Source organism: Bidens hawaiensis, unplaced genomic scaffold, assembly GCF_021521415.1.
Source record: "Bidens hawaiensis isolate Kalapana, Puna unplaced genomic scaffold, B.hawaiensis_p1.1 tig00019669_1, whole genome shotgun sequence".
Taxonomy (NCBI): domain Eukaryota; kingdom Viridiplantae; phylum Streptophyta; class Magnoliopsida; order Asterales; family Asteraceae; genus Bidens; species Bidens hawaiensis.
Window position 1 is genome coordinate 29,400 of NW_027492985.1, and position 72,089 is coordinate 101,488.

A 72,089-nucleotide genomic window follows, 5' to 3' on the forward strand; every position below is an offset into this window, starting at 1 on the left:
CCTAGCCCAAAATAAGATCAACAAAGCCCGGACCAATTTAAGAAGCCCAGCAGGCCCGATTAGTGTTTAAACCATGGATTATCAGAAAATAAGTTGGGTAGAAAAGAAATCAAGGATAACGAATATGATAAACGAGTGTATGTGCCTTATTCTCTCATCTCATGCTCTGTGACTCTGACTTTCCATGTTCCACTAAGATGGGTGGTTGGCTTTGCTTACAGTAGATATTTCTAATGCCTCCAACCTGGTGGATAGGACCACACTCCTATAGGAGGTTCGTGCAAGATGCCCATCTATTTCCCTATGTGTTAATTTTCTTTATGGACAACTGGCTAGGCTATATGTAGGGAATGATTGTATCCAACCAACTACCGGGGTTAAACAAGCGATCTTTCAGGACCCCTTCTCTTTGCGTTAGCTTTACACCACCGATTCATCAAGTACGAGATGGTTGCAAGTTACTTTTCCAAGCATGGTACTTAGATGATGGCACAATAATAGGAGACGCCTTTGAAGTGGCTAAAGCCTTGGATATTATTAGATCCAATGGCCAAGTTGGGGGGCTTGAGCTTAATATTAAAAAGACCAAAGTATTTTTTTGCCTTTGTGCAATGGTGTAAAGGCAAAAGTAGGTTTATTTTCTATCGGGATTGGGAGACCGGAGTTAGGGTTAAAACTCATTGAAGGTGCGGTTAGCCGAGACACTGGTTTTATCAGTAGTTTGACCATTACTAGAGCTTCAAGAGCAATGGACCTAATGAGATGTCTTACTCAACCGCGTGACCCTTAATGTGAGCTTCTTTATCTTTGCTCTTGTATGGGGATAGCTAAGTTGTTGTTCGGACTCCGAACATATTAGCCTATGTTTCTTAAGGAAGTTGTCTTTGTTTTTGACAAAGAGCTTTGAGCGGCGATTGAGGATATTGTGGTATGTGGGGTCCGATTTTTAGGGATTCTCAATGGAGACTAGCCTCTCTCCATATCCGTTTTGGTGGTTTAGGGTTCCATCCAGCTGAGGATGTTTCCACCTATGCTTTCGTAGCCTCGAGAACACAATCTTGTAAGTTGCAGGACCACATTTTGCGTGATTGTGGTGTTGATGGGTTAGATTCTGATTTTGGGTGTGCGTTGGATAGTTTGCACAACTCTATTCCCGATCTTGATCTTGGCGGGTTCGCTAATAAGCCCCCCCCCCCAAAGCCCAAAATGCGTTGGCGAGTGCCCTTTATAGTAAAACATTCCAAAATTTGGGATAAAAGTTTGGCATGTCATCTCGTCAGAGAGCGGTATTAGAATGTCTTCAGGCTCCTCATGCTCAAGACTTTTTGATTGTCACCCCCATCGAGGGTTAGGCCAACGCATGTCAGCAGTGGAGTAGCGGGTCATTCTTAAATATCGTTTAATAACCCCAGTTGATGAGTCATCCCCGGTCTACCGTAAAGTTCGTTTAGATAATTTTGGTTAACATGTGGTTCATTGCAAAGAACTCCATGGGTCTAAATATAGACATGATTTGGTCATGGATTTCTTTTGTGATGTGTTAAAACGGGCGAGAATCTCGACAAAAAAAGAGGCTCTTGTGAATTTCTTGTCGGATCCTTGTGAAGGAAGGTCTACTCTCCGACCATCGGACATTCTTGTGTTTGGATGAGAGGGGGGAAGCATGCTTGTGTGGACCGTACCGGAGTGTCCCATCTTGTCGGGCTTAGGGACACCGGGTTTGTTGCTAGGTAGGCCGTGCTAAAGGCACAAGGAGGAAAATTGCGAAGCATGAGAAGGCGTGTATTGAGAATTAACACGCTTTCATTCCTTTTGATTTCGATACATTTGGACTCTTGCCCCCGATGCTGCTACGTTTCTGAAAAGAGTTCAGCGGGTCGTGCATAGTAACTCAACGACGCCGAAGAACGATACCTTAGTTTTCAGAAATTGTTGGAGCCTCACTATTGGTGTGTTAGGTATAATCTTGATGTTTCGGGTCGGTTCGGGTCGAGTACGGGTAAAATCGGCATGGGTCAACAGGATTTACGGTTCACAGAACGGGTCAATAATAGACTGCATGTTAAAGGGATAATACCCATGTTATAGGAGCTGCACGTTTGTAGACTTGGAAAACAAGTGGGAAATAAAGGTATGATTTGTTTATTTGTTTACCGGTTCCTTAGGAATAAGTAGTATATTTTGATTGTTTTCTTATTCCCACGTCTGTTTATTGTAAAGGCTATTAATTTATAGCCCATTTGTTTAGTAAATTAAGGTACCCTTTTTATATGATACAGCAAGCTTTTTTTTCTGCCTATTATCTTCAAATACAACTATTGTAACGATGTAAAAGAGATGTAAAAGAGATCATTTGCTACAATAGTATAGTATTGAGAATTATTATAACAACTATTGTTCTATTACTATTTTGTACACATAGGTTTAATTTTTTGGCTCACTTTTATAACTCGGGTCCCAGGACCCTCAAGTTCTTGGGAACAGTCAGGAAAATACCACATTAAGTACTAGTGTTCACATTTTGCTTCAGCCGATTTTGATGAAAATTCTGAGACAAGCCAACTGGGTTGGTTCGGTGGGCTGATCCGATTGTGATTTGCGGTTTGACGGGTTTAACCAAGAAGATTTTAACATGATTACCATTTAAACTTAAGGCTGACTTTTTTGGCCAAACCAACAGAAGTTTATTTATCATCCAACACAAGAATACAATCCACAAAGACACCAATTAATTGAAATATATAATGACATTAAAAGAGATGTCAGTAACAATTATGCTCACCTAAACCCTAGGTTCACACAGTAATAAAAGGAAAAAGTGAAATAGTAAACGACTCAACAGAGTTAAACTAAGTAATGCCATTAAATCAGGAACAACCTGATGACCCGTAAAGTATCTAGACTCACCAACTATCCCAGCCTTGACTCCAAATGGCTCCAATATGATTACCAACAAAATTTTAATTAACACTCTTTCTTGGTACATGATACATGCTCTCCGTGGCGTAAATGATGCTGCTTGTCCTCATTATGTTCAAGAAGTTCATCGAAGCGTGTTGTCAAAATCTGATGATATGCCAAACCGTTTTTCTGCCAACTCCTGGCATATCATCATATTATGTCAAAACGTTATGATGAACTTTATAATGAGCACAAACTGCGTCACTTACACCAGGGCGATGCATGTATCTGGCACCATCCAACAAGCAGCGTAGAAACTGCAGAATACACTTTACAAGAATTAAATGATATTGATGAAAAATTGGAAATTGATATACACTGACAGAGTTTTATTACCTGCCATACTCAACCATTGAACTCCTTTCCCGCATGCTTGTTAACATCACAACTGCTAGCTAAGATGGTAACGAGAATTGATACTGGCAATGTTGAATGTATTTTTGTATAAACCTTTGAAAACCTACAACATTGTGAAGTTAGTGAAGTTTTTCAATGACCTTGGATTAGAATGCAAGTGTTGACAGCGAGTATGAAATGAACATCACTTGTTTTATGCATAATTTAAAGGGTGCGTTGTTGGGTTTGAACTCATATGGGTGGGTTCCGAGGAGATCATAATCACATGAACTTAAATGAAAAAATCAATCCAGACTTGGTTTCTAAGTATCCTTATTTTAAGTATTTATTTTATTAAGATCAGAGTTGGCGTGAATTTTCTAATTCTCAGTAGCTTAGTTTCTTTACTCCTTAAGTTTTTAGCCTATATAAGGCATGTTAGAATTAGTTGTTTTATGCATCTCTCCTTTCTTATTTTTAATTAATAAGAAAAAGACTCGTGTGTTTGAGCAAATATTGTCCGATCATGTCTTGGGTCTTGGATTTGATTCCCGATTTCACTTGTTTAAATGTAACAGTAAGTACTTTAGTATTTAAACTCGTTGAACGTACTCATTTTAGTGCTATTTAATATCAAAATTTTTGGATCATACCTTCTCAGTTGCATCTCTTTCAATCGATGCACATCCCAAATAAAGGGTTTCATCAACATCGCGTTTCATTGCGTCTTCCAAGAACTCACTAGTAAAATTCAAATCCTTAACAGCGTTTCTTAGATGAGTTGACATCATATTGCGGTGTGATTCCTACAACAAGGGGAGAGCATAGTCAATAACACTATTATATAAGTTTAAACTTATAAAACTAAGCGTTATATAATTAAACAGTTAACACAAACCTTGCAAGTGATATAAGACTCACTTCCAGCCAGAGAAGTAACCATAAAGCTTGATGCATTGTGTATAGTCCTCATCCGGGTCATTTATATAATCCTGTCAATTAATTTGAATAAAAGACAGTCGATAAATATTTAAAAATTTTGAAATCTTTACTATAAAAAGAACTAAATGAACATGAATTACACCTTTAAGACAAACTCAATTGCTATTTGAGTTGCTATAGAAACACTCCTATTAACAGCAGTTGAAAGTAGTTTGTCGATAGTGCGCTTTATTTATGGCCATTGGTAGCAAACTGCAAAAGTAAATAATAGCAGCATTCATTAAGTTATATAAAAAACTAATTCCAGTTTTCTACCTGCATAAAATGGAAAAAAGGTCAAACCTAAGGAAATGCATTTTCAGAGCTGAAGATTGGTATTCCGGTATAGATCCAGTATAAGGGGAAGATGAGTTCTGCATCCACATATACAAGAAAAAAGAGGGAATTTAGAATGTGTGTATCAGTCTACCAAAAGTAAACTTAAGTACAATCAGGGCAATATTTTGGATAAGTTTGTGTGATGTTACTCAAGACCCAAAAGAATGAGAGCTGACCTTTGCATTTATGTGATCTGCATATGATTCATGTGTTGAAGGACCAGGATCATCCATACCCTCCATTTCTGGACTATTTTGGGTACATGCAACATTTAAACTTTGCATTTCCTCGGAAAGTTTTTTGGAGGCGAGCAAGTCAGTATGCGATTGAAGGACCTAGAAAACAAATTATTAATTTCACCATTGCTAATGGTATAAATCAACCAAGTTGATAGGTTCAACCTTTGTAAAAGTAGGAACTATCTCCTTATAGATGTTCCAAATTTCACCAGAGTTCTCTTCAACCTCCGTTAGGAATATTAGGCACTCCTGAGACGATAGCAATTTAACATTAGTGAGCTTCACAATCAAAAATAGTCAGTTAAAGTATGGAAGCTGCATAATTGTCATCTACCTCAAAGAAAACATCTTTAGATGCACTTAAATTAGTGCCCAAGCACTTCTCCAAATATATGAATTCTTTTGTAGAAGCAAGAGATGCCATTTTAATTCCCAGAGACATGGGTACCAGATTGATGAACTTCTTGAACATAATGAGCACAAACTGCGTCACATACAGTAAAGCGAGCATACATCCGACACCATTCAGAAAGTAGCATAGAAACCTGTAGAATACACGCATATATGTATTGTAGTTCTTTTCTTAGTTGTCCCTACACTTGTAAAAGGATGGGAGACCTAATAAGCTAGACTTGTTGAACGTAAATCGATGTAGAAAAGGAGACCAAAGTTCAATAAAATCATTGTAAATTCAAGAGACAAACGTATGGTCATTTGATGTGTATCATTATAAAGATTATAAAGAAGTAAAATATAGAAGACAAACTCGTCTTACGGAGAATAATTAGGATTTGATCGTATTTGCTGCCTTTATTAGTTCATAAGTTATGGTTACATGATCTCAAAACTGTATATAGGTTGTCCAAAGAAAGGTTTGAAAGCTTTCGGAAGACAGTAAAAAAAACTCCATTTTGATGATATTATTCTATCACGATGTCAAGATCGAATAAGTTATATATTTATAACATAAAACAATGGAACACTTTGAAACAAAAATCCAAATAAAGTAATCTTAGGAGGAAGTTTAAAAAATATATTTTCAAGTTTCTAATACAACCAACTTTGAAACACATATATTTTTTTTTTTTTGGGTGGGGTGAGAATTGTATATATGAATAATTGGCAGTTTTCACTATTTTTTAGCTTTCATTATATCCCTAACATATAAAAGAAAAGTAAGTAGTTTTCAACAATGCATTAAAACAATGCAATTTAGGTTTTCATGCAATAAGCAAGTTTTAAAAATTTACCAAATAAAACGGCAAATAGAATTGTTGATAAACTAAATCGAACCAATTAGATATCACTGAATCAATAAGGATACAATCTCAAATAATATGTTTCCTATAATAATATTTTAAATCATCACAAAAATAAAATATTTTCTCTTGAAGGTGCTATGTTAATTTTGCAGTTTTTAGTTGTATCTATAAACACAAAGATAGCCTATCAACATATCCTAGTTGACATAAATTCAATCAATTGAATCATGAATATTAACTTCTAATTCTTATACAAAAAAATGTGACAAAATAAACGTCTTTTTCAAATGTTGTTAGTAGCACGTTACCATGTATGAAAAAAAATACAGTGTTTTAAAGAAGAAGGAAACTGTTAAAAGTGTTAATTCATGATATAAAAGCTAAATTTGCAAATTTACCAGATATAAATCGATAATATTACACTAAACAAGAGCACAAATTCAAATTCAAATCATGTTAGACTAGGTTTAACCAAATTTAGGCAAAAAAAATCAGATTTGGGAATAAAATATATCATCTCTTTACTAGAACCGGCAAGAAGTTAAATTGAAATCCTAACAACTAAACAAGATTTCGTAACCGTAAATATAAAAGAAATTAAGATCAAAATATTTTAATAAAAATCTATGTTTGATAGCTTTACAAGCAAAGAGAAAAAATTAAAACAAAGAAGCCATCGCCCTAGAAAGAACATATACCTGTCGTTGAAAATGGAATTATTGATGGAGTCACCGCACCAATGACAAATAACAATGAGAGAAGAGAAAAATCAAGATTATGTATATATAGAGGAGGGAAACACATTTGTACTAAACCCTAAGGCCCAATGGGTTACATATTGGGCTTTGTTTAATATAACACGTGAGGTTGAAAATGGAAATGAGTAAAATTACGGATAGGAAATGAATGTTAACTTTGCATAAAATATGCAAGAAAGAATACTCAAGCTAGGGGTAAGTTTTTAACAAAAGAACTTCTTTGAAAACAAATTACAACTGCACTAAACATTTAGTTATCCTGTACGAAAATAATTAGAGTTTTTTTTCAAACAAGCATGCAACTGTTGAAAGCATTAACTTGTGATTGAGAACATAACAACTAGTTGTTGGTCTATTGGGCTTAATTACCGTCCTCGAGTCATTGTGTTGAGCTGGGCCGATCTCAAGTAACAGGACAGAAAGGTGTGGCACGTATAGGGTTGGATCGGCCCAATTTACCAAACTTGTAAGAGCATTCTCATCCTATCCCCTAAAAGTATGTGAGGGAAGTTTGCAAATTCTATTGTGTGATTTTAAGTGGTTGTGAGTGTAAATTATAGGGTGGAGAGAGAAAATGTATTGATTTTTTGTAAATTTGGAAAAATGAAAGTTTGCCCCTATTTGTTTTTAAATATTTGTTGAACTAGGTTAGCTACCCGAGTATAACATGGGTTTAACAAATTTTATTTTATAAGTTCGATCATTCGAAATATCAATAATAAAAACTCATGATAAGAAAAATTGGGTATCAAAATAAAAAGTGAAAACATACATTACTGTTACATAATATAATTATTTTACTAATACATTGATCATAAGACTGGTAAAATATTATATTATCGAACATGTATAATATATAATACAAATTATTCATGTCATGAGTTAAAATAAAAAAAAAATACGTAAACTTATAATTCATTTTGTCTAGTTGAACCGAATGTGTATAGTATTTAGGTGATCTTAAAATTGAAATTTTAATTAATAATATGTAAATCGTTTTTAATTATAAATATCATGTGTTCATGGATCTAAATTGGTATATATAATCCATCACATGTGGCCTAGTGATAAGAAGGTTTGAGTTCTTCAGTGAAGACTCAAGTTCGATCCTTACTTGTATTACTTTGGGTGGATATTGGCAATGAAGGAGTTGAGGCAGGCCTTACGAGGTTGTCTATTTTGATCCCGAGCCCACTCGGCTTTTCGTCTCATCATGGGTTACATTAGAGAGTTCTGCTCTTATGACGGCACAACAACTGTTAAGTGGCATCTGGTGGTATGGTTTCCTTGGGGGAACATTCAAACCAATCTCTGAAGTAATCTTGGACCCGGTTAAGACAACATAGTTTTAGAGAAGTAGGGCAAGGTGACTCTTCAAATTAGAGAGTGCAGTGATCTAAACACAAAAATGAAAGTCACTGTTCAAAAAAAATTGAAAAATAATTACAGTATGTGCAAATACTAATCCAAAATTTAAGGAATCTAAAGTTTAAAATTTTAATATATATTTGAATAACTTTTCTTTATTATTCAAAATCCATAAATGTGTATCCATAAAAATTTTGTGGTATCTAAATCCCAAAAATTAGATAGTTTTATTTGATACTTGTAATTAGAAATTTATAATTATATTTAACTAAAACAGTTCGTTTTTAATAGTAATTAGAAGTTTTCTTTATAGTATCTATATTTTACTTAGCAATACAATTTATTTGTTTTTATTCACAATTAAAGGTTTTATTTTACTTAACAGTAAAATATTATTTGTATTTAATAGTAGATGAAGTTTAGTGTTGCATACCATACGTGTAGTATATAATTAATTTCGCACCATATAGAAATATGATGTTTAAATTTCATAATCGGGTTATAGTAAAATAATCTTAGTACATATTTTTTTTGTGTATAAATATGTGGTGCTTTCCAATAGAATTCATAACTACTTTAGTAAGTGCAAAAAGTTGATGCTATTATATTTTAAAAATTCAAAGGATATTTTAGTACCAAATTATATGAACATAGCATTTCATTTCATATAACATTAATGTTTAGATATAAAACTGTAAAGAGATATAATTTCATAAAAACTATCATGCAATTTCATCAATAAAAAAACAATCTCCATAATGTCAGATATCTGATATAAAGAAAAACATAATCCCAAACCAAATTGTAAAGAAACATAATATGAGTAAACAATGAAAAAGGATAATAAAAAAAGGAAACTATTTGTAACGATAAAAATCTTCTACTTCTCTGTTTTTTGGAATCAACAGTTTGTTAATCCAAGTTGCATCGAACACATCCTTTGAGTGAATCTTCGCTTATTAAGTTGACGATAAAGCAAATTAGTCGTCAATGTTGGATACATCTTCAAGGTTACGCTTCATATCAACATTGATGTGTTCTAAGAGTATTGTATGCTTAAATAAATAAGCTGCATTGTATGCATATATTAGTTGACTATAACTATGGTGTAGAATGATATCAATCAATCAATCATACCCAGTAAAATCCCAATGACAGCAAAGCTATAAGTAGGGTCTGGGGAGGGTGGGATGTAGGCACACCGTACCTCTATCCAAAGGAATAAAGAGGTGGCTTCCAGAGAGACCCTCGGCTCTAAGTACATGTGTATGAAGCAAAAAAAAAGGAAATCAAAGTTTAACAGTTATATAAAAACTACTACTAATTATAATAATATTAATAATAAGATCACAGTTTTAACAGCTATATAAAAGCTAATAATAATAATAATAATAATATATGTAAGGGAAATACCATTATGGTATGTGACCTAAATAAGTTAAGTCTAAGCCCTAAGGTATTCAATTCTCTCTAAAAATCCTTAACTTTAATTCTACTTCTCCACGAATTCCTATCCTCAACCATGTCCTCGGAGAGGTTTAGGTCTATCAAATCATGCCTAATCCTCTCATCCCAAGTCAATTTCGGTCGTCCTCTACCCCTCCTCCCCTCTATAGTAATGTTTTCTACGGATCTAACAGGATTCGTCGTCTGTCTTCTCTTTACATGTCCAAACCATCTCAATCTTCACTCTCTTATCTTGTCTGCTATGTTCGCCACCCCCTAATCTCTCGCGAAACACAAACGTTTCTTATTCGGTCTAGCCTTGTGTGCCCACACATCCAACGTAGCATTCTCATTTCTGCTACCTCCATCTTCCGCACTTGTGCCTTCTTGATGGCCCAACAATCTGTTTCATATAGCATTGCAGGTCTAACTGCCACCCTATAGAATTTTCCCTTTAGTTTAGTCGGGAAACTCTTGTCGCACAATATACCTGTGGCTGCTTTCCATCTACACCATCCTACCTGAACTCGGTGGGTCACATCACTGTCTAATTCCCCATCGCTCTGTACAAATGATCCTAAATACTTGAACTTCGTTACCTGCGGGACCACCTGACCTTCAATTGTGATCTGTGCGTCTTCATTGTCGTTTATCCCACCAAAATCACAGTGGAGGTACTCCGTCTTAGATCGACTAATCTTTAAACCTTTTGTCTCTAAGGTTGTTCGCCACTCCTTAAGCCTCATGTTTAGATCTTGTTTTTTCTCAGCAAGTAACACAATATCGTCTGCGAACATCATGCACCACGGGAGAGTCCCCTGAATCGACTTTGACAACTCATCTAAGACTACTGCAAAAAGAAACGGGCTCAACGCTGACCCCTGGTGAAAACCTACCTCTACAGGAAAGAAATCAGTATCCCCCACTGGCGCACGGACACTTGTTTCACTCCTGGTATATCAATCAATCAATCAATCATACCCAGTAAAATCCCACCGACAGCAAAGCTATAGGTAGGGTCTGGGGAGGGTGGGATGTAGGCACACCGTACCTCTATCCAAAGGAATAAAGAGGTGGGCTTCCAGAGAGACCCTCGGCTCTAAGTACTCCTGGTATACATATCCATAATTATCTCTATGTATTTCCTGGGCACTCTTCTACCCTCCAAGCACTCCCCAGAGCACCTGTCGTGGCACACTGTCGTAGGCCTTTTCTAGGTCAATAAACACCATATGTAGATCACGCTTCTTTCTCCCTATACTTTTCCATTAATCTTCTTATAAGGTGTATTGCCTCTGTGGTGGAACGGCCCGGCATGAAGCCAAATTGGTTGACCGTAACCTGAGTTTCTCGTCTAAGTCTACCCTCAATCACTCTTTCCCATAGCTTCATAGTATGACTTAGTAGTTTGATTCCTCGGTAGTTACCACAACATTGGGCGTCTCCTTTGTTCTTATAGATAGGAACTACAACGCTGCTCCTCCACTGGTCTGGCATCTTACCTGATTTGAGAATACTATTGAACAGAGTAGTTAACCACATGACTCCTTCCTCCCCCAGACACTTCCACACCTCGATGGGTATGTTGTCTGGGCCAACCGCCTTAGACCTTCCCATCCTCCTAAGTGCATCCTTCACCTCTTCTCGTGTGATCCGTCGGCAGTAGCAGTTATTCGATTGTTGTCGTTGAAAGTTTGTGTTGTCATGTTCTTCTTGGAAAGCTCTCCCATTGTTAAAAAGATTGTGGAAGTAGGTTTGCCATCTTAGCTTGATGTCCTGCTCCTTGACCAGTACATGCCCATCTGTATCCTTTATGAACTTCACCGGTCCTAGATCTTGCCTTCTACGCTCCCTGGCTTTGGCAATCTTAAACATAGTCAAGATGATGATTAAGTGATTTTCAGAATGCCCGGTACATGACTAAGTGTACTGCCCATGGTGTAGAATGATGTAGAATGATAAGATATTAAAATTAGTACATGCCCATGGCTTTGGCATTCTACGCTCCAGTACATGCCCATGGTGTAGAATGATAAGATATTAAAATTAGTCAAGATGATGATTAAGTGATTTTCAGAAGTGGTGAAAGCCATAGTAAGGTATCCATCGGATCACTATCTATCTTCTCTTTTTTATTTTTATCTCCAATTGTTGGAGATCATATAATGGTAATACCAATCTCTCCATGTATAAAATAGATATCATCAATTCCTGGTTCATGATCACCCAAGTTAGTTATAATATTTATGCATTTATTGATTTAAGAGTGATTTTAATCATTTATGTTGATAATAAAAATACTATGTGATAATTGTTTGCATAAAAATATAGATTTAAATACATAAAGTTAGATATGATTAGCTATACACATTTTTGCACTTAATAAAAAATGAGTTCAAGTTACGCTACATGCTACTACCATATTCTATGACATATAATGATAATAATAATAATAATAATAACTAACGATTTAAGTTACACTACCTGCTTCTACTAATTACATATGATAATTAACAACTATATTTAATATGTAACCAATATGTAAATTTATAACCTACTTTAATTACTTTTTCAATTTATTTCACTAATTAACAATTATAATAATTGGTTTCAAATTTCAAATCCAAAATATACCATCTATAAAAAGATGTTTACGGGGTTTGTAAAAGGAATGTGGTGGGAGGCGGGAATTTGAGAGGAATGATGGGCTAAAAAGAAAACATGTGGCGTAAGGAAACCTTTATTTATTAATTAGTATAGATTGGTTGTAAGCATATGAGAGAGAAACTATAATGATAAATGTATAAAAAATATTATTTAATTAAGCAGGAGAGAGAAATATAGTGTTTTTTCGGGTAATTATATAGACGAGGATATGAGATGGATTGAGAATGCTATAATTTGACCGAAAGGAATGTCATTTTGAAATTTAGGTCGGTGGCTTAAAGAGAGGGTTACAACTTACAAACTACAAGAGGAATTGGGTCAAACTCAAAACAAATATGGCAACTTGTTTTATTGTATTGGGCTTTGTTCGGAAGTCGAACTGAAAGAACTCACCTTGTGCAATTTTTCATCCTCGGAGCTCGAAATATTAATTACCTAGTCCCATTTCTAATATGTAACTGGTCTTCCCCCTTTCTTTGCTTTCCCAATTCATGATCCTATAAAAATAGTTAATGTACTGAATGTCATAAAATTTTAAGATAAAAATATAAAGCTTATCTCTAAATTCACGTTGAAGTTGAGATTGGTATGGACTTAAATGTAGACTACAATTGATAATTTGGACACTGCCACGGTTTTTTTTAATTAAAAAAGAAACAGAATTAGAGTATTTAAAAAAAATAAACGATTGATTTACTTTACATACTTAAATTATGTACACTTTGGTTTCATCACGCATATGTGATGTTTTCTCATAATCAACTTCATTGTGTTCGCTATTTAAGTTCAACACCATCTAAGTTGAAACTAAATGGATATGAAAGCTAATAAAACTATTTACAAAAATAAACCTATTAGACACAAAACAAAAATTCTTCAAATATGGCTATGGAAGCTAATAAATGGCTCTGGAGACCCAGATCCCGTAAGACCTTATAGTGACAGCGTTGCGAACTGACGTTTACGTCCCGGTGCCACTTGTTTAGCCTTCGCCATTGGCGGAGTTGGAGGTGCAGATTGACAAGCACCATGAGGAGGCGGACACAGAATGTAACACCCCGACCAAAGGCGGCAGAACATGCCGGGGTGAAACGGATTGCTCAAGAACACAAGACACTATTAAAGTGACAATATTTAATCAACTCATTAATTTCATTCAATCATTAAAGTAACACATATTGTTCATACAAATAAACACTAAAATATAAAAGATAAATATTATTCATTCTTCTAATAACCTAGCGGTATCAAATAGAATGACGTCTTCGAACTCCAACTCAAGTAATAATCAAACCTGTAACAATGCATAAAATAACATTTGTCAACACGTATGTTGGTGAACAATTTCATAGTTTTGAGTATATCTAATATGAGCGAAATCCACAAACGTATATGAGACAATAAATAAAAGCATCAATCATGGTATATAAAACATATGTAAATGGGATCCTTTCTAATCGGTAACAACCGACATACTTGGATAATGAGGCCCTATTCTACTAGCACAAGGCTAAGTAGTTAGGGGAGCGTATGATCATACTTAATGAAGCTCAACAACAACATAAAAATAAACACTCGCGCACGTAAAGCATATGAGACATATAACACACAATAGAGAAAGTATTCTAGCATCATACACCCTAAAGTTTGTGGTTTGAGAAATGAGTATAATAAATCATTTTTGTTTGAATAAGTATGCATGTTACCCCCAAAAGATAAAAGTGAAAACGGGGGATGAAATGTACTCACGTTAACTAAGTAACTTGAAAGATTGATTCGTGAATAATTGGAGATCGGGTTAACGAGCAAGACCTAGATTAAATGGGTCTTAAGTTAGTAGGTAGTCTTGGAAGGGTTTAAAGTAAAATATGACAAGTAAAGTAAATAAATGAAGTTTATGGTTTAAAAATATAAATAGTTGGGAAATTAAAGACATGTTTAAAAAGTATGTTTACTCGAAACCGGGTCTTGGTATTTCATTCATAATTATTTCTCAACTTATGTTAAGTAACTTATGCGTGTTATAATGCACTAATGCAAAACCCTTGGGTATATGAATACCAAAACAAGGTTTTAATCGAGTGTTTGGATTTGTTAATTTGGGTCTAGATAATTAACTAAACTCAAAGTTAACTTTCCAAAATGTTTTGAGATAACTCAATAAAATCAAAAGACTTAACCAAGTATATAGTGCTATTATGAAGAACCTTAACGTCCGTTAAGTGAGTATTTGGTTTCACTGGTCCAAGCTTGTTATAAGATCAAGTTGGATTCCGACACGCCAAGTAAGTTGATAAAATACTTAAAATTAGTTTAAAATACATTCCTGAAGAAAAGATGACTTTCGATGGCCAAAAACACACTTGTGGGTGTTAGGAAAGTGAACTCGGTTTAGTTCGGTTTTGGTTCGGTCCTTGACTCGGAATGATACCGAGGATGGTTGCCACATACCCAAATACCATAGAACTATCAAAATGGTTTTAGAAGTTACAAGGTTCAAATCTTTCATAAACATGTTTATTTAACTATTTTAAACAAAACTAGTAAACAAAACTATTTAAAACAAAAGCTAGTAAACAAGAGTTCGGTCTTGGTTCGGTCTTGATTCGGGTCTAATCTCGGGATAAAATCGAGACTAGTGACTTCATACCCAAGACCATGAAACTCTTTAAACATGAATTAAAAGCTAAACTACTTACAATATAAACAAGACTAGTAAACCATTAAAGGAAAATAGTATAATCAAGAACTACAAGAGCTCTCCATGAAGTCTTGCCTTGTAGCATATCACCTCCCGAAGGAGAAGAAAGCCGAAGGAAACAAGGGGTGCATATTATATATATGTTGTACCACAAGACATGAATTAGTAAGTAACAAAACAAGAATTAAAGAATGTTGTTGCTTGATTATTAAGAACCTTGAAGGTTAGAGATATGAACGTTGTTTGGGAGAGAAAGAAGGTGAATGAGCAAGGAAAAATGAAGAGGATGGGTTTGTTTATATAGGGAAGTAGTCAAAGTTGTTTTCTATGTTTTATATCAAGGCTTTCATGAGTTAAAAGGGTCTAAACAAGTCAATAATACAAACTAGAAGCCAAAAATCCGAAATGTGAGTGCAGGTAGGGCTAGGCGCCGCGCGACCGGCCTCCCTCCCTTGGCCGCGCGGCGCGGCGCCTTCAGGGGGGCTGGTCCATTTTGCTTCGCGGGTCGTTTCGGGTCATTTCGGAGCGTTTTTGAGGCGTTTTTAGCGTTTTAAAGACCGTAAGAAAGTGTTTTCGAAAACCAACAAGTGTGAGATGATTATGAAACATAAAAGTCCATGATTTTATATTTTCAAAAGATTCGGTTTACAAACGGGTCGGGTTTTGATACAAATACAAATACAAATACAAACATAACAAAAAAAAGATGAATGTTACAGTCTTCCCTACTTTAGGAAATTTCGTCCAGAAATTAAGAAGAATTCGTAATAAACAAGTGTGGGTACTTTTCCTTCATCTCGTCTTCCCGTTCCCAAGTAAATTTAGCGCCACGCCCTGATTCCCATCATAATTTAACTAAACGGATGCGGCTACGTTTTGTTCGTTTCTCATTGCGATCCAAGATTTCAACGGGTTTTTCGATCATTTGCAAGGTTTCATCGATACGTATTTCGTTGAGAGGCATATGGAGATTACATTCGGCTAAGCACTTTTTGAGGTTTGAGACATGAAAGGTGGGATGAACACCGGCAAGTTCTTGCGGTAAATCGAGCTTATAAGCCAATTTCAAATCTTTTCGAGGTTTTTGAATGGGCCTACAAAACGGGTAGCTAGTTTTCCTTTCTTTCCAGAACGAACTACCCCCTTACAAGGGGATACTTTGAGAAGGACAAAATCGCCAACATTAAACTCGAGAGGTTTTCGCCGTTTGTCGGCATAGCTCTTTTGGCGACTTCTCGCAGCGAGGAGATTTTTGCGGATTTTATCGATACAATCGGTAGTGTCTTGAACCATCTCAGGACCGATGATTTGGGCTTCACCAATCTCGTTCCAACAAATCGGAAAACGACACTTACGACCATAAAGAGCTTGGAAAGGAGCCATCTCAATGCTAGAATGATAGCTATTATTGTATGAGAATTCAATAAGCGGGAGATGAGAATTCCAATTTCCACCAAAATCAAGAACACAAGATCGAAACATATCCTCGAGAGTTTGGATTGTACGCTTGGATTGGCCATTGGTTTGAGGATGATAAGCGGCACTAAGATCGAGGCGAGTGCCCAAAGCTTCTTGAAGCGATTTCCAAAAACGGGACGTGAAACGAGCATCACGATTGGAAATGATGGTCAATGGAATGCCATGGCGGCATACAATTTCTCTAACATAGATTTGAGCGAGTTGTTCAACAGAGTACTTCTTGCGGATCGGGATGAAGTGAGCCGATTTGGTTAATCGATCAACAATGACCCAAATACTATCATTTTGCTTTTGATTGGGAGGCAATTTGGTGATAAAGTCCATAGCGATGCCTTCCCATTTCCAAATGGGGATAGGAGGTTGCTCATGTAAACCAAAAGGTTTTTGATGTTCGGCTTTAACCTTTGAGCAAGTAATTCAAGACATAAAGTGCTACGTCCTTTTTCATACCCGGCCACCAATAAATAGATCGAAGATCGAAGTACATTTTATCCGCACCGGGATGTACGGAATATCGCGACATATGAGCTTCGTCGAGAATGAAAGTATGAAGTTCATCACGATCGGGAATCCACAAACGATTAAGGAAATAAAGCAAGCCATTGGGTTTGGTTTCAAGTTGAAGTTCGGCTCCACATGACATTTGATAATACATATTGCCTTCATCAATGGAGGTGCATTGGGCTCGATAGATGCGGTCTTGGAGATCGGTTTGAATGATAATGCTATGAAGCAAAACGGATTTGACATTAGTTTTACGACTAAGGGCATCGGCTACAACATTCACTTTGTCAGGGTGGTAGCGAATTTCACAATCGTAATCACTAAGAATTCGGCCCATCGAGGTTGTCTCATGTTGAGATCTTTTTGGTCAAAGATGTGTTGTAGACTCTTGTGATCGGTGAATACAATACATTTTGTGCCATAAAGATAATGTCTCTAGATTTTGAGAGCGAAAATGACGGCACCAAGTTCGGGATCATGAGTCGTATAATTCTTTTCGTGAACCTTGAGTTGCCTTGAGGCATATGCGATAATTTGACCTCGTTGCATGAGAACGCAACCGAGACCTTGGTTGGATGAATCTCAAAATACCACAAAGTCGTCGTTCCCATCGGGAAGGGTTAGAACGGGAGCGTTGCAATGCATATGCTTTAGAGTTTGGAACGCTTCTTATTGTTTCGGTCCCCATTCATAAGGTTGTTCTTTATGAGTTAGTAAGGTGAGGGGTAACGCGATTTTAGAGAAGTTTAGAATGAATCACCGATAATACCCGGCCAAACCAAGGAAAGATCGGATTTCCGTGGGTGTGGATGGAGTTTTCCAATCTTTTACGGCCTCGATTTTGGCGGAATCAACATGAATACCTTTATCGTTGATGACGTGACCCAAAAATTGAACTTCTTTTAACCAAAATTCACATTTGGAGAACTTGGCATAAAGTTGTTCTTTTCTTAGGAGATCGAGAATGGAACGTAAATGATGTTCATGTTCGTCTTGGGTATTGGAGAAGATAAGAATGTCATCGATAAAAACAATTACGAATTTGTCCAAGAATGGTTTGCAAACGTGGTTCATGAGATCCATGAATACCGCGGGTGCATTGGTTAATCCGAAAGGCATAACCAAGAATTCGTAGTGTCCATACCGAGTACGAAAAGCGGTTTTAGAAATATCGTCTTCATGAACACGCAATTGATGATAACCCGATCGAAGATCGATTTTGGAAAAACAAGTTGCGCCCTGAAGTTAATCAAAGAGGTCGTCGATGCAAGGCAATGGGTAACGGTTTTTAATGGTGAGTTTATTGAGTTCACGGTAATCGATACACATGCGAAACGAGCCATCTTTCTTTTTCACGAAGAGGACGGGAGCTCCCCAAGGAGAAGAGCTTGGACGGATAAAGCCCATATCGGAGAGTTCTTGAAGTTGGTTCGATAACTCTTGCAATTCCGAAGGAGCTAAACGGTAGGGAGCCTTGGCTACGGAGTCGCGCCGGGCACAAGGTTGATTCGAAATTCAACAGGACGAATGAGAGGAAGACCAGATGCGTCTTCCGGAAAAACGCCGGGAAATTCACAAACAACGGGAATGTCTTGAATTTTCTTTTCTTTAGGGTCTTTCATCACCTCTTGGGCTAGGAACGGAACGTACTTTTGGCACAAGTACATACGAGAAGGTTTATTTCGGATTATTCGGATATTATCCGAATCCGATCCGAATTGAATTCGGATAGATTCGGATCGGATCGGATTTCGGATAGGGTCCAAAAATTTTCATATCCGAATAACCCGAACCGAATAACCCGAATAATCCGTTATCCGATCCGATGAACACCCCTAGTCAAAAAGGGACGTAATATGCTGCAAGTTTTCCAATAAAGGATATTTCTTTGGTAAATATTTTAGTTTTTAAGGACACACCGGCCTGCAAGTTAGGATAAACCTAAAGGACAAAATTGTCATTGACTCTCTCTCTCTCTCTTTTTTCCAGTTTGTATTACTAGCATGATAAGAACCTGTTTTATGCAGTTTGTTAGGTCATGGAAATAATGGTGATGGATCTGCTCCTAGTCAAGGAAAGGTAGTTTTAGTTCAAGGTGCTGCAGCATCTTTCATCACGACTCCACTCGACACTATCAAAACTCGATTGCAGGTAAAATCATGGATTCTTATATTATTATTCCTTTATTCCCAAAGTAAGTGCTACATATTATTTTATATGTTTGTAGCTCCTAATTGTTTTGGTACAAGGTAATGAAACATGAAAGTCGACCCTCTACGCGACAAGTTATTAAAGCACTAATTGCAGAAGACGTTTGGAAAGGTTTCTATAGAGGGATCGGTCCAAGATTTTTAAGCTCATCGGCATGGGGAACATCCATGATACTCGCATACGAATATTTGAGTACGGAATCTTTCTTTTTATGCTCTGCATTTGTTTTTGCATGTTTATGTAATCATCAGCGTAAACATTGTGATAACCAAAACTTTGATAACATTGACAATTTCTTAATGGTTTTTTATGGTCTATGCAGAGCGGATATGTGCTCGAGATTTGTAGATTAATCCACCATTGAATCGCTTCCATTGACGGGGATTATACATACACAGATACAGGAATGGTGTTAAAATGGCATAAGGCTCTCCTGGTTGGTGTATTACATACATGATGAGTAGAACTAGATTACTTAAAGGCAAATGTATGCTATTCTTTTAACCATTCTTTACTTAGCTAGCATTGTATTGAGGCTGTATTCTCTCTTTAGAACAGAAGTTATATGTAGACATCGTTTGTTGTTCTCATTTGTCACACGTCGAATTCTGTTGTTGAAGTTTGGATTGGATATAAAAGTAATCATAATGTTTTTAGGGTTTATTACAAAATAAGACCCATTTGTTAGTCTAAATGAAACTTAGATTCCGGTGTCGCTAAACTTTGAAATCAAACACGTCTATGATTACTTTTATATCTAAATATAATGAGTTTGATTGTCATACTCAGAATTCTACATTCCTGGAAAAAAAATGACTCTTAAATTAGGAATCTCTAACCACTCATCCACTATTGCATTCGTCACCCTAGGCATCGAAGGCGCTTCGGTAGGGTGACATCGAAGGCACTTCGGTCAACACCACCATCTTGCCGCCACGGCCCCCATCATTACCGCCCCTCCCGGTGGCGGATCTAGGATTTTTTCCCTGTGGGTTCACATTTTTCAGTAAAAACCAAACATCAACTTTTTGGCCCGGGTCGGACCGGGTCAAGTCAGGTCGGGAAACATAAATTAATTAAAAATGAGGATTCAAACATTGTTGAGTTTTCTTTTCAATAAGTGTTCCATTAACCCAATAATTCATGTTTTAACAAAACTAAAATTACAAATTCATATTCATAGGTTCACAACAAAATTAACTTCAAATCCTTCTTGCACCAAATGCAACAATGGAAGCGTAAGATATTATACTCATTAATTCAGAAACTCGTCTCTACATGTAGGCCAAATTTGCATATTTTACTGCAAAGGAATAGCGTGTATATTTTACTCCTAAAATAAATTTAAGAACATTCATTTTTTTAAATTAAAATGTTTTTAGTTGTTGGGAACTTGGGATCAAGAATTTTAAGCTAGTAATATTGCATGGACGAGGAATTTAATATAGAGAGAGTAATTTTAATATACAGCTAATAGTTTTAATTTTCAAACTCGTTTCCCCATGAGGAATTAATGGTCTGAAGAAACACTAATCGACCCCGGGCAGATTACGGATAATCTGGGGGTTAAGTAGATGTTTCCCACGAGGGGTTAGATCCGGAGAAGATGGTTCTTCTGATAACCTGCAAAACAGACACCATGAGCTCGTCACTGAGAAGGGGGGTACCTCCTTGTGACCACCCTCCGGCGTGAGAATCAGACTAGATTGCTCTTGAATATAAGTGTATATTAAGAGAATGACTAGAGCAGATATCAGGTAATATATCAAGATATGAGAAATGAGATAAGATGATACCATTCCAAGGTGTTGGAGTATTTATAGCCGAAGGTAGGTTTCCAAGCAGGTACAGCCGGCTGAATAGTGTTCCTGTTCTGCCAACTGTGGGCTACGCACATGCCATGCTGGTGGTTGGTGAGTAGGCAGCGGCTGATAGTGACCAGGCCGGCTGTGTACTATTCCTGTTCCACCAACTGCAGGCTATGCACGTCCTCCGACAGGTTGGTGAGTAGGCAGCGGCTAATAGTGACATACAGTACAAGAGCGTGCTGCTCGTCATACTGTTGTCAGTGAGCTGTCGTATCTTTGGTCAGATCTTTTGTCCATACCTCGTCAGGTACAGTACAAAAGATCCTCCAGTATCGTACGGACTGGCTTATTTGGGCGGGAGTTTTCCCGGCTTTGTGCGGGAGTGTTCCCGGCTTGCTCACTCCTTCTTCAGGTGACATTACTGAATTATTTAAGAGTTAAGTGCCTTGTGCGTGTAGCTTTGCTGCGCAGGTAGCCTTCCCTGATGGCTTGTATCCGCAGCTGCGGGAACAGGCGGAGTACTTCACCATTGGGAGGCTTTTCCTGCGGGAACAGCTTGCGTACTGCGCGTAAGGACGTCACGTCTCTGAGCATGGTGGGTCCTGCGGGCCCAGTTGGTTTCTGCGCAGACGTCCCTCTTCAAGGGGTTGCGAGTTTAGCCTTTGCGCAGACGTCCCTGTTGAAGGTGAGTCTTGCGGGTTCAACTGCGCAGACGTCCCTCTTTGAGGTGAGTCTTGCGGGTCCCACTGGGCTCTGCTGGGACCTACCTCTTCAAGTCCCCCCAGTCCAATGTTTTTCTCATGAATTGTTAATAAGTGAGGTGAACTTTTGGACTTAAGCAAAGGGTTTTGAAAAGGGTTTAGTTTTAAGGTTTTCCATGGGGATTCTTCCTGCGGAAGTCCTAATGTCACGTGCAGAAATTCCCGACTTTTCTGCTTGATCTTTGGGTATGATGCGGGTAGGTCTGTAACCTCCTCGCAAGTCAGGAGCGTTGAGTTCCAGTTGTGTAGATTCTCCATGAGGTTTTGGTAATTTTGAACATAGTGATCAATTATGTTAAACAACCAATTCCATCTTGGAGCTTCAAACAATCTAGTTCTCGATGTTCCCGCTATGCGGGGATGTTATTCCCGTTTCCGCAAGCATGGCCCAGGAGATCCTTCTTGGTTTCAATTCCCTGCGGAGTGCTAGGTATGTGAAGGGTTTCGCCTTGACACTGCACCCGCACTTGTCTTATAGTTACTTTACTTCCAAGGTATTCCTGGCTTCAATTCCCTGCGGGTGCTAAGTATGTGAAGGGTTTTGCCTTGACACTGTACCTGCACCCGTCTTATGGTTACTTGGTTGCCGAGGTATTCTTGGCTTCAATTCCCTGCAGGTGCTAAGTATGTGAAGGGTTTTGCCTTAACACTGTACTCGCACCTGTCTTATAGTTACTTGGTTGCCAAGGTAAGGGGTATATTCCCGCTTATTTTTGAATCTTTTGAAATTCGAAGAGTTGGTGAAAGGATAAGAACAGTCCAAACTGTTGAAGGGACGTTAGTGTAGTCCGACGGTCGCTTCTGACAGTTTCAGGACGTGCAGGAAGTTATGGCGACGTGACAGTATATGGTCATTCCAGACGCTTTTTCAGGCGCGTGGGCGCGAGTTTTCGGGCGCGTGGCCACGAAATTTATGGCATGCATCCTTTCAACAACTGTTGCCAGCTTGGTTTTTGCCACGTGTCATAGTTTCATTGCACCTGTGATTTCTCTCTCTTCCGCATTAAATTCATCGCATTTATTGCGATGAGTATATAAAGGGGGAGAGGGTGCATCTTAATCCACAATTTCACTTTTCTCTTCTTCTTCTTCTAAACGATTTCCGGCGAATACTCTTAACTTTCTGCCAAGCATTATCCTGAAATCGTTCTTCTTTACCTCCAAACCATGTCTTCTACTCACGATTTTGAGGCTATCGCCGAGGAACCTGACGTGTACGTCGAGATCCCGACGTCTACGTCTGATAAAGACTATAAGAGCACTGCTGGCGAATGCCAGTGTGCTCTTCCCACCGAGCTTTATCAGTACATCGTTCGGAAGTTCATGCTCGAGCCGTTCGAGCCTGAGTTTCCGGAGCCACACCAGACGGTGTAAGATGCCCCCAAGGGCAAAATAGGGGTGTATGCTGCATTCTTCATCTATGGGAATCTCTGGTTCCCATTGACGAAGTTTGTATACCGTGTTCTGGAGAGACACGGTGTGCATCTGACTGAGGTACACCCAATGGCGATCGCCAAGATCCGCCATTTCGAGTGGGTGTGTCTCATTCTGGGTGTGGAGCTCCATGTTGACCGCCTGATGACCTTCTATTCTTGGAGGTGCATCCAGGGGTGGTATACGTTGGTCAATCGGATCAAGGGTTTGAAGATCTGCGCCACCGAGCGCAGTCTTCGGTCGTGGAAGCGGGAGTTTTTCTATATCTTTGCTCGCGTCGTCCCCCTTGCGATGACGTTTAAGAATGGGACAGCACTCCCCGCCCTTCACGCCCCCAACTACCAGGAGGCGGAATGGTTCGCCAAGATCTCCTGGATCCAGACTCCGGTGTACCGCTTTTCGGAGTCTGGGATGGTGATGCTCGGTATGAGCCGAGTGTGGAAGGATGTTGGGGCTGAAGCGCCACAGGTTCCCATTGTCCTCGAATACGGTTTGAACTCTATCCCTTACGGTATGCTCTGTCTTCTTTGTTGATTTAGGTTTTTCTTCTAACTGTTTCTTTTTTTATTTCAGAGGGGAATGACTTGCAGTCGCTCTTGCATCCGCGGGAGGCTGATGGTCCCGCTCGGATGGGTACTCGTGCTCTTGATGAGAACGAGTTGCCCATCCTGGAGCAAACGATTGATCGGTTTGTGGAGGTCTACCCGCCAGGCCACCCGATTCTGAGCGCCACGTGGCCAGGTAAAGAGTTATTTAACCCTCGACCTCTCAATGCTGAAACCTCTGCTGGAATTCCTCTAATTCTGTCATCTTCTGATGAGGAATCCGCAGACGGTCCTTTCTTGACGCGGAAGAAGAAGGCTGCTGGCGGAAAGGGCAAGGCGAAGGTTGCCTCCACCGCCGATCAGGGGAACCGGTCAAACTCGGAGACCGAGAGTGAGGAGGCGGCGGGGAACCCAGGTGGTGTTGAGACCACTGCTCCGGAGGCTGAGACGACTGTCACCTCCGAGCAGCCCAGGACGACGACAGTGACCGGTATGAAGAGGCCGGCTCCATCGGGTTCGTCCCCGCCTATTCGCACCTTTAGGCTCAAGAAAACCCGTAAGTATAATCTTCCTTTACTTTAACTGCATAGCTTTCCACCATTATACTTATATCTTCTTTGTGCAGGCGTGGATGCTACCGCATTCCAGGGTGGAGCGGGGAGGAGCACCTCCGGACCCATGACGGTAGGCTTGGTCAACCTACCTGAGGCGATGACCCAGGCGACTGCGCCTGCTTCAGTTGGTTCAGTTGCTCACCCCGTTGAGCCAACTGTTCCAACTGTGACGACATCTCCGCCGGCTGTCAGTGCCATATTCACTGATTCCTTCACTGAGCCGGCGGTGAGTGTTTCTGTGGATTCTTCCGCAGCCGCGGCCACGGTTGTGAGTTCACCTCTGGTGAGTTCACCTCCGTTGGTTTCCACCGCAGCGGCTTCGACCATGCCTCCCGCGCCGGAAACTACCTCGCTCCCGGCCGGTTCAGCAGGTATGTTTGGGGCTTCAAGCCAATCTGTGCCTCCTTCCCATCTGCCTGACCTCTTGGATGGATATCCGTTAGGTTCAGGTGATGGGTTCGGCGGCTACCGGCCTGTTGTCGACCCTACAGGTGCGTAGGGTGAATTTGGCTTCTTTTTTTTTTTTTTATATATATCATCTTTTCCTAACTGCCTTTTGTTTTTGCAGTATCGGATTCGAATGAGGTGTTTGTTCCGCGGTGGAACATCCGCCGGGGAACCACCCTTCGGACGCCTGTAGACTGCGTCAAATGGGCGCGCCACGCCGCCCCCGCTGGTGCGCTGGGGGAAGCAATGTCAAGCTACCAGGAGGGTAGGTTGACAAATGAGCTCCGAATTCTCCTAGCCCGGATGCAGCCGCGCGTCGAGCTGCTTTGTCGTGAAAACGACAAGTTAAAGGCAGCTCGGATCCAAGAAGTAGCTCAGGCGCGGGCTGTCCGAGAGGAGAACAGGAGGCTCTCCGCTGTTGCTGCGGAGAAGGAGAAGGCCTTCAAGGCCCTTGAGGTTGAAGTTCAGGCCCGTCTCGAGGCCCGTTCCAAGGCTGCCCAAGCTGTTAACGAACAGCTTCGGCTGGCTAAGGAAACTGCACGGAACGCAACTGAGAGGGCCACCAAGGCTGAAGCTGTTGCTGAGCCTCTACGCCTCGAGAATGAGGAACTTAAAGCCAAATTAGAGAGGCTCCAACAGGCTCATGATGCCTTGGCCATGGAAGACGCCAAGAAGCTCCAAGAGATCTTGGACCAGAGGGGCGTGCTTGACCATACTGAGCGTAAGCTTAAGGGCGTCGAAGAGGCTGCGGCTAAAGAAGTGTTGCTTGCCAACCTTAACAAAAGTGAAGCCGAACGCGCCCGTAACCAAGCTCAAGCTGCCCTCCAGGAGGCTCTGGTTACCAAGGAATGGCTTCTACGAGAAGCGTTGTCGCAGGTAAGCTTAGCTTCATAATGTCTTCACGATTTTCTTTATTCTTAGAAAAGGTTTTGATACTTGTATTTTGTTTTGTAGGTTGTGCATCGGGTCTTCACGGACACGTCATATGACGATGCCATGAGCGCAGCCCTCAACGCTTCTCATGAGGATGGAGAAAAGGTTGGCTTCCTACTTGGTCTAGGGTTCGTTGAGAAGGGCATCCCGCCTCCCAACTTCCCTTTATATGATGTGGATACTGAAGCCGTATATGACCAAGCAGTGAACCAATATGCCACCTTCGCGCATCCGGTGGTGGAGAAGGTGAACGAAGTTGCTGCTGCTGATGATGGGCTAACCATTCTTAAGACCTTCCTTGAACCGCCACAGCCAACTGATGGTGCGGGTACAAGTGGGTTTGGAGGGAGTGGTCCTGAAGCTTGAACCTTTAGATCCCTTCCCACTGTTAGGATAGGTTTACATTGTATAGATTTATATTCTTGTAGGCGGGTAGATACCCGACCATTCTTGTAATACTTGAATTATTATGAAATATAAATCTTTGTGCGGGTAGGACCGCTACTTTCACTGGATGACTTGCTTTATAAACGTTATATGACTTTCTCATGCATACTTTAGTTTAAATTAGCAACTTTCCAAGTGTTCTGAATAAGTTAACCTTTGAACGTGGTAGATAATAGGTTAAAGTTTTGCTTCCTCTTTCGTGATTGTGCGGGTAAGACCGTCACTTGCACTTGGTAGGATGGCTAAACTTTACCTATATCTGACCTGCGTGGAGGTTTTCCTCATTTTTTCCTTGAAGATATTTTCTAAGTGTTCTGAATAAGTTAACCGTTCGACGCGCGGTTGTCGATAGGTTAAAGTTCAGTTTCCTCTATCATGATTGTGCGGATAAAACCGTCACTTGCATTTAGTAGGATGACCAAACTTTACCTATGGCTGACCTGCGTGAAGGTTTTCCTCATCTTTTCCTTAGAAATTCTTGCCGTTTTTTGTGTTTATGCGGGTTTTGCCGCCTTCCACATGCAACGACTTTTCACACTTATTTATGCGGTGAAGACCGGCATATCAGTGTTTTGAATAAATTAACCGTTCCACGCGCTGTTGTCAATAGGTTCGGTTTCCTCTATCATGATTTGTGCGGGTAGGACCGGCACTTTCATTTAGTGGGATGACCGAACTTCACCTATGACTGACCTGCGTGAAGGTTTGCCATTTTTTGTGTTTAGAAATTTATCGTTCTGTGTTTATGCGGGTTTTGCCGCCTTCCACATGCAACGACTTGTTTTCCCACTTATGTATGCGGTGAAGACCGGCATATCAGTGTGGAAAGCTCATTAAGCATAAATGTAAGACCATCAGCGTCAATGTGATAAGGAGAATCATTTCCATTAGAAGTGGCTCTGGGCCTTTTCTTTTACAAGTTTGGAATTGATCTACATGCAGACTGTGTAATTGAGCTCCATTCCATGTTCTTGGGAGTGTCATCGAGCTTTTCGAGCCGATATGCACTTGGTTCGGAATCTCGTTGTTTACGCAGTATGTAGTCTCCGATATTGAAGCTGCAGTTTTATTCGTGTTTTCCCCAACTGGGGTTCTACACGCATTAGCCTGCTCAGCGTTCATTACGCCACGAGGTGCGTGAGCGTCCCATCTCTGACAAATGCTTCGACGATGTCCTTCAAGTCTACACATTCCTCGGTGTTGTGGCCTCTTGTCCTATGGAAGTCACAGAATTTGCTCTGATCAGCGTTGTGACGCTCTCGGATTATTGGAGCCTTTGGCCATGGGAGTCTCTCGGTGTCGAATATCTTGGTGACGCTTTTGGTGAGTGGCGTCCATCTGGAGTTCCGGTTCGACGACTGCATGTTATCTTTTCCGCTTAACCGAGGGTGCGAGCCGGATGAAGTGTCAAAGTTTACCATTGACTGCCAAATGCCTAGCTTCCTTTTTTTGTTTAGTCGGGCGGTAAGGACATTGTTTTCTCTTGTTTTCTGGGTGTAGAGGTTTGTGCTTTGGGGAAGATCTCTACCCAGTTGCTTTTCCGTTTCCGCGAAGCGTTTAGCTGCTGTCATGATGGCATCCCATGTGGATGGCATGCCATCTTTACCCGTTAAGGTGCGGATGAGCTCTGGGTCTTTTGTGCCCTGGATGAAAGCAGCGCGAACAAGATCTTCGCTAATATTACCCAGACTTAGCTTCTTTGAGTTGAAGCGAGTGATGAAGTCTAGCAAAGATTCATCTTCCTCTCGAATGCAATTGAGGATTGTCCATTGCTCTTCGGTATACTTTCTTTGTTGGCTGAAGTGTTGGCTAAACTTCTGTTGGAAGTCTGCCCAATCGTAGATGTGGTGGACCGGTAGACGGTCGAACCACGCTCTGGCTGCTCCAACCAGCGTCATCTGGAACATATAACACCACGTGGGTTCCGTCCAGTTGCTGACGGTTGCCCCCGCTATGAATCTGTTCAAATGATCGTCTGGGTCAGATATACCATCATAGGTGCCGATGTTTGACATCTGTTTGGCACTTCTTGGGGCGATTGCTTCCGCAATGTCCCTTGCAAACTTGGAGGTTCCCGCATTTGCAGCGGTTGGTCTGAAGGTTTTAGAGAAGTCACGTGGGTTTCCACCCGCGTTTTTTGGTTTGAAGGTTTCTCCAAAATTCCTTCTCGGTTGGAAGTCCGTTTCCTTACGCTTCCCTTTCGCCCTATGGCGAGGGTTTGCGTCGGTGTCGGATTCCTCCGAATCATCGTCCAAGTACTCGCACTCATTGCTCATGTTGAGCTGTTGAGTGCTTCCGAATTCGTCAGCCTGTTGGAATGAACGCAAGCGTTCATCCAACTCAGCTTGGAATTCCTTTTGACGTTTTTCCGCCCACGCTTTAACTTGTTCAAGTGTTTGGCGGGGGGGCCTCGTCGGTTGTCTTTCCACCTGGGTATCAATGAATCCCAGGGGAGGATTGTTTACTGCACTTGCCCCGGCTCGGGTAACCGGGGTAGTGTTCGTAAAATGTGTGTATTCGCCGGTGTTCCCCCCCAGTAGCTGGGGTTGTGGTTACCAGTGTTTCTTGGTTATTCGCTGGCTTTGGCAAAGGAGTAACCTTAACCATCTTTCCAGAAGTTTGAAAAAACTGAATAAATTAGTTCTAGCTTTTATGCACGGATGGCGCCAATGAAGAAACACTAATCGACCCCGGGCAGATTACGGATAATCTGGGGGTTAAGTAGATGTTTCCCACGAGGGGTTAGATCCGGCAAAGATGGTTCTTCTGATAACCTGCAAAACAGACACTGTGAGCTCGTCACTGAGAAGGGGGGGGGTACCTCCTTGTGACCACCCTCCGGCGTGAGAATCAGACTAGATTGCTCTTGAATATAAGTGTATATTAAGAGAGTGACTAGAGCAGATATCAGGTAATATATCAAGATATGAGATATGAGATAAGATGATACCATTCCAAGGTGTTGGAGTATTTATAGCCGAAGGTAGGTTTCCAAGCAGGTACAGCCGGCTGAATAGTGTTCCTGTTCTGCCAACTGTGGGCTACGCACATGCCATGCTGGTGGTTGGTGGGTAGGCAGCGGCTGATAGTGACCAGGCCGGCTGTGTACTATTCCTGTTCCAACAACTGCAGGCTATGCACGTCCTCCGACAGGTTGGTGAGTAGGCAGCGGCTAATAGTGACATACAGTACAAGAGCGTGCTGCTCGTCATACTGTTGTCAGTGAGCTGTCGTATCTTTGGTCAGATCTTTTGTCCATACCTCGTCAGGTACAGTACAAAAGATCCTCAAGTATCATACGGACTGGCTTATTTGGGCGGGAGTTTTCCCGGCTTTGTGCGGGAGTGTTCCCGGCTTGCTCACTCCTTCTTCAGGTGACATTACTGAATTATTTAAGAGTTAAGTGCCTTGTGCGTGTAGCTTTGCTGCGCAGGTAGCCTTCCCTGATGGCTTGTATCCGCATCTGCGGGAACAGGCGGAGTACTTCACCATTGGGAGGCTTTTCCTGCGGGAACAGCTTGCGTACTGCGCGTAAGGACGTCACGTCTCTGAGCATGGTGGGTCCTGCGGGCCCAGTTGGTTTCTGCGCAGACGTCCCTCTTCAAGGGGTTGCGAGTTTAGCCTTTGCGCAGACGTCCCTGTTGAATGTGAGTCTTGCGGGTTCAACTGCGCAGACGTCCCTCTTTGAGGTGAGTCTTGCGGGTCCAACTGGGCTCTGCTGGGACCTACCTCTTCATGGTCTTAATTTTTGGAAACCAAAAAAATAATTGCAGTTAACACGATTCGAACCAGCGAATTCAAAAAACAAGTTGACAAACACAAAGGTTTAACCACTCCACCAACTTTCATTTCGTTAAATGTGTTCATTTCAAATTTACTTATGGGTTATTCATATTTTTTTATGTATTTTCTATAAAATTTTAAAATTCAGTGGGTTCCCGTGAACCCGCACGAGCACATGTGGGTCCGCCCCTGGCCCCTCCATCTTCAATGGTGGTGGTAATGGTAACCGATAGGTAGGCAACGTCTACACCCGATAGGTGGGGGGTGGCGACATATATTTTGATTTTTTTTTATGTTTGTTTTACCACTTAAATGCATTACGGAATCAAATTTCTTGTATGTTGTTTAATTTTATGATCTTGTGGTAAATTTTAATTATTTTAACACATGTATGTTGTTTTTAAGAAAATTAGGCGGACCAAACACAGATTAGAATATATTGCTGAATTAATTCTTTTGTTTAGATTAAACATGTGCAATTGCAACCAAAACCTAGTTATAATAATAATAAACCCATTGATTGACCAGCCACCAGTTGATTTTTCATTCTTCTTCTTCTTCTTCTTCTTCTTCTTCTTCTTCTTCTTCTTCTTCTTCCTAATCATTTTATTATTAATTTGATTTTGATTAAAGCCACCCACCCCACGATTTGATCTCTTCAATTTTCAGAACCCTAACACCTCCTACCGGCTTGTTTCTAATTCTTCCGATCGTTAGGGTTTTGTTCAGATATACGTGTCAATGGAGACTGCTCGTTCTAATACAGCAGGATATTTTGCTCAAACCGAAATTAATTGGGATAAGTAAGCATTCAATTCAATTCACATCTTAATATTGTTGCCTGCCACTTTATTTATTGTAATCGTTTTGTAGTAAATAATTTTACAACCATATATGAAATTGATATTACAACAAAAAACAATATTATTTATTTCACATTCTCAGTTCCTCTACTTTGGTGGTTGTTAGGTTGGTTATACATCCTCAATAATATAAATATATTGTCTTATTATTTTGCAGACTTGATAAAACTAAGTTTTATGTCGTGGGAGCTGGGATATTCACCGGGCTTACCGTCGGGTTGTACCCTATATCGGTTGTCAAGACCAGGATGCAGGTTACAACCAAAGATTCCGTTGAGAAGAGCGCCTATGCGGTTATTAGAGGGTTGTTAAAGGCTGAAGGTGTGCCGGGTTTGTATCGAGGGTTTGGGACGGTTATCACGGGTGCGATTCCTGCAAGGGTTATATTTATGACCGCGTTAGAGACCACGAAAGTGGCGGCTTTCAAGATTGTGGAGCCGTTTAAGCTGTCGGATCCTACGAAAGCTGCCATTGCTAATGGGCTTGCGGGAATGACGGCTTCTCTTTGCTCTCAAGGGGTTTTTGTTCCTATTGATGTGGTATGATTCCTTTTTTGTTAATTGTTTGGTTTTTGTATTGAGTAGGTGTGTAAATGAACCCAACGTTTAATGAGCAGTTTGTGAACCGTTAGGTGGGAAGTACGTTTATTTAATAAACCAACAAATATGAACATAAAATTTTGTTTATTTTGGTTAAACAAACAGGCATTAACACATGTCTCATTCATTTACATTAATCTGTATTTGTTAGTTTACGTTTTTTTAGGTTCTTCCATTTACACTCATTAATATATTCATATTTAGCCCGTTACAACTTAGTCTAGTTTTGATAACAATTTAGGATCAACACATTGTTCTTCACGTTACTTCTAGCTGGTTTTATCTCGGGTATGTCCGTTCATCTATTTTAGTTGTGTTCGTTCATTTACGTTCGCGAGTCGTTCGTTTATACTGTTAAAGAACGAACATAAACAAACACGTACATGTTCTTTTTCTTGTTGAACGAGCACAAACATGAAAACCTTGTTCGTTTTGGTTTACGTTAATGAGTTGGTTGTTTGGTTAAAGTTAAATGAACAGGAACATACTCCATTCATGTTCATTCGGTTCGATTACAAGCCTACTTTTAAGTATAATGTTAGAGTTATGTGTATGTGTTCTGAGTATTGAAAGTTAACAGATTAGTCAAAGGCTGATGGTTCAAGGGTATTCTGGTCATGCGAGCTATAACGGTGGTCTGGATGTTGCACGTAAGGTTTTGAAACAAGATGGAATTAGAGGACTTTATAGAGGATTTGGTTTGTCTGTTATGACTTATTCGCCTTCAAGTGCTGTTTGGTGGGCTAGCTATGGGTCCAGTCAGCGTGTTATATGGAGGTGACCAATTTTTTTTAATTTTTTTTACTTTGTTTTTTTTCCCGATTTGTGGTTTGCAGCAAAATATAAACACACGTGTTTTATGTAGTCTGTTAGGTCATGGAAGTGATGGCGATGGATCGGTTCCTAGTCAAGGGACAATAGTTTTAGTTCAGGGTGCGGGTGGGATTTCTGCTGCTGCTGCAGCAAGTATAATTACAACTCCACTTGACACTATAAAGACTCGATTACAGGTACATTTATTTGCCATTAGTTAATGTAATTGAAACGTTTGTGAAGCACATGCGTTAAAAGAAAGTACTTGTTCTCCTTAAGTCCCATTGATTATTTTCTTCTTTTGTAACTTATATAGTTATAATAAAAGGATTCGTGCTGATTAATTTCGTTTATACAAGGTAATGGGACACGATAAGCGACCCTCTACACGCGAAGTTGTCAAAACATTGATAGCAGAAGACGGCTGGAAAGGTTTTTATAAGGGAATTGGTCCAAGGTTTTTTAGCATGTCAGCATGGGGAACATCTATGATACTCGCATATGAATATTTGAGTACGAATTTTTTTTCTCCTTATGTTGTGCTTTATGTTTAATGTTAAAGTAATCATCAATACAAGCATTATGATAGCCAAAACTTAAATCATTTGATTCATTGTAATTACTTTGATGTCATATGTTCGTTCATGTGCTTGCTTGTATGCTAACATTTACTATTTCTTCATTATTTTGTAGAACGGATCTGCGCTCAAGATTTGTAGATTATAACAACCTGCTTTCGTAGACGAGGGGTTTGTTCAATTTATATCAGATACATTTATCATTCTTACTTACAGATACAGGAATAGTGTCGAGTGGCACGAGGCTCTCTTGTTTACATGATGAGTAGAAACTAGATCACATAAAATCAAATGTATGGTTCATACATATCATTCTTTTAACCATTTTTTATTGGCTAGAATTGAATTGATGTAATTCAAGGCTTTATTTGTAATCCCAATTTGGAACATAAATAACCAGTAGATTTTGTTTCCTACTGTTTCTAGACATTACTTTGTAATCCCATTTTGGAACATAAATTACCAATAGATTTTGTTTCTTGCTGGTTTTCAGACATCATTTTGTATTTCTAGCCTGTCTTAATGTTGGTGTTCATGGTCAACAATCGGTGTTTCCATTTTATTGTCTGTATACCAGCAAAACAAACCCAAGCCTTTGGTTTTGGCTTGTTTTAACGTTGGTGTCTTCGTAACACCATTACGACTTGCATATTTTTTCACTTGAGAAATCATCATCCGGTCACTGGGCGAATCTGAATCTTCCTCGAGCTATCTCGTAATTAGGTTTCCCTTTTGATTTCTTGATTATGGTTTCATGGATGGGTGTACTTATATCCTAGTTTGATGTTTTGAGTGATTTATAGTTTAATCTTTAGTAATCTTTTATACATAATTGCTTTTGCTAATATGGGTTGTGGTATTTCCAACAGCAAGTTTAGCATTATGTTAGTTTGATGGATTAATAATTATAATCAGCTGTGAATTAACTCATCTGATTTTTTTTTCTTTTTTCTAAAATGGTAGGTTTTGTCCCTATTTTATTTTAATCAGAACCTGTACCGACCCAAACTGAAATGACCATTTCTAAAAACATTCTATTTTGACCTGAACCCAGCATGACCTGTAACCTCACCTGACTAGTTCCGCTTGTTTTGGGAGATACGGTTGTTTGGTTACAAGACAAGTTGATTTCAACCCAAACTTTGGCGATGGTGTTTCTTAAAACAATATACCATTGAAAGTCTGGGTCGATATTAGTCGATTCGGGTTTGGTTTGGTCGTTGGCCATTTACACACGTATTTGGACCCTAATGGAAGCTAAATAGACGACAATATTTGTTTTTTCTGATTGGAATACAACACAACACAACACAACAAAAATGGACCTTAACATAAACACAAAAAGGAAAACGAACTCATAACACCACGCTATCACTACCAACATTTGTTTATAAATTGCAAAATGTGATTGTTCATAAACTTGATCTGAAATCATATTAAGAATATTCTCAGTTGACTACTTGGGCATCATCATCACTTTCATCCTCATCTTCATCATCTCTAGTTGTGCCTGCGTATGCTTCAAGTGATTCGGCTTTGAACAAATCACCAGCCTTGTGTTGAACATCAGTTGGATCTTGTTCTTTCGTTTCAGATTTTCCTTTGTTCATCTGTAGCATCAAATACATTAATCCATTATTCTTATTTTGGTTAAAATAACTAAAATACAATATCTTTGGATATCCGCCCATTATTATCACAACTTTGATATCCGCCCATTATTATCATAACTCCAAGACTTGTGAGGCAACCTATTTACCAGTGTCAGTGATTCGTTTTATCATAAAGTCCTACTCAACCAACAAAATGACAAAACTCGTACTTTGGGGCCGATAAATTCAATTAAAATGTTTATAGAATGTACTTTAACTCTCTATATCTCTATCTATATAATTTAACTAAAAAATGTATTTTCTCTAAGTTTTGTATATTTTTAAAAAACCTTCTACACCCTATTCTTTATCTCTATCTAATCACACTCACAAACACTTATTTTATTAGTTTTCCTTTTTTCTATACACTCACAAAAAATATTGTAGAGGATGAATAGTAGCCTCTAAATATACAGGATTGAAGTACAATCTCTAATGCTTAGTTTTACTCGCATAATTATCAGCAAAAACATGGAAAATTTGTTAACAAGTATTAGCAGTTTACAAGATTCCTCTGTTATATCATTATTAAAATGCATTTGAATATTTGACTACAATATAGTTTCAAACAATGGATTCCACACGTTGTGTATAACATCACCAAAATCAAAGAAAAACATAGCACCATGACAATTAAACTGAGTCATGATTGTGCGATTTGTAACAAGTATATATAGCTTCTTTATTCTTCACTTTTCTTTCTCATGATCATACTTATTTGACATTTGCTTAATCTAAGTAAATAATACAGAAAACCAAAAGAGAATTAGTAAAAGACACTTACTGCACGAAGCAAGGACCTCTTCTCTCTCTCTCGAGCATTACTAATAGCCTAAAAGAAAAGCAATAATTTATCATCATTAGAAAGCACCACTAAAGATAACCAGCACAAATGCAAACAAACATAGAAGATAAGAACAAACCGCTTGAAGCATCTTCTGCTCAGCTTCTACTTCAGTAATATCTCTGCAAAAAATTACTCATATATCAGTCACCATTCACAAGCTCAAACTCCTATATCAAAACGTAAATTCTGTTCATCATCATCCTAACTAGTGGCCTTTATCTTGGAAACATGGTTGTAAAAATCCTATCTAAGCACCAATTAATACCCGATTAATTGCTAGTTGGTACCCTGCCAACTAGTCGCCGATTAATCGCTATTTGGTCAAAATCGGTCAAGATTGAAAACTTTATGTGTGTGTATATGTATAATGAAAATTACATATAAACTCGAATCCGATTAATAGCCAGTCCCTACCCCACAGCCCGACTAGCGCCTAGCGATTTCTACAACACTGCTTGGAAATCGTTCATTAATGCCATCAAGTTCGTCACTTTATCATTTTACAAATTTTAATAATTGTAATTTACACCAACTGTTTTTTATTGAAAAAAGCATTACTTTTTATTTAAAACCGCCTTTCGTAAGAAAACAAAAAAAAAAATCAAACCTTCCAACAATTCGGTCAACACGGCACGAACACTTAGCACATACATTATGCTCCTTAGCACAAGCTGCAATTCACATTACACCCATCAAATAAACCAACATAAGTAGCAACAATAGATAAAAATGCAAACTTTATTAAGCCCTGATTACCGTTGCATAGGTTATGGTACGCCTAATGAACAGCTCGCTTCGTACACTTTTGACTGTAACAAACAAACAAACCCAATTAATCAAAAACATGATAAAAACTGAAACTACAATAAAATAATATAAACACAGTTACCATTTGGCTGGTTCAGTTAAGGGTTTGTATTTGCGGTATTTGCGTTTCCATTCAATCTGGTCTTTATACTTTGGGCAGACTCCGGTGATATCTGATAAGGGTCCGAACCGGCCGCCCACTTCGGTCTCGTTAATTTTGACGCCGGCGTTGGGTTTCCAGGCGAATTTGTTCGCGTGTTTCGGCGGCCCGGTACGTGGTCTGCTGCTCATCTTGGTTTTTAGTGTACAAAACAGCATGGAACTTGAATGACTTCTTGTTTCTTAAACCTAAAAGAAAAGTTTTACTTTGCCCCCCTCAAGTGTTGTGTATGTTAGTTTTTTTGGGTACTTAGTATACGAGGCATATAGCGTCGGGCACGGTTATAGAAATCTAGACTAGGCGTCTAACCCATTGCCAGACTAGCGACTAAGAATTACTACAATACTGGCTTCAAAAAATGATATATTGGTATTTATGTATTTAGAAAAATATTTTTAATTTATAAGATATATAAACCGCGTAGAAACAGTCATGTACCGAGAGATGAAGTGCAATGTTCCCGATTGACGTTGTGATGTCAACTTTAACCCTGCCTTCCCTTAAGCTCCCCCCTTTTTTTTCTCATTTTCTCAGTGATATGAATTCACCCGTTATCGTCTGAAAGTTCGAGCCCTCACTTTTCTCAAAACCTCTCTTTACTTCTACAAAACCAAACCTTCATATAATTCATTAAAAAGTTTTTAAAATTATACATATAAACTTAAAAAGTTATTAAAATTATATATATATATGTGTATATATATATATATGTGTGTGTGAGAGAGAGAGAGTGAAAGAGAGTGACCCATGGGCCCACACTCCATGTCCGTTTACCCGTTTGCAGCCACAACCCTTTGTTCATGGACTTTCCTCCACAAGATGCCCATCCCACCCTCATATGCCTTTAAGCCACATCAGCCGAACCTCGGGTTCTGGTGCTCATTGTGGTGTGTTTGGGATTCCTTATTTTCCTCTCTTTATGACTTATGATGGTTAAATAAGTCATTTTTGTGTTAACAAAGTGTTTGGAAACACATAAGGTCTTTTCCATTTCTCTTTATCAACAAAGCTAAAATAAGGGTTTTCAATAAGTTGGAGTTTGCTAACTTATCTCTTAATAGGATTAGAATACCCATTCTACCCTTCCAATTTCCATTCCACCCATTGCTTACTTATGTCCTTTTTGGTCATTTAAATCACTAAATTAAACCAAACACTTTTTAAACAACAACTTATTGTCTTATGTTAATTCAAACACTTTTTTAGAAACTTGTTATTCAAAAGCCATAAGACATTTTCAACTTATCACATAAAGATATTTTTACCTTAAATAAGGAATCCAAGCACCCCTCACATCAAACTCGATGTAAAGTTCAAAGATATGTTTGCTAAGGCAAGAGAGGTGGCTACCCATTCCACATAAATCCCATAATACAATGTTATTTAAATTAATATAGAAAACACTCCATTCACCTCTTGCCCTTTCTATCATAAAAACGGTTTAAAATACATGTACCATAATAATCACTTCACCTATACTAAACTATACATGATTTCATCATCTTTCCCAAGTTTTTACACAGATTCAAGTTATTGGTTATGAAGATAAACCTCAACTTCTGACTTCGGCAAATTGTTCATTCTCTCAGAGGTACCTGTTTTCACACATTTTCTTATTCAATCATATAGTAATTATTAATTATGCATTGTCATTATATATGTTCCTAAGTTGTTAATGACTATCCATTTACTGCTTGTATTGGATGATTTTTAGGGCGTAGTGTGTGTATGCACGCCAGGTGTTCGATGTTTTGTCTCACTTGTATTTGTTTTTACTGATTATCCCAATGTCAAATTGATACCCTTTTCAGTATCATTTGTTCTTGTAGAGTGTCTCTTCTTATGAATTTTTGCTCAAATGATAGTTTTCATATACCGAATATGGTGATCTAGGTTACTTTTAGTCTATCAGATAAGCAAGCAGGCTGTAAGTTTAAACATTTAGCTAAAGTGCCAATTCCTTTCAAAAGCATCATAGTTCTTGTCAACCTTGTTCTGCATATTTCACTTGTAATAAGTATACCGTGCCCCGAGTATTGTTAATGAAATACAGAATGGCCAATAATTTATTTCCTGATATCTAAGCAACACGTTTTTTTAAAGTCTTTTGTCAATTATTCCATATATGTGGCCGTCTTAGTCGCTTAAATTCAAACCCTGTCTTTATCATTTCAATTTCTGGAATGTGAGCCCATCAAGTTTGACACCATTTATTGAATGATTAAGTTGTTTCGGGGGGACAATTTGGTCTTGTTTTTTTTTAAAGTAAACTCCAAATTTGTGAGGACAACCTTAAACAGAATCTTATTGTTTATTTTTTGAATCACTCTTTAAAAGATTACTCAACTACTTATTTTTCACATCATTTTTCTTACACTAAACTCATAATAATGTCAATCGATCTTGGCTTTTTAATTGCTACATAATTAAATTCTGATATGTAACATGTCATTAAGGCCTCTAGAAGCATGCTCAAAGGGTTGTTACATAATTCTTAGAAATCAATTTGTACATGAAAGGAGTGATACAATCACACCACTATTTTCATCAAATGACAAAATTTGAACCAAAATTTGTGACCTTCACCAGAAAAGTTATATCAGCCTCCTGTTGGCTGTGATATCTCCGTCAAAGTGCCGGTAGATGACGTGCCATGTCTTATAGCCACTCCAGTTGAACCCAATAACTCGTATTCCTCGATTGTGATTGGCGTTGATCGCATGCTGAGTAGGAGCTGTCGACTTTCTAATTCTACCTCGCCAACCATGTCACCCATTTTCTCAGCATCTTCATGCAGTTGCAATGCAAACTCTAGTCCCCAAACCACATCATCCATAGACGGGCGTGCAATTCCTTCCTTATTCAAGCAACGATATGCCACCTCACCAAACTTAGCTAAACACTTCGGGGTAATCTCACCAATTAGGTTGTGATCGATTATCTCATTTAGGGTTCCATTCCGATAACAAGATTTCCCCAATTCTGCAAGATTCACTTGTTCATCAGGTAACGCTAGATTGATAACAGGTCTTGCACACAGCACTTCAAGCAAAACAACTCCAAACGAGTACACATCAGACTTGTCAGTGATTTGTTTCCTCCGATAATATTCAGGATCCACATACCCGATGGTACCCTTCACCATTGTGCTAACATGGCCTTCCGTTTGGTCTTTAGGGCCTAGCTTTGACAATCCAAAATCGGACAACTTAGCAACCCAATTTTCATCCAGTAAGATATTTGTGGACTTGACATCCCGATGAATTATTGCACGGTTTGCACCCATGTGAAGATACTGCAACCCTTTGGCTGCACCTATGCAAATATGAAGACGTCTTTTCCATGACAAAGGAGGGTTGTTTTTCTTATATAGATGCTCTCGTAGTGTTCCGTTTGACATGTATTCATACACCAGTATCATCTCGCCCTCATCATCACAGTATCCAATCAAGGACACTAGTTGTACATGGCGTAGTTTTGATAGAAAACCTATTTCTGTTCTGAATTCACGAAAACCTTGTTTGGATGATGAGTTGAGTCGTTTGATTGCAACAACGGTTCTAGCATTGTCAATGTACCCTTTGTACACTGTACCAAACCCTCCTCTTCCTATAACACATCCATCATCAAATTCACAAGTAGCAACTTTCAATTCCATAAGTGAAAAACGACGACATCGATCTAACGGCAATGATGGATCACAAGTCTCAGTAGATTTGTCTGGCTTGCCAAAGTGTTTGACACGTGTTCTCTGGAACATTACAAGAACTAAAACAGTCAACAAGACTAACCCTCCACCAACACCACCAATTACGGGAGCATAAGACATGGTTTTCTTTGTGTTCTGTATTGTGGGAGTTGCAGGCCTTGGCTGTGGGTATTCACTACTAACTTTCGGGTTTGGGCTAGCAAGACTACCGTCCATGCTCAACTTAAAGACTTCCAAACCATTTAAATAAGCATCACGATATAGTTCAGAACGGTGATTAGGATGCATCCCGAGCCACAAATCCTGCTTGCCACTGCTGCCATCGGGGTCGTGAATAAACACCACATAATCCTTGAATACAGGATACCCACTACCTCGTGTTAAGTAGAATAGATCAATTTCATCATCAGCGGTTTGATTATTAATGAAGATTTTAAAAATCACCTGACTACTTTTATTATACTGTGGTATAATGTTGCAAAAGTGGAGCCTTAGATGGTAAAAAAACCCAGAATCTACTGGAAGTATCCAGGTCAGATTGTACTTGTCAGACTGCTTGCCCATACTCCTTTGGGTCCGATAAACTAGCTCAGGTGCAGTATAATTTGGCGTGTATATGGTATACGTAATCTGCTCTAGCCGATCATATACAGGTGTCAACCCAATTGCTGCTGAGTATATATATCGATTATCTTGTTCCCATGATCGGTACATACCAGTATCTTCTGTATTTGATATATGCCCCCCACCCATGTTTAACCTGTATATATTTTCAAGAGCCGTGTTGTTATTGATAACAGGTGCTGTAGTTATCCCAACTGGTTTCAGGTTCTTAGAGTTGAAGTAGAGAGTTTCCGGCATTGAAACGATTTCAATACCGTTGATGAAGGCATATGAGCTGGGTGAAGGTGTAAAGGTAACGTTAAGGATTTGTGTATCTTTTACATATATGATAAATTCTTTGACAAAGTTAGGAACCCGGACTCCTCCATTGGATTGGGTGGTTGCCAGAAAGGATGCGGTTAGGAAAGCACTGAAGTTGGTTAAGAGGGAGTAGCCATTGGATGATACCGAGAAATAAGATTGGTTTGGGTTGAGGCCAGAATAGGTGGCGGGATAGAAATATAGGCGGAGGAATTTAGGCCCTTCAGAGACTGGAAATGTGTAGGTGAATGAAGACGTGTTAAATATTCGGGCGGTGTAGTAAGGTGTTTGGGGGACCGAAGGGTCTCGTTGAAGCGGGGTGGAAGAAAATGAGTTGGTGATTATGTTGGAGGGTATAAAGGTGGGACTTTCGTCGCTGTCCCATATCTGGTTAGAATTCGTGGTGGTGGTGGAGGAACCACAGTCAACGAGGTAGTAGTCGGTGGCGTTGTATGGTTGGGTGGCGGCGACTGTGGTGGTGATGGTAGATGAGAAGAGGAGCAAAGAAAAGAGCGGTAAAGTGAAGGAAAGCATAATGCTAGTTACTTTCTTGTTGGTTGGTGTGGCAATATAAATAGGAATTTATTTATTTATTTATTTTTATAAAGTATATATCATAATGATAGTTAGTAGTTACGGTTGAAACTTACAAGTGAAAGGATTGGGTGGTTGACTTGAAAAGTCTGCTTAAGTCTTGCTACTGGCCAATAGGAGTAATCTAGTGATTAATATAATAATAATGTCTTGTGCAATAGCCAATAGGAGTTGTCATTTAAATTCACATAATGTAAAACACATGTGTCATTAGAACTACCTACAAAAGTGCGAAGTTGCTTTTGTAGATTTTTTTTGATGAATTTATTATTTTTTAATTAAAAAAATATATTTTAATTTAGTTTGAAGTGGACTAATAACTGATTTTTAGACAATAAAAGTAGTTTATAGTTTATACACTAGTTTATGTTTTTTGACACTAAGTGACGTGCACACGATGGCTATGAGCAGATTCACTTAATTTTAATGATTTAGCAACTTCTACCGTATTTGAACTTGTCAATGCTATTTTGGATCCTTTAGGTTGCTGTTGGTACTATTTAGCTGCGTTGTTTTCAGTGTGCTGGGATTTTTTTCTTTAATAATTAGGATGAGTTCGGATTAACCCAAATTAAACCAAATTCAAATAAGTTGAATTCTAATTTGAATTCATTTTTAAAAAAATTCAAACTTGAGTAACTGGAAAACCGACCCAAACATCCATACTTTATATTACTTTCATGATATTTTTTTTAATAATGTTAAATATATTGCATATGTGAGGAAACATAGTTATGGCATACCAAGTTTGACTTGTTGACTGCTTTTTTATTTTTTTTATTATTGTGAATGGATGTCCCTAAGTTTTAAGAAAAAGGAAAAATAAAACCTCTCCTCTCTCTACCGTACACTGCCTACTTTTCAAAGTTCAAACCCCAGTTTTGTCTTTTTTTGTTTCTGGTAAAGAACTAATGTTATGAGATTTGACGAGAATGAATCTAGGATTATTGGATTGGACATTTAGGCTTTAAAATAGGATGAATTGGGCTTGTTTTGTTGACATCAAATAATATTAAACATAGTATTTTACCCTAAAGCAAGTTTCTTTGTATTTTCGTCTTTGTTGTATATTTTCATATGTTAGCAAAAGAAAGAATAGATATAGAAGAGGAATTGTTCTCAACTTTCGCAATTCACCTTCAACATTTTGTTAAGTACAACATCTATCAAATAACATTCAAACATTGTTTAGTTAGTTGTTGGTTACAGTTACGCCCCTTTAAGCTCTGCTTATTGACAATTGACACCTAAGAATCATTCTATTTATTTAACCCATAACATTCACTGTTAGTTTATTTGTAAATCCTGTCCCATTTTCTAGGTTAGAATTTTGTACTCTCAAACGGTAAGCAACCGAAAAAATCTCTCACTTGAGAACAATTAGTGGTAATCCGAGCAGATAAAATGCTAATTACTACAAAAACATAACCAGGGTTTGGTGTTAGTTTAGGCCTTAGGGACATAACACAAATGATTTCACACTTGTATGAAAGTTTACTTGTTACATGGCCACTATTATACATTTATACATAAATAACTGGAGGAAAGGAGTCACGCAAATTACATTTAACTTTATCACTATTCTACTAATGCAATCATCAAAATCAAAATTATAGAGATAAACACTTGACTGATAATTAAAAAACTAAAAGGAAATCCCATATCAACTGTCAAATCATCTTCCAGTTGGTTTCAGAATCTCGGAGAAAACTGTATCAGACTTGAACCCTTCATTGCTGCTACTAATCGATGACATGGCATTTCTTACCGTGCTTGATCTTGATAACACATCATCGTCTGTTGTTGTCTCTTGCAACACAAACGGAGGTTCTTGATTTTCAGACATGGCTTCACCAACCGTGTTCTCAGAGGCTTCTTGTAGCTCCAATGCAAACTCTAGCCCCCAAACCACTTCATCCATGGCTGGCCTTTCACTTCCTTGCTCTTTCAAACAACTAAACGCCACATCTCCAAACTGCCTTAAACAATCAAATGCAATCACACTTAGTTTTGGATCAATTATTTTGTTTAGGGTCCCCGCCCGATAACAAGACTTCCCCCACTCTGTCAGACTCACTTGTTCGTCTGGCAACCCTTGAATGATAACAGGCCGTGCACACAACACTTCAAGCAGAACAACTCCAAATGAGTACACATCAGATTTCTCCGTGAGTTGTTGGTTTCGGTAATATTCTGGATCCACATACCCGACACTACCCTTTACCACCGTGCTAACATGATTTTGTGCTTCGTCTCTAGGGCCTAGCTTTGACAAACCAAAATCAGCCACCTTAGCAACCCAGTTTTCATCCAGTAAGATATTTGTGGACTTGACATCTCGATGAATTATTGCACGTTTTGCACACGTGTGGAGATACTGTAACCCTTTGGCTGCACATCTGGAGACGTCTTTTCCATGGCAGAGGAGGCTTGTTTGTTTTGTAAAGATGTTCCCTTAGAGTCCCATGAGGCATGTAATCATAGACCAATATCATCTCTCCCTCATCTTCACAATATCCAATCAGGGACACTAATTGGACATGGCGTAGGTTAGACAACATCCCTATTTCCGTGTGGAATTCTTTAAAACCTTGATTGGATGATTTATTGAGCCGTTTGATTGCAACAACGGTTGCAGCACTGCCGATGTACCCTTTGTACACTTTACCAAACCCTCCGTTACCTATGACAAAATCTTCGTTAAACTCATTAGTAGCTGCTCTCATGTCTGTAAGTGAAAAACGGCGGCATCTATCTGACGGCAATGTTGAATGTGAAGGCTTTGATTCTCTATATGCTCGGTCGTATACTGACTTGTCCTCGGCCGCACCATAGCGTTTGACTCGCCTTCGTTGATGTAAAACGAGAACTATAAAAGAGAACAAGACTAACACTGCTCCAATACCTCCAGTTATCATGGCATATTGAGGTTTTTTCTTGTTCCTTTTTCCAGTAGTTGTCTGCCCTGTTGGTAGGGTTATTGAACTAAGTTCCGGGTTTGGGCTAGCAAGACTATTGTCTGTGCTCAACTTGAAGGCTTCCAAACCGTTCAAATAAGCATCTTTGTATAGCTCAGCATAGGGACTAGGATGCATCGCGACCCATAAATCTTGCTTGCCTCTACTGCCATCGTCGTCATTGACTAACACAACGTAGTCCTTGAATACAGGATACCCGCTATCACGAGTTAAGTCTAACAAATCAATTTCACTGTCAGCAGTTTGATTATTAATGAAGATTTTGAAAATCACCTGACTTCTTTTATTGTATTGTGGTATAATGTTGCAAAAATGGAGCCTCAGATAGTATAAAAACCCAGAATCTATGGGAAGTATCCAAGTCAGATTGTATGTCATAGACATATTTCCCATACTCCTTTGGGTTCGATAAACTAGCTCAGGTGCAGTATAATTTGGTGTCTCGCTGGTATATATAATCGGCTTCAGTGCATCATAAATAGGCGTCAATCCATATGCTGCTCCGTATATGTGGCTATCATCTGGATCCCATGACCGGTACATACCGGTATCTTGAGTAGCAGATATATATCCACCACCCACGTTTAACCTGTAAATATTCTCAAGCGCCTGGTCATTAGTAACATCAGGTGCTGTAGTCATACCAACAGGTTTCAGGTTCTTAGAGTTGTAGTAGAGATCTTCCGGCATTGAAACGATTTGAATACCGTTGATGAAGGCATATGAGTTGGGTTCGGGTGTAAAGGTAACATTTAGGATTGGTGTATCTTTTACATAGATGATGAATTCTTTGACAAAGTTGGGAACACGGACTCCTGCATCGGATCCGGTGGTTGCCAGATGCAAGGCAGTTAGGAAAGCACTGAAGTTGGTTAAGAGAGAGTAGCCATTGGATGTGACTGAGAAGAAAGATTGGCCTGGTTTGAGCTCTGAGTAGGTGGCAGGATAGAAATATAGGCGGAGGAATTTGGGGCCTTGGGAGACTGGAAATTTGTAGGTGAACGAAGAAGCGTTAAAAATTCTAGCAGAAGTATAAGGTGGATTTTGGGAAATCGAAGAATCTGTGTAGTTAGGGGTGGATGAAAACGAAGTAGTATTGATGTTGGAAGGCATGTATATGGAATTCTGATCACCATCCCATACCGGGTCAGAAGTGGTGGTGGAGGAGGATGAACTGCAGTCGAGAAAGAAGCGGTCGGTAGCGTTATATGGTTTTGCAATGGTGGTGGTGGCAGCGAAGAGTAGAACCACAGAAAAGAAGGCGAATCTGAAGGTGAACATGGTGATTGAAGTTGTATGATTGCTTGAATAATCATACTACGTAGTGGGTTAAGAAACCATAGGAGCTTGTCTGCTCGCTTAATTCTAGAGTAGACTTGGAAATTAAGTCTTCTCCAAGAAATTTAGAATAATTCCACATTTACTACGTAGTGGGATAGTAGTATTAATGACGAAAACAAAATCCATTTGAATGAGTCAGTCAATAAGGGTTGCATGGCTGTGGAGTGAACTGACCCTACCACTTACATAACAAAACTACACTACATAGATGGCATTAAAGGTTCTTTCAAAGGCGCGTTAACCGGCGTTGAGCGCGTTAACCTACGCCGCACGAGTTAACCGACGTTGAATGTGTTAATCGTTGTCGAATGTTTAATCAATAATGTACGTCTGATGCGTTAACCTGCATTGGACGTCAGACACATTAACCGGCGTCAAACGCGTTATCAGCACTGGATGCATTAAAATACGTCAACCTATGCCGGACATGTAAACGGGCACCGGGCGCGTTAAGTGTTACCTGATTCATAATCAGCTCCAAACACGTTAAAAACGGAATTCCAATTCCAATTCATTTGCTAACAAAACACATAGAAAATGGAATTGAAATCCAATTCCATCGATTTTGCAAACTAAACACGCCCTTAGGGTGATGAAAGTGGTTTTGGGAAGGGGTGGTTCAGGATGGATTTCTAATCGGCACCGAAGAGGACGGGATGGTGTTTCCGCACATCTTTCACCATCCTTCCCACTCCAACCCCTCGGTACTAGTTTGTTCTTTCATGGATTCAGGGTGGCTATCCCCGATCAGGATGATTTTTTCATTAGGTATTGAAGGGGCGTGGGTGATGTTCCCCACTACACTTAACGCGCTTAGTTGACACTTGACAATCTTGACACTAAAGTCCCCGACAAAAGTATCAAATTCGAAAACGTGAAATACTTCGTGCGAGTGATTGAGCGAAACAAGTGCCATACTCTAAATATCCGGTGAGGAGTTTTGAGGTGGGCACGCGCGAGTAAACATATGATTTCTAGTTACGTTATTCAACCTTTGTGGTCTAATTCTTGAGGACAAGAATTGTCTTCTTGGTGGAGTATTGCTATAAAGAGGTGCACAAAATTGGGTTTTGGGCCCAAACTGCTTCGGTTTGAAAACCGATTCAGTTTCGGTCAAAGAAAGTCTAAATCGTTTCTCGAGCTGGTTCGGATGTGCACCTCCAATGTTACATACTTGTATGCTGTATTGTAATTTGAATAAATAATTCAGACTTAACTTTAATGTTAGCAATAACAACTAACTACTCACCTGAAAGTTAAACAATGTACTTAAGCGGGATTTAGCCATTAATGAAGGCATGCACACAATGAGCTATTAGCTTTCTCTCTCTGAATCCTATCTTTTCAATTCTTCCACATAACATTTTCAATTAACTTATAGGGTATAATTAACGAATATATTTCATACACAAAGAAAAACATATGTTTAATAATGTTAAAAGAGTATTATCCATGAGAGGAGACATCATTTCATATGGTACCAAGCTTTCTTCCCACTTCCAGATGCTGCCTTTGCTTACTAGCCTAATTTTCAGACCCCTGTTTTGTCTTTTCATTTTTTTTGTAAAGAAAGAATGTTGTTATCGAATTTGACGAGGTCACGAGTATGAAGTCAGGATTACGTTCAGGTTTTAGGAAAAATATGAATTGGGCTTGTTTTGATGACATCTAAATCATCATCATCATCATCATCATCATCATCATCATCGTACTCAGTATATCCCACCAATAGCAAAGCTATGGTAGGGTAAGATGTAGACAGCCTTACCTCTGCCCCGTAGGAATAGAGAGGCTGCTTCCGGTGAGACCCCCATGGTAGTTTTGCATCAAGCCTTGGACATAAGGCACATAACACTCAACCATTGGGACACCGGCCAATTGGTGCATGTACCCTTGTCTTTCGGCTATCAACGCTACCACATGATGCCTGATTAACCTTCTCCCACTTTTAACGTTATTTTCACGAGATTAGTAAAATAACGTCAAAATTAGTGCAATTTCACTTTAGCCCACCTGAGGGTTCACACATATATACATTATATGCGCGCACACAAGCAGGGCATAACATTTAAATCATCATGTAGAACATAATATGTTACCTGTTGAAGGGTCGGTTATTGGGGTCGAGATCAGTCTTCAGAACCGTGCGAGTCGGATCTATCCCTTCCTGGTTCTTGCTTTGATCTGCAATATATAGGAAACCAGTTAGAAGGTGTCTGAACTAGAGTCTTGGGACCACCCTTCGGTGGTCAAGTTAGTATCAGTATATTTAAGTGTATAACAATCATGTTTGTTTATAGAGGGTAGGTAGGGAGAGGTGGTGGAGAGGAAGGGTTAGTCTCCTTTTATAGGAGGGAGTGTGGGCCATACTGGGTCCAGTGGGTCAGATCATATCCGGGCCTAAGCACGATCCGGGCGTATGCCATCATACCCTAACATAGGTTTCTTTGATTGCCTTTGTACATCCTATCTTTATTGCATATTTACATATGCTATTACATCACAATATATCGAACATGCAACTTGATACAATCAGACAACGGCTTCAATGTTAGTTGATTTGCAAATCACAAGTGTTTTGTAGATTAGAATCCTAGTATGAATATTTCACTTAGTCACTTGACAACAATCAGTTGTATTCCGAGCAGATAAAACCTTAATTACTAGGAAACAAATAAGCATTTAGGGATACATAGCATGAACAGCGTAATAATTGTATAAGTTTATTCATTACAGTATAGCTATTAAACCTCAATATTGGAAGCGAAGGACTAATGCAAAATACATACAGTTTAATGACTTAATCACTGTTCTACTAATGCATCAACCAAAACCAAAATTTAACCACCAATAATATATCTAACAGTGCATTGATTGTTTGCAGGGTTGGCTCTAAAATCCCAACTTTCATATCATCTTCCAGATGGCTTCAGAATCTCAGAGAAAACTGTTTCTGACTTGAACCCTTCATCGCTGCTACTGATCGAAGAAGTGCCGTTTCTTATCGCGCTTGATCCCGTGAACACATCCTCGTCTGTTGTTGTCTCTCCTTGTGACAAAATTGGAAGTTCTTGATTTTCAGGCACGGGTTCAACAACCGTTTTCTCAGCAGCTTCTTGTAATTCCAATGCAAACTCTAGCCCCCAAACTACTTCATCCATGGCTGGCCTTTCACTACCTTGCTCTTTCAAGCAACTAACCGCCACCACTCCAAACTGCTTTAAACACTCAGGTGCAATCGCACTCCTTATTTTTGGATCAATTATTTTGTTTAAAGTCCCCTTCCGATAACAATATTTCCCCCACTCTGCCAAACTCACTTGTTCTTTGGGCAGCCCGGGAATCATAACAGGTCGTGCACATAGCACCTCAAGTAGAACAACTCCAAATGAGTACACATCAGATTTGTCTGTGAGTTGTTGGCTTCGGTAATATTGGGGATCCACATACCCAATACTACCCTTCACCACTGTGCTGACATGGTTTTGTGCTTGGTCACTAGGGCCTAGCTTTGACAAACCAAAATCAGACACCTTAGCAACCCAATTTTCATCCAGTAAGATATTTGTGGACTTGACATCCCGATGTATAATTGCACGCTTTGCTCCCGTGTGGAGATAATGCAACCCTTTTGCTGCCCCGATGCAAATTTGGAGACGTCTTTTCCATGGCAGAGGAGGCTTGTTTGTCTTGTAAAGATGCTCCCGTAGAGTCCCGTTAGCCATGTAATCATAAACTAATATCATCTCCCGCTCATCTTCACAGTATCCAATCAGGGACACTAATTGGACATGGCGTAATTTAGACAGCAACCCTATTTCCGTATGGAACTCTTGAAAACCTTGACTAGATGATTCATTGAGTCGTTTGATTGCAACAGTGGTTGAAGCGTTGTCTATATACCCTTTGTACACCTTACCGAACCCTCCATTTCCTATGACAAACTCATCATTAAACTCATTTGTAGCTGCTTTCACGTCTGTAAGTAAGAAGCGACGACATCTGTCAGATGGAAGTGTCGAATGTGAAGACTTCGATTCACTATATGCTGGGCCGTATGATGACCTGTCATCAGTGGCTGGAGCATAGTGTTTGACTCGCCTTCGTTGGTGGAAAACTATGAGGACTAAGATAGACAACAAGACTAATGCTCCTCCAATACTTCCAATTATCACGGCATATGGAGTTTTCTTCTTGTTTCTTTTTCCAGTAGTTGTCTGCCCGGTTGGTGGGGTTGTAGAACTAAGCTCTGGGTTTGGGCTAGCAAGACTTCTGCTCGTGCTTAGCTTGAAGGCTTCCAAACCATTTAGAAAAGCATCTTCATATAATTCATAATTGGGACTAGAATGCATCGCGAGCCACAAGTTTTGTTTGCCTCTGCTGCGATCAGGGTCATCGACAAACACAACGTAGTCCTTGAATGTTGGATAACCGCTACCTTGTGTTAACTGGAATAGGTCAATTTCTTCGTCAGCAGTTTGATTATTAATGAAGACCATGAAAAGCACCTGACGCATTTTTGTGTATTGTGGTATAATGTTGCAAAAATGGAGCCTGAGCTTGTAAAAATACCCAGAATCAACGGGTAGTCTCCAAGTCAGATTGTATGTGTAAGACATATTACCCATACTCCTTTGAGTTCGGTAAACTAACTCAGGAGCAGTATAATTTGGTGTCTGCGTGGTATATATAATCGGCTTCGGCTTATCATAAGTAGGTGTATTCCCAATTGCTCCTCCGTATATGTAGCTATTATCTTGGTCCCATGACCGGTACATACCGGTATCTTGAGTACCTGATATATATCCCCCACCCACGTTTAACCTGTAAATATTCTCAAGCGCCTGGTCATTGGTAACATCAGGTGCTGTAGTCATACCAACAGGTTTCAGGTTCTTAGAGTTGTAATACAGATCTTCCGGCATTGATACGATTTCAATACCGTTGATGAAGGCATATGAGTTGGGTGAGGGCGTAAAGGTAACATCAAGGATTTGTGCATCTGTTACATAGACAATGAATTCTTTGACAAAGTTTGGAACTTGGGGTCCGTTGACTCCTGCGTGTAAGCGGCTGTTTGCCAGATAGGAGGCGGTTAGGAAAGCGCTGAAGTTAGTTAAAAGAGAGAAGCCATTGGATGTGACCGAGAAGAAAGACTGTTCTGGTTTGAGGTTGGAGTATGTGGCAGGATAGAAATAGAGGCGGAGGAATTTGGGGCCTTGGGAGACCGTAAACGAGTAAGTGAACGAAGAAGCGTTAAATATCCGGGCAGTAGAATAAGGTCGGGTTCCGGATACTGAAGGATCTGGTTGGAATGGGGTGGAAGGAAATGAAGTGGTGATGTTTGAAGCCACAAATTTGGAATTCTGATCACTGTCCCATCTCGGGTCAGAAGTGGTGGCTGAGGAGGATGAGCCGCAGTCGATGAAGAAGCGGTCGGTGGCGCTATATGATTGTGCAGTAGTGGTGGTGGTGGATGTTAAGAGGAGTACCACCCAAAAGAAGGCTAACATGGTGGTTGAACAGTGGTGTGATCGGTTGAATAATTGGAGAGAAGTATTAATTACTGGAGTGGTGTGTATATAAATCATGAGAGCACAGTGTTCAAATTGTCTGCTTGCTTCAAGAGTAGACTTAGTCTTTGGGTCTTCGCCTTAGAATATTTACGTATACATTGTGCGTTATGAGTTGTACTATAGAAAGTGACATGCATACTAGATATTCCATTGGTTTGGAATATTTCTAACCGCGTTCTATTTATCGTATATAATATAAAATTTATTATCAAAGAAAATCTAGACATGTATATTCACTAGATTTAAATATTGCTGTTCAAACAGAAAAATAAAAACAGTATTTGATAAAATATTAAAATAAAAAAGAAAAAAAAGACGAGAGTTCACCAATCATTCGGACCAGCTGTAGCGTAGCTTCTTCGTCTGTTAAAAAACCAGCCGGTTCAATGCTTTAATATAAACCCATGACTTTTGTTTTCAACTTTTCGACTGATGGGTCTATTTCAAGAGAAAAATCCATTTGAATGAGTCAATAATTTTATTTAAATAGGATAATAAATCGTATGGCTATGGAAATATGGAGTGCACTGACCCACCAGAATGACATTATTTAGACGGCATAAAACAAAAAGAAAGATGAAATCTAAACTAAAATATATTTTAAAATAAGCAATTTGAAAGATATTTATTTATATAAGTATTTTTTTTTTTAAATTTATTTTTAATATCTGTTCTTATTTTGTCTTCAATCAATTTATTATGGATTATTTTTCATAAAAATGTAACTTATAACTCCCTTTTTATAATCAAGCCATGTTAAATACAAAAAGGAAATTACAAGAAATATAAATCCTACTCACATGTCGACAACGCTTAAAGGTCTTGATAGAAGGTTCAAATGCACAAAACACATGGATGAATTTTACATGATCTGTACCGGTCTACCCCAAAACGCATTTCCATCATTTAAACATTCATAGTGCATCTAAAATTTGAGGTAAACAATATATTTATCCCAATTTCCAAAGACCTAATTAATTGCTTTCTGTTTTCATGTCATGTCTAAGCATACTTCTATAAAGGAGTATAGCCCAACTTATCATTTACTTTGGCTCAAGTAATAATACTAATAGAAGGTTGTTGTTGTATAATCTATTGGACTTCTTAAGTGATCAAGCTTGCATCTAGGTTTGGATGGTCTTGAGTCTTGACTACTCTTATGACATAGACAAGTATGTGGACCGGTATACTTTGTGATTTCAAAAGAGCCACTATGTTTACGTTTACATGCATGCAGTTACCATTTGTAATATTGTTTATGTAACTTACATCTTATACACCAAATGGTTAGTATTGATTCAACAACCTCGAAATTTTCACACGCCCTGATATTGTAGAGCTTTACAACTCAAAACAAATTCTTTCTCATCTTAGAAAAAATATTTCCCCAACTCCAAGTGAAATCATTTTTACTCCAACAACTTGATATCACCCAACTGTCATCAATATTCAACTTAGTTTCCTCTATATTGGTATCAGTTGAAGGTAGAGATCGAACGTTACCATGTTTCAGTTCCATCTTCTTGTAACAACTATCCATATCAATTTAAGATTCAATTATGTCTTCTCCTAACGCATCATCATTGTTCACAACAAATTTAAACATGGTCTTAGAAATTCTCATTTTGAATCATGTATAAGCGTTAACCTGGTTCATTCTGATAGAAAAGTGAATGACAACTAAATTATGCAGCCATCCTCTTCTTCTCTTATGAATTTGTTTCTTACCAACACCAAGTTTGTTTGATGTTCAAGACTCACAACGAACCGATCATGATATTGGCACTGAAGTTCTTGAATGAAGATTGAATACATGATCTTGATCATAGGACCTAGAAGATCACGATTCAATCAACCATCAAGAATGTAACAAGAAGGAACAAGGTATTGAACCGTAAACACGAACTTGCATGATTGAACAAATAACATTGTTACAAGACACAACATTTGTAGGTCCTATGGACGGATCAAACAACACAACAACTAGTCTACTTGGATCAATCTCAACACTAGCTAGCGGAAATCACTAGTGAGGAACCGAGATCTCGGATCTTGTTTGGTTTGTTTATTGACTGTGAGGGAAGAGATGATAGAGAGGGAGAGAGTTTGTAGATAAGGATAAGGTTTTGTATTTGCAAAAGGTTGTGTTTGCATGAGAGACATACACTATTTATAGTGTATGTTCTCATGCACCATTCTAACATTAATACGGCCCAATGGGCTTTTGTTTACAAGGTCTCGGGCCCAAACATACAAAGAGAAATAAACCGACTAGCTAACTAATGTAAATGTTAACGCACAAGTAAACACAAAAGACTAATAGAAAAATGGGCCTTACAATCTCCCTCTAGTCTTTAATATTTAATCCGTTAGCTCGTGTCTTCAGTCGGACTCGCATTCAAACACATCGCCTTGATCAAATGGTTGAAGTTTAACAAGAAGGCGTACAAACTTGTTAAACTTCTTAATGATCTCATTCGTGCAATGGCGACGATGGTCTTCAACAGTGCACAAGGGTGACTCGTAAAGCTTGAGTAAGTCAGCATTGCAGAAACCAGCTCGTGCTCATCGAAAAAGCGGAGGTGATGCATGCTGTCACAATGAATGATCACCTCGCCCTTTTCGTTATCAAATTCCCACAAAAGTCATAAAGAAGATCGTCACCAAAGCGCATGCCATGCATAATTGGTTCTCCATGATTCTCGGGAATCTTGTATCTCAACCCCTTCTTCTTCTTTCGGTTACTGAATTGACTTCTCTAGACTTGAATGATCTACCCGGATTCAACGGAAAGTTTGGGTAGTCGTCCTTCCACTCGTGCTTCAGAAATCGCTTGAACCAACCCTCCACAGTGCTTTCCTCTGCGCCTCCACCTACTTCCCTCATAAAGTAGTTCATGTCGAACAAGTACAAAATGTGCATATCTCCGTAAGTGAGATATGTCAGGTCGCCATTAGCACATTGGATAGCCAAACTTGTGCTATCTTTGTGCCATCGTGCGTAGAGGATGGGAGAGACACAATGATACGGCTTCGACCTCCATCTTAAGCTTGCCATCTTGCTCACACTATAGTACTTGATGCATTTCTTTGTGTCCTTTGAAGCAGTCTTAGTAGGAGCTAAGCAGTTAATGCGGAAAAATATCGGATATCAGTCAAGGACCGATATATGAGATATCGGTTATCGTAGTGAGATGCTGGTGGGATATCGGTAAAATTAATATCATGAAAAATTCATATATATATAGCAATTTAACACTTATAATTGAGTATAGTCTCCTACCATTAACAAATTAACGTTTTGCAAATTGCAAAACACTAACAATCGTAGCAAGTTAGAACTGAGTAAGACTTAAAACACTAAGATTGAACACTAAAAGTTGATAATTAAGACTTAAAACACTAATATCAGGAATACCGGAGATATATCGGTCAGATATTAGTCCACTATCGGTCGAATATCGGTCAATATCATTGATATTATCGGTACTGATATTCTGAACTGATATTTTTATTTTATATCGCCAAGGAACCAATAACCGATATATCACTGATATATCGGTGATATATCGGCGATATTGACTGCATAGGGTAGGAGGAGTGACAACATGATCTTGAGCTGGTTCTTCAACCTCCCTTTAAGGAGTATCCGAATTTGGAGAGTAGTTTATTCCATCATCACTATCACTTTTATTGTCTTCCACAGCTTCTTGAATTGGTGAGCTGGTATCTGCAAAAGAGAAAACATTAAAAACCGAGGCAATTTCAGCCTCAACTGCAGCGTCAGCATCACATGTTCGTTGAGCCTCACTTGGCGGCTCTTGCTCACCTGCCTTATTTCCACCAGTGGCTTCATTGCCACCACTGTCATCATCATCACAGCTCTTGTCACGCGGCTCATCAAAACTATCATACGTATCATCATCATCCTTGTTTTTATCATCCTTTTTTTCACATCATCATCATCCGAGTCATCATCATCAGACTCATCATCATCTTCACCATCACCATCGTCACCATCACCTCCTTGAGCCATCGGCTGTTGATCAACAGGATCCACCGAAGCAGCAACAAGAGCAACCACAGTAGAGCAGGAGCACTCACTTGTGCAACCAATGTAGTTGCAACAAGAGCGGAAGTCATTGCATTGACCTACCCAGTTGAGGTAGCAGTAGTAGCAACGAGTTCAGTACTCACGATGGTTCCAACAACCATCAATGGCTCTTCAAAACTTGTACTCAGACCAACGCCGCTTCCACCGGCTTCTTTAGTGGAGCACTGTGAAAGACTCCATGATTTATGCCTTGAGTCTTAATTCTTTCGGCATCAGCAAGGAGTCTAGCAAGAGCATACCTTCTTCTGTTGTCTGGCTCAGTTTTTTACTCATTGCTTTCTAGGAATCCACTATAGGTGTTCATCAAGTGAGTCCTCAGATTCACCACGTCTTGATCAGTCATCCGCATTACCTCCAAAACATAAAGGTAATGGTTGACGAGGGACTCATTTACCGTGTTTTGACCACCATTAAAGTCTTGTTGATCATCAATTTCTCATTCGAGCAGCTCAGTTCTTGTCCTCGACCTAACGCTTTCACCCATAAACCTGTCCATGTCCTTAGATGAACTGGACCCACTCTCCAACAAACTAACGCTTGAACCCATCCTCTCAAACTCCATTCATGCTTGATCAAGAGTCGAATCTAACTCCCTCCTCAGATTGTTTGCAAAGTTGGAGGATGAAGGAAAATCAGTTTTAAGATGAGAAACTCTTGATTGGAGCCGTTCCATCTCATCATGTTGTTCAACATTTCGTAAAGAGTTTTGATTGATTAACTCTTGTTAATTGCTTATTCTCTTTTGAAAATTCCCGATCCAACTTTGTTGACTCTCAATCCGAACTCTATCAAGATCCCGGCTTTCTTCCAACTGAACTACTCTTGAAGCAAGAGCATCCCGCTACCTTGTTACCTGCTCATTGATAGCTTGCTGATCTTTGACGAACTTGATCAACAGAAGCTCTTTCTTAGCATGATTTTTGTTTGCTTCCTGAAGTGCCTTAATCCTATCGAGGATAGGATCTCGAAACACAAGGGACTTCTTCGATTTACTGCTGGGATAGGGGTGGCTTATATGATAGGGCTTTTGAGTGTTGAGGGAGGTGTGGTTGATATGGTTGAATGTGGAGTGGTTGGAATAAGCATGGTTAAGGTTTGGGTCAGGAAGGATGTTGTGATGGTTAGAAGTAGGCTTATGGGTTCGGTTGTGGTTGCTAAGGTTTGTATGATGGGTTGTGAGTGGATGGATGATGTAAAGGTAGAGGTCCAAAATGATGTGCCTCTAATTGGAGAAGTGAATTGATATGTGGGTGATGTTATGGGTGTGGTAGTTCTAGGTGGTGATAGCACTACTAGAAAAATAGTTTTTAATGACTAACAATCTATGACTCGCGACTATTTATGACTCGCAAATGTGTGTGTTATAAAAAAAGAGTAATGTTTTCTAAAAATTAGAAGATTTATGACTCACTTTTTCGCAAGTCATTAAGCAGTAGTCATAAATTAAAAAAAATTATAGATACATGATTCTCTTTTTTACGAGTCATTAAACATTTGTCATAAAATAAAAATTAAATAAGAGAACATGTCACAAAGCCCCACCATTTCAATGGTTTGGTTAGAGCATACCACGCAGTTGGCATCTCCGTCATACCCATCACGGCCTCTGATCAATCGGTTTCATTCTGTGCAATCGGCTCCAGGAGTGGCCGAACCTCCACCCTCCTACATATCGGACAAAGAACAGACCCGTAACAAGTTGTAATCGTTGACGTATTTGGTGCTTGTGCTTACGGCGATCTTCTCAAATTAATAAAATTCGTTGAACAAGACGGTGTTTCTGTCAATCAACCGGATGGTAATGGGTATTACCCACTTCAATGGGCTGCTCTTAATAACGTTGCTGATGTTGTTCACTATATTATTGAGGTATGCATGTTTGTTGGTTAATTATGTTATAAATTAGTTAATAGTCAGATCTGTGTGTTTAGATCTTAACTGCTTTTTTTGATAGCATGGCGGTGATGTTCATGCTGTTGATCACGTGGGGCAGACCGCGTTGCATTGGGCGGCGGCTTGGGGTTCTCTTGCGGCTGCAGAGGTGTTGTTGCAGAATGGTGCTCGGGTTGAGGCTGCTGATGTGAATGCTTATAGGGTAAATTATTTTAGCTTTGTGCAAAATCAGCTGTAGATTAGGAATAGGGGTGTAAACGAGTTGAGTTGAGCCTGAGCTCAGGTTGTTTTGACTTACGAGAGCTCAAGCTAGAGCTTGGCTTGTTTTGAGCTCTTTTATAAAGCTCGACATTGGCTCGTGAATCGTTTTTTTATGATGAGTTCTGCTATTGTTTATTGTTAATTAATTAATTTTTATATATTTTTAGTTATTTTGAGAAAAACCTTAAACGTGTCTAAGCTCAGCTTGACCTCGTGTGCAGTACCTTAAACAAGCCTAAGCTCGGCTCAAGCTGGCTATGCAGTGTGAAATGAATACGTACGAGTCCAAATGAGTTAAAGCTTACGGGGGGTGTTTGGGATTCCTTATTACCATAAGTTATTAGTTACAAAAGTGTTACATTTAACTTATTGCCATAAGTCATAAGTTACAAAAGTGTTACATTTAACTTATTGCCATAAGTCATAAGTTACAAAAGTGTAACTTATGACTTATTCTGCTCACAAGTTTCAGTTTTTGCTAAAAGCCTTATGACTTTTTAGAAAAGTTTTAAGTCATAAGGAGGGTAAAATAAGCAATCCCAAACACCCCCTAAATATACACAAGGCTCGATAACTAAACGAGCTTTATTTGAGGCTCAGGGTCGATAAGGATCTGCTCATTTTGAGCTGTTTATCGATTCAATCTCGTGTAGCTTGCGAGTGGCTCGACTCGTTTGCACCGCTAATTGTGAATTTTGAAGTTAATAGTCTAGTTGTAAAAGCTTATAGTTGTGGGGTTATCTGCAGGCAGTTCATGTTGCAGCTCAGTATGGTCAAACATCATTCTTAAATTACATTGTAGCCAAGTATCATGCTGACTTTGATGCATCAGATAATGATGGAAGGACCCCTCTTCACTGGTATGCTAATATTAATTAAAAAAATTAAATGGAATATTCTAGTAATATGTACTTATTTATGCTTAATTAGGGCTGCTTATAAAGGATTTGTAGATACAATTAGATTACTTCTTTTTTTGGGACGCCTTTCAAGGAAAACAAGATAAAGAAGGTACTTACCTTTTGTTATAATGCATTATAACTTCTCATATTATGGATCAGAAGTTGATATATTTGTGCTGAATAATATATACTTTTGGATAATTTTATACTTGACCAAAAACTTTGTGGATAGTTTTATACTTGACCAAGAAATGTCCCATTTTGTATGAAAAAAAATAAAAAAATAAAAAATGTAACATTAAAACCCAAAAGTATATAAGAATTTAAATAACAAGGGACTCACTACTTATCATTTTTTCACTTATACAAACGAACATAAACAAACACGAACATGTTCATTTTCCAAACAAATGAACATGAACACAAGTATTTGTTCGATTAAGTGTTCATGTTCGTTTGATTCAATTACAGTTCTACTAGTGGTTGTTCAATACTATTTTGCAGTTAGAGTTTATATGAAACGATCTTTCTTTTTGTCAGTTTCCATGCATCGGACTCTTATGAATGTATATGATAACGCCCCTTCGGTAGCTAAGGATGCATTTGTGGTCCCCAAGTGCTTCTGTTATTGGGGATGTTCAAGTAGGGGCTGGGTAGTTTGTTTGGTATGAATGTGTTTTGAGACGTAATGGTTGCACATTTTGACTTATGTTGATTTTGGTAGTCTTGTACATTCCTTTAGCTGAAATTGGTTTTCTTATTTATTTCTTTAACAAAAGTGGGTTGCTATAAGCTTGATCATATTGCAGCTAACAGTAATAATGAACTAGAATTGATATATTGATCCTGCAACACTATATTAATTGCAAAGAAGTTGATAAAAAGTAGATAAATTAATAGGTGACAAAGTTGAAAACAAAAATGGACCGATTCCATATCGTGAATAATAGGTGATAAATTAATTTTGTAGTTGTATGTTTAGGTATATGAGCCAAGATAAATTAATTCTTGTTCGTAGATAAAATAGAACTAAGTTGTTTGACTTTATTTGGTTTTTGAATTTTGTGGAAACCACTGGGTGTTGGCCGTGTTAGACATTAAAACTACTACTTGTTATTATCTGGATTCCTTAAGGCCTATCGATTTTAATCCGCGTCTGAGGCAAATTATTCTGATATGCACGCGGGCTGTTCTTATCTATGCGCTGATCTGATGATCTGCGCGTTATTCTGATATGCGGGCTGTTATGATCTGGGCGCGTTATCCTGATCTACGCGTTATTCAGATTCTGATTTTAACTGCACGCTACTGATCTGCACGCGCGCGCTAATATGATCTGCTCACGCTGAATTGGACGCAAATAAAAGAATACGACTAAAATAAAAGTATTTCTTTTCAACTTTGTAAAAATCTGTTTCATACATGTGACTAAAGTGTGATTATTTCAACTTGAAGTCATAATAGTTAACTTGATTAGTGAATTATGAGATGATGTTTTCAGTTATTAGGCTGCCTTCAGTTTAACACACACAAAAACAAACTTGTATTATCATTTAATCATAATATGTAACTTTGAATATGTTATTCTGTAGGATCCAACTCAACTGGGAAGTATAGAGTGCAGATATTATATCTTAAACTTCATGAAGGAGGTAGTTCATGACGGACTTGACATACTCGTCAATAACAATGTAAGTGTAATTTACTCTTTTGCTTATTGGTGTGTGTTGGTTTGTTTTTATCGAATATGTTTTGACCCGACCAAGTTTGTAACGTCTGTTTTTTTCTTTTTAGGTTGGTGGAGGAAAAGAGGTATACACGGATGCGGATCTTAATGTTGTTCGTGAAGAATCATCGAGCTATGCGGTTCAGTTTGTTTTCCGAGAATGATTTCTTGTATTGACTAAACGAATATTTTTTGTAACATTTTGATGTAGGGTGTTTAATTAACAAATGAAATGAAATGTTTATTTTGTATAATTGTGTCATTAATTTAAATATTAGTATGCGTAATAATAATAAAAAAAATAGTAAAATAATTTTTTTTATTTTAAAATAATACCATGACTTGCAATTTTGCGTGTCATAAATTGCAGTCATAAAAGCGTGTCATAAACACGAGTCATGAAATGTGAGTCATAAGTAATGACTCGCGTCTGCGAGTCATCTGTACCCATTTATGACTCGCAATGCGAGTCATTAAAAGCCTTTTTTCTAGTAGTGTGGGGTTTGGTTATAGGTTCAGTCTCGGCTTGGGTGGTTATGGGTAGGTTTTCTAGGATTGAAGGCAAAGGTTCATTTAGTCTGGATGGAGAGGTTTCAGGTGGTGTAATGGGTTCGTCTCAAAGGGTTAGGGATTTTGATTTGGATTTGGATGTGGACTTAAGTAGGGATTTTGATTGGGTCTTGGATGTGGATTGAGATTTTGATGGGGTTTTGGATTGGGATTTGGTTATTTTAACTTGTTTGGCTTTAAGCTTCTCTATGGTTTTGGCTTGGGTGGTGGTGATGCTACGTGAGGGTTAGCTATGGTGGTGGTTTATGTGGTAGATGGTGTGGATGCTAAGGATTCACTAATCATAGCAGAAACCGAAGGAAATATTACCTTGAGTCTAGGCGTCTTTGCAGAAGCGGACTTCTTGGAGTCCTTCATCCGCTTCAAACGTTTTAGGGGGCGCTAAGGTTTCTCCTCTTCAAAAGCAGCAGGTATCTTCGATGCTTCACCAGTCTTTCTCTTTCCCTTATCGTGCTTATGCTTTGACCGGTGCTCACCTTCCACATCAGTCTCTGGTTCAGCCTCAGTTGTCTCAGGCTCAGCCGCAGGCTCGTCCTGCTCTTCTTCTTCTTCAACATCATCACCATCATGACCATCATCGTCATCATTGATCGTCTCCACTATCCCCTTAACTTCAATCTCATCACTATCATGTTCGGTCTCAGCAAACTGACCGAACTTGACCCCAGGCTCTTCACCTTGATACTTATTTACACTCCTCCTAGTAGGCTCAACCATAGCCTTGAATACTGATTGTTGAACCATCTTCACATGATGAGGCTCAGATGGCTCAACAACCTCTCCTTCATCATCAACTTCTTCTGGATATACAGGTCTTGTAGTGTTGGGTAGCAGAACGTCCAGAATCCGTTGTACGAATCTGGGATACATCATTCTTCGCTTCTTTGCTAGCACATTAAATTGCATGTGCTTGAAGAACAACTTGGAGTAGTTGTACTTCTTATTATGAGTTAAGCAAAGCATCACCCCAACCTAGTCAGCTCTGAGTTTATCAAACCCTCCTTTTTGTGATGATGGATAACTTTCCACAATATGAAATAACAACTTCCAATAAGACGGCAAAGACGGAAGATGCCTCTTCTCGCAATTGCTCCATTCAATATCATAACCTATCTCCCAAAGATATCCCGCAATCTCTGCTTTTGTGAATGATTTGAACGGATCACCAGGACCGTCCTTGATCTTTAAAACTTGCCTTATTACCTCCTCATCCACAACAACACTTTGTTCAGCCACCGTTGATGTAATAACCATCCCTTTCTTTTCCGTCTTTGCATTGGCCCAAAATTGCTCTGCCCAAGAATCATGATCCTCTGGGTCAACAGATATAGCATAAGAAAGTGGGCATGGTCGTAATCCCTTGATCATCGAGGTGAACACCTTGTACTTTCTCTTTTTGGGAAGCTCTAAGGGACAGAAGTTGTTATGATGCTACAAAAAAAGAAAAAAGAAAAGAAACATAAGTGTTGATAATTGAGTTTTAAAACAATACAAAAGGTTATGTAATATACAAGCTAATCATGGGAAACAAATTAAGAAGAAAAAAAATAAATAGATATAAAACTAAACTAAAATAAAAATATATAAAATAAAAACTTAAAACTTTACAAAATTTGAATAAACAAGTTTGAAGATGATATATGAAAACTGTCTAAGTCCATTGTAATCTAATCGAGTCCCCATAATCTTTATTAGGTTAGTATAACAAGTTAGAATATCTGCCAAGTTCCAAGTAATCGAATCGAATGATAAGTCTCAACATATCTAATCGAACGAGAGTTCAATCCAATAGAATCATGGATTAATCTAATCGAATGTCTATTCGATTAGAATGATATATGATAAGATTAGAAACTAGGATATATTAAAAATTTACAAGTTTCATCTAATCTAATCGAATGTAGGATTCAATCTATTCGAATTAGAGTCTAATCTAATCGAATGGCATCGATTAGAATACTTTAGTCTTAACTCGATTATTTTGTCCTTGTACATTTTCTCAGATCCATGTTCATTCTAATCGAATGGCTATTCGATTACTTGGTCCTTTAATTGATTTTCAACATAAGTCTTCTCTTGTTGAATGGTGAACCGATTACATTATCCTTGAGATAATTTATGACCAAAGTCCCTTTTATTGTCGAATGGGCATTTGATTACTTTGCCCTTAACATATTTTCTGACCAAACCTTTTCTTGTCGAATGGGTAGTCGATTACATGGTCAATCGATCACAAAGTCCTTACACAACTTTCTCACCCAGTGTATTCTAATCGAATATCTTATTCTATTAGAATAGATTATATCATTCAATTAGAATGGTTTAGCCTATTCTAATTAAATATAACTCAGATTCGATTAGAATCCCAAACATTTTCAAAAAGCATATATCTTTACAAAATCACCCTTTCTGGGTTCATACACCCTCGTTTAGGGTTTATGGGTAATTCAAACCCATCTCCAAACACCTTTTCTGGGTCAATTGAAACCCATATACTTCGATAAACCTAAACATTCAAAACCTATACAAACTACAATAAAAACTCAATTAAATCAACACAAAACTCCTAATGATACCGCTAACAATATCATAACATCAAATCAACACAAAATCAATATAACAACATCCTATTGGATCTGAACAGTTCCGCCAGGAACTATTCAAGAACAAGAACAAGAACAAGATGAAGATGATAAGCATCATTAAAGATGTTATACCACGGGTGGAGGATTCATCTCATGTTCAAGTATGATTATGAGAAGCATATTGTGGTTTGAAAAGTTAGATCTAGGGATTGTTGAAGATAAGATAAGGCGTTGGATAAAGGTAGAGAGAGAAAGTCTTGAGAGTGTTTGGTTAAACTTGAAAATGAATAACTAAATAATATTTTGAATGGCCCTTTTATAGGGTTAGTCTATCTTGCGATAAGGTCAAAACATCTCGAGTTTTAAATGATTTTACACTCTTGACCCCCAAACTCTGAAAATATTTACAAATTTAAACCCACAAAATATTTACCCACCGAATCCGAGCACTTTAAATATATACAATATATATTTTTGTTGGTTCGACACTTAACAACTTTGCATAGGGACCTTGATTTAAAAACCATTAACCTTTAAGAAACAAAGGTAAAACCAATTCATGATTCAAGATAAAATAAAATAAAATATAATAAAATAAAAAATTAAAATTAAAATTAAAAGTTAATACATACTTAATTATATTTAATATGTAGCAAAACAAAACAAAAGAAAATTAAAATAAATTTGAAGTAAAGATGAAATTATTGTTATACTAATTATACTAATTTAAAGGTTAAGCAAATTACATATTTTTGGTGAGAAAGATCTCGACATGGAATAACATCATCTGTTAACGTCATAGATCGCACTTCTATTTAGATATTATTAGGCCAAGAACCCAATATTGATTGTAGATATAATTTGTCTTCTTTAAACTTAACAAGTAATTTGATATCAATGTGATATGTTAATGTATGTATTAAGCACGACGCTTATGTGGTCCCAATATAATCCAACATGCTACAAATTCCATCATACCTCGGGTATAGTTTGTGTTTATCAGTATCACCCCGAATTGACTTCAACCCCCTAATGATTGATCAATACATTTTAATGCTTATTTAAACTTTTTGCAAATTTTCTTTCAAACAAAAGGTTTAACCGTGGACTTACTCGCTATACGGACTTACAAGCTTTTATATAAAGTGTTTAGGACTTACTTGTTTGCCTCACGTTACGTGGTTCTAATATGCCCCTTTTTGTTTGTTACTTATCAACATTTTTGTTATTGATTTTAAATTCTTTTAAACACTTTGCAGTTTTCTGCTTTAACATTTTGATTTTTAATATTTATATTTAAAGCAAGAATAATTTTTATGGTGATCAATCACTAACTGGCTCGTGTATGACTGACTAATAACATTTTTTCCTTCATTGATATGCCTTATATTGGAGTCGATAACCGCTTCATAATGGTGTAACCACTAGCATAAACGAGAATTTAAGTTTATATCACTTTGGCACTTACTCATTTGTCAATCCTATCTACACATCAAGCGATGATCTTGTTGGATTTTGATATACTCTTTTCATGTGCTAGAATCGTTGGAGATAATTTCTTATCATTTTCCAAAGGTCGGATCAATTTCTCAAACTTTTTAAATTTTAAAATATCTGACTCCCTCTAAGAAGAAGCTCCCTCTAAACAAGAGAATATCTTTTTGAAACTTTTTCTGATTTTCTTAAAGATATATAAAATATTTTTGATGAGTCAAATGACTCATTTTTGTTTTTCTTAAAGTAAAGTGAAAATATTTTTGGTGAGTTAAACATAATTCATTTCCTCCCTCTAAAATTGTGAGATATTTGAAAGATATTTACAATATTATATACAAAAAGATAAGGATAAAAATTAATTTTGAACAAAGGGGATCATGCCCAAAGGCTCAACAAGATATAAAAATCGGGCACAATCAAAGGCTTTTGTATACAAGTCGACAAAGTTGTAATTTGTGTTGACCCGTTCAATGGTGACAAGTTTCTGATCATAACAATCACGTATGAAATGTGTTCGGATGTCAATGTGTTTTGTCTTTGAGTGTTGGACCGGGTTTTTAACAATACAAACTGCTGACTCATTATCACACTTGATAGGGGTGTTAAAGAAATTCAAACCCCAATCCAGCAACTAATGCTGGATCCAGATCACTTGTGAGCAACAAGCGGAGGCGACAATGTATTCTACTTCAGCGGTGGAGGTCGATACGGAGACTTGCTTTTTGCATTGCCAAGAGATCAACCTATCACCTAGGAACTGACATCCACCCAATGTTGACTTTCGATCAAGATTGCATCCCCCATAAGCACTATCGGTGTATGCATATAGTACTAAAGGGGAATCTTTGGGATACCAAAGACCTAAGCAAGGCTTTCCCTATAGATACCGAAAGATACGCTTTACAACAATTAAGTGGGATTATTTTGGATTACACTGATATCTGGGACACTGATAGACAGGGAACATGATGTCTGGTCTGCTGGCAGTGAGATACAACAGGGAGCCAATCATTGACCAATAAAGATGTTGATCAACAGGATTTCCTGATGGATCTGGAGCTAGCAATGATTTGGTAGCCGGAGTGAGGAAAGGAGTTGGGTCCTTGAATCCAAATTTCTGGACGATGTCACGAATGTATTTCTCTTGATGTAGTAATATTCCCTCTGTTTTTTGTTCAACTTGTAGTCCTAGAAAGAAAGACGTCTCCCCTAATGAGCTCATCTCAAACCGGTTTTGCATGACCTCAGCAAACTCTCTACACAGTCTATCAGATGTGGATCTAAAGATAATGTCGTCAACATAAACTTGGACTTTAATCTGATAATCCTTCACTTTCTTGATAAAGAGTGTATGATCTATGACACCTCTTCTATAGCCATTCTTCAACATATATTCTGCTAATGTGAAGTACCAAGCACGAGGTTCCTGGTGAAGGCCATAGAGAGCTTTATCAAGACGATAGATATCACTAGGATGATCAGGATCCTCAAAACCTAGTGGTTGCTTGACATAAATTTCTTCCTTCACTTTCCCAACAAGAAGACTATCTTCACATCCCTCTGATATACTTTGAAGTCCATGTATGAAGCATGGGCCAAAAAGAGACGGATTGCCTCAAGTATAGCAACAGGAGCATACACTTCATCATAATCAAGACCTCTACGTTGAGAGAAACCTTGTACAACCAATCTTTCCTTCACCCCTTTATCATTTTTCTTGTTCATAAATACCCATTTCGTCCCAATAGGTTTCTTGTTCTCCGGCATCTTGACTAGCCTCCACACATAGAGTTTCTTGAATTGTAACAACTCATCTTGCATAGCTTCAACCCACGAGTATTCCTTTAAAGCTACCTTATAGTTCTTCGGCTCTACCTGTGAAATAAAACATGCAAAAGCACATCTGTTAATAGTACCAGACTTGCTCATTGTTTGGTTGCCAGTAGATGGAGAACCAGTGATGTTTTCTAGTGGGATGACTTCAATGGATGGGCAGTAGAGGTATATCATCAACGAGGGTGACATGCTCTACTTGAAGATTAACCGTAAGATTCTCAACTGGATGAAATATGCGAGGAGCATTGATGAGAACATCATTGGCTGATTGAATAGAGTCAGGTTGATCAACCATATGTTCTTGTGGAATTGGTTCTTCCCAGAGATATTCACCATAAGGAACAACAACTGTATTAACCGGAGTTAATGCAGTGTTATCAGATTCACCAGTAGTGGGTTCAGTAGCAACCGCAGCTTGAGCAATTTCATTAGAAGATGGAGGTGTGGCAATGTATTCTACCACGCTTGGAGCTATTTAAACTTCTGGTGTAGGTTCAGCTTGAACATGCTCGACATTATCTGCAGACATATAAGAATCATCAGAGTCGGTGTCAGATGCATCATCAATAACAACTAGATCAGTTGAGTCAGCAGACTAAGGAGCAGGGTTATTGACAACTTAATTATTATTATTATTATTATTTTCTTGTAAGGGAATTACAGGTGGTGCCGGTGGCGCAACTCTGTTGGAAGGCCCAACAGATAGATTCATGTCAGACAAACTGTTGATAATGGATTGCATCAATAGATATTCGGGCAAAGAAGATGGAACTTGAGTGTTTGTTGGTGGTGGAGTATACATGCCACGGAATTGGTTAAACAAGTAGTCATAGTCAAACATCCAGTCGGGTCCCGTGCGAGCATCAATTGCGTTAAACTCTTTCCAGTCAACATTGAAGGATTCTAGTATCATCTTGGTCTTCTTATTGTAGACACGAGAGCAGTTTTGTTTGAAGGATACCCAACAAAATGACACTCGTCGGCCTTTTCAGCAAACTTGAGATCAGGCTGAGCACTTGTATGGAGTAAGGTGCATGGACATCCAAAGTCTTGAAGTAGTTTACTTGCGGATTTGTCTTGTAGTAGACTTCAAATGGAGTCTTCTTCAAGCGCTTGTTAATGATCGCACGGTTTTGAATGAAGCAAGCAGTGTTGATTGCTTCACCCCAAAAGAACATGGGAAGTTTGGAGCCCGACAACATCGTTCTAGCAGCTTCAATTAGTGTTCGATTGCGACGTTCAACAATTTTGTTTTGTTGAGGAGTATAAGGTGCACGCGGTCTATTCCATTTAAACTGCAGAAATCATCCACCGTTTTGTTACAAAACTCTGTCCCGTTGTCACTTCTGATACACTTCACCTTTTTTTCTATCTGCCTCTCCACAAGAGTAATAAACTTGAAAAGAAACTGAGCGGTTTCATCCTTGTGCCCTATAAGAAAAGTACAACTTAAATGAGAATAATCATCAGTAATCACAAGACAATGGGATTTTCGGCTGATTGCCAAAAGACGGATGAGACCAAATAAATCCATATGTGACAGTTGAAGAATTAATTTATGAAGTTGATCGTCTTGGGTTTGTGAGGGAGCTTGTGTTGCTTGCATTTAGAGCATGAAATACATTTTTCAATGCAAGAGAAACAGGCAATCCCCTCACATTCTCACCTTTGACCAATTTTTTTAAGGTTTTAAAGTTGACGTGATCGAGACGTCTATGCCATAGAGACGAGTCGTTCTTCGAGGCCTTAGATATTAGGCAAGAAGCAGTCCTACGTGAGTAAGAGCTATTCATATCCAATATATAAGCATCATTGTGCCTCGGAGTACGCATCAATATCCATTTCTCAAGGACTTTGAAACCTGGTTTTAGAATCAAACATTTATTTTCTGTAAACAACGTGGAGTATTGTTGATCACAAAGATGTGAGACACTAAGAAAATTGTGATTCAGTTGTTCCACCAAATTGATGTTATCAAACTTCAGTATCCCATTAGACACTCTTCCTTTTTTGTGATGTTTTCACCCACATCTCCTGCAAAAGAAACGTGTCCACCATCAAATGGTTTAATGTCGAATAGTAAGGACTCGTCTCCCATCATGTGTCGGGTACAACCACTGTCTAGGTACCATATGCTGTTGACAGACATTCTTGACTGACCCTACACACATTAACAGTTCAGTTAAACATGGGTTCCCGAGACTTAGTTGTTTCAGGAAGATTGACCACAAAGTTGTTAGATTTTATCTTTGTGTCACGAATTATGAAGTCTTGGGAAGTGTCAGAGTAAGAAGAACAGTACTTAGGAACCCATGCACGTGCAGGTTTCTTGCTTTTGGAAGATATTCTGGACTGTCTTCTTCTTGGCTTCAAAACAAAATCCTCAGATTTCTCAATCTATGTTCCTTTTCCGGTTTCTTTTAGGTGAGTCCTTTGACCTTTCAGTCTAAACTCTTTTTTGCTCTTTCCTTTTTGGTTATCTAAAAAGGTGGTTTACAGGTTTTCTTGTTTTTGGATCTCATGTCCATTTCACTAGCAGAACTATCAGATTAATCAGTTCTTGTTCTTAGACTTGGTGTAGCCTTCAAAAGGAATTAATTAAATTGATTATTCATTTCCTTTTGCTTTCTGTGCCAGTTCTTGCAATGTCTTGCAAGGTGAGATGGGTTACCACAAACAAAACAACATTTTCTTCTAGTATCCTTATAGAACTCATTAGAACTATGATATACGTGTTGTGGTGAAAACGGTGATGATTGGAAAGGAACAAAGAGGTTATTTGATATGTAACCTTGATCATAAAAAACATTTGAATAGTATGAATTGACATAATTTTGTTAATGACAATCATAGTAGCTCTTATCAAAGTGATTACATAATTGAGGATGATTAAATTGATTAGTTGATTGAAAGGAGTTTCTATGTGGCGGAACATATTTACTTGATGTGCTAGCCTTTTCATTTTCAAAACTATTTTTTTTTATAATTATCTTTCTCAACTTTACAATCTTTTGATGAACAACTTGGTATGTTTTATTTTCAACAAACACATTTTCTTGCATGTTTCTATTACTGAAAGTCTCATCAAATACAGTTTCACAATCACTATAAGTCACATAAACATCATTTTCATTCCAATCATTATGAGAAGTGCCAACATCAACATTCTCGCAAAGTACATGATCATTCAAAATATTTTTCAATGTATTATTATTATAGACAGGGTTAACAACTGATGGTTTCAGATTTACACCTGAATCAGACTGTGAATTTAAAATCTTTTTCTCTCCATAATCCTTGTTCTTTTCCACACAATCACTTCCGTCTACACTATCTGTCGAAGAAGATGAACTATCATTAGGACTAGCTGATATAGGAATAGAATCAACAATTTTGGAGACAACAAGAGTAAATGTCTTTGGTTTTGGCACATGTCCAATATCATAGACCATTCCATCCTCAGTTGGGGTATTGAAACCAAAGTGAGGTTGGCTAGTATAGTTCTCATTAAATGGATGTGACATAGCAGTATTATCATAGCCTATTCCTGTTTATTGCCTCACCCCAATCTGTGCCCCAATGATTCCATTAAGCTTATCAGATGCTAACTCAAATCTCTCAACGACTATTTTTCTTTGAGCCAAATCTAATTCTAGCTTCTCAATTTTAGCATTTAATTCAACAACACGTCTTTCATGATGTTCATCTAGTTTATCAGATTGCAAAGTTTTTCATTGAGTTTATCCATATAATTATTGTGAGTTTTAATCCCAGTGGAAAATATCTTTTTAGCTTTTCTAAGATCATCGTTCTGGCATTTATGGCTAAGATTTTCATCTATCAGGACATCATTATGAGTTCTATAGTTCTTAACCATATGAATACAAGTTTGAGTGCAAAGTTTGTGTACCCCAAGAATGTTATAGACAAATGGAGGTGTTTCAGCAGCATGACTTGATGAGGTGTTGGCTTCATGTGTAAATGCCATCCCAACAAAGGTTAGAGGATTCACCAGCTCTTTAAATTGGGCATCTTCCTAATCTGGTTTTGTTCCTTCGGATGTTCTGATGATCATTGCCTTTGAGATTGACTCGAAGTTCCCTTTGGATGTGTTTACTTGACCGATTCTTGGAACTCTTGATTTTGAGGAGTAGCTCGGGACAAGATTTTTGTCAATTCTCCTCGTTCCTTCATTGTCATACATCTCGGTGATCTTGATGTCATTTGCAGTCTTGGGGGGATTAGTGCATTCCCTTGCAAAGCGCCCCAATATGTTGCAGTTGTAACAACGCAACTTTTCTTTATTAAACCCAATCCATCCGAATCTCTGAAACCGTTCTTGCCATATTTCTTCATGAAGTTTGAGGCCCTGTGAACAGCCATGGACATCTGATACTTGATGTCCATTTTCTTGAAATTCTTCGTATTGATCTTGGCAATGTCTCCTTGTTGCAGTTTTCCTTGCAACAATTCCACAAGGATTGCCATAAAAGCATGAAAAAGTGCCATGTTGGAGTCATCAACTTGATGATCTTGATGAGCTGAGTAGGATGAGTTTCTTATGGATTTCTTGATCCCATGGGCTTTGAAAGCTTGTTCAACAGCTTTATCAACAACTTCTTGAAAAGAGTTTAAACCTAATGGTGCTTGAGGAGTTGCAGTGGTCTTGAAGGTAGAGTTAAGAGGTGTCTGACTTGTAAACTTATTGACTCCATTAACAGCATGAACACCGGGGGGGGGGGGGGCATGGCTCAGATAGATATGCTTACTCCAGACCCGGTTTATATCCCAGCATGATTTAGAGAACTGACGTGATTACCCATTCTGAGTTTGTCATCCATCTCGAATGACTTAATGATGGATGTCAAGTCAGCAAGAGTAGTGATCTGGAGGTTAGTTGTCCTCTTGATTGTGATCACACTGCCATTCCAGGTATACGGAAGGGAGTTTAATAACTTGTCATTGATTTGAATCTGGTCATAATCAGTTCCAACACTCTTGATCTTAGTAATTAATGTTTCAAATCTATGGATGAGACTTGTGACCGATTCTCCTTGCACATGGTTGAACATGTTGAACTCACCCTTTTGCATGCCCTATCAACTGTTTTCATCTTAGTGTTTCCCTCAAACTTTCTAACCAAGGCATCCCAAAGGCCTATTGCAGTGGTGTGATCTCTCAAAGTTTAAGCAATTTCATGTGAGACGCAAACACTAAGAACACCATAAGATTTGTTATCAT

At 38.6% G+C, this 72,089-nt stretch overlaps 2 protein-coding genes, 1 long non-coding RNA gene and 4 pseudogenes across 5 annotated transcripts; 3 read left to right on the forward strand and 4 right to left on the reverse strand.

The window, feature by feature from the left end:
* Nucleotides 1-19,135: 19,135 nt before the first annotated feature.
* LOC143558890 (uncharacterized) lies at nt 19,136-19,904 on the forward strand. 2 transcript variants are annotated; one of them, XR_013139827.1, is made up of 3 exons: nt 19,136-19,192; nt 19,269-19,444; nt 19,575-19,904. It is a non-coding gene; the product is annotated as an uncharacterized LOC143558890 (long non-coding RNA). The 2 variants fall into 2 exon arrangements; XR_013139828.1 differs by having other exon boundaries at nt 19,291-19,444.
* Nucleotides 19,905-30,659: 10,755 nt separating this feature from the next.
* Nucleotides 30,660-33,452, forward strand: LOC143558891 (uncharacterized). The gene is made up of 6 exons (XM_077047638.1): nt 30,660-30,827; nt 31,045-31,426; nt 32,067-32,263; nt 32,352-32,496; nt 32,659-32,812; nt 32,993-33,452. Exons 1-6 carry the CDS (start codon nt 30,766-30,768, stop codon nt 33,016-33,018), a joined length of 966 nt encoding a protein of 321 aa, XP_076903753.1. The 5' UTR covers nt 30,660-30,765; the 3' UTR covers nt 33,019-33,452.
* Nucleotides 33,453-34,204: 752 nt separating this feature from the next.
* On the reverse strand, nt 34,205-36,475 carry LOC143558892 (uncharacterized; annotated as a pseudogene). Its single transcript, XR_013139829.1, has 6 exons — nt 36,266-36,475; nt 36,133-36,185; nt 35,984-36,047; nt 35,453-35,495; nt 35,314-35,361; nt 34,205-34,487 (listed from the first exon to the last, which is right to left on the reverse strand). The product of XR_013139829.1 is annotated as an uncharacterized LOC143558892 (transcript).
* A 2,467-nt stretch (nt 36,476-38,942) lies between these two features.
* LOC143558893 (receptor-like protein kinase FERONIA pseudogene) lies at nt 38,943-41,516 on the reverse strand (annotated as a pseudogene).
* Nucleotides 41,517-43,245: 1,729 nt separating this feature from the next.
* LOC143558895 (receptor-like protein kinase FERONIA pseudogene) lies at nt 43,246-45,920 on the reverse strand (annotated as a pseudogene).
* A 2,688-nt stretch (nt 45,921-48,608) lies between these two features.
* Nucleotides 48,609-51,496, reverse strand: LOC143558896 (receptor-like protein kinase FERONIA pseudogene; annotated as a pseudogene).
* Nucleotides 51,497-56,593: 5,097 nt separating this feature from the next.
* On the forward strand, nt 56,594-58,738 carry LOC143558888 (putative protein S-acyltransferase 23). The gene is made up of 5 exons (XM_077047636.1): nt 56,594-56,753; nt 57,278-57,447; nt 57,533-57,673; nt 58,480-58,592; nt 58,663-58,738. The coding sequence occupies exons 1-5, from the start codon at nt 56,594-56,596 to the stop codon at nt 58,736-58,738; spliced, it is 660 nt and encodes a 219-aa protein (XP_076903751.1).
* The last annotated feature ends 13,351 nt before the right edge of the window (nt 58,739-72,089 follow it).

Excerpts from the sequence above, each read along its gene's own strand:
- LOC143558891 (XM_077047638.1), top strand. The coding sequence starts at position 30,766 with ATGGAGACTGCTCGTTCTAATACAGCAGGATATTTTGCTCAAACCGAA. Across the intron at positions 31,427-32,066 it reads TTTTTGTTCCTATTGATGTG|ATTAGTCAAAGGCTGATGGT; the intron begins GTATGATTCCTT and ends GAAAGTTAACAG. Across the intron at positions 32,813-32,992 it reads ACTCGCATATGAATATTTGA|AACGGATCTGCGCTCAAGAT; the intron begins GTACGAATTTTT and ends ATTATTTTGTAG.
- LOC143558888 (XM_077047636.1), top strand. The coding sequence starts at position 56,594 with ATGATAGGGCTTTTGAGTGTTGAGGGAGGTGTGGTTGATATGGTTGAA. Across the intron at positions 57,448-57,532 it reads TTGTTCACTATATTATTGAG|CATGGCGGTGATGTTCATGC; the intron begins GTATGCATGTTT and ends TTTTTTTGATAG. Across the intron at positions 58,593-58,662 it reads GGAAGGACCCCTCTTCACTG|GGCTGCTTATAAAGGATTTG; the intron begins GTATGCTAATAT and ends ATGCTTAATTAG.